This window comes from Myotis daubentonii, chromosome 15 (assembly GCF_963259705.1).
Source record: "Myotis daubentonii chromosome 15, mMyoDau2.1, whole genome shotgun sequence".
Classification (NCBI taxonomy): domain Eukaryota; kingdom Metazoa; phylum Chordata; class Mammalia; order Chiroptera; family Vespertilionidae; genus Myotis; species Myotis daubentonii.
The window spans coordinates 12,726,003-12,786,950 of NC_081854.1; the positions used below are offsets into that span (position 1 = coordinate 12,726,003).

General features: G+C 54.3%; 4 protein-coding genes across 11 annotated transcripts in view; 2 read left to right on the plus strand and 2 right to left on the minus strand.

Moving 5' to 3' along the window:
- The window catches only part of KCNN4 (potassium calcium-activated channel subfamily N member 4), a 14,367-nt gene extending 303 nt beyond the window's left edge, over positions 1–14,064 (plus strand). The window contains exons 1-9 of one of the 2 annotated variants that reach the window (XM_059666283.1): positions 1–1,826; positions 5,849–5,944; positions 7,184–7,596; positions 9,306–9,441; positions 10,793–10,903; positions 11,182–11,300; positions 11,696–11,765; positions 12,906–13,067; positions 13,512–14,064. The exon at positions 1–1,826 is cut by the window's left edge and continues 58 nt beyond it. In XM_059666283.1, the coding sequence (XP_059522266.1) occupies positions 1,668–1,826; positions 5,849–5,944; positions 7,184–7,596; positions 9,306–9,441; positions 10,793–10,903; positions 11,182–11,300; positions 11,696–11,765; positions 12,906–13,064 (1,263 nt within the window). In that variant the 5' untranslated portion in view covers positions 1–1,667 and the 3' untranslated portion in view covers positions 13,065–13,067; positions 13,512–14,064. The remainder of the gene's footprint in view (positions 1,827–5,848; positions 5,945–7,183; positions 7,597–9,305; positions 9,442–10,792; positions 10,904–11,181; positions 11,301–11,695; positions 11,766–12,905; positions 13,068–13,511) is intronic. The other variant, XM_059666284.1, reaches the window with a different exon arrangement.
- A 9,653-nt stretch (positions 14,065–23,717) lies between these two features.
- SMG9 (SMG9 nonsense mediated mRNA decay factor) lies at positions 23,718–50,563 on the plus strand. Of its 7 annotated transcripts, none has more exons than XM_059666285.1 (14): positions 23,723–23,911; positions 28,242–28,397; positions 34,668–34,742; positions 34,830–35,094; positions 35,185–35,282; positions 38,154–38,266; positions 40,223–40,334; positions 42,555–42,650; positions 43,060–43,145; positions 45,831–45,937; positions 46,632–46,739; positions 46,873–47,037; positions 47,335–47,482; positions 50,042–50,563. In XM_059666285.1, the coding sequence occupies exons 2-14, from the start codon at positions 28,248–28,250 to the stop codon at positions 50,118–50,120; spliced, it is 1,602 nt and encodes a 533-aa protein (XP_059522268.1). In that variant the 5' UTR covers positions 23,723–23,911; positions 28,242–28,247; the 3' UTR covers positions 50,121–50,563. The 7 variants fall into 7 exon arrangements, with proteins under 7 accessions (XP_059522275.1, XP_059522268.1, XP_059522271.1 ...); XM_059666288.1 differs by having other exon boundaries at positions 23,725–23,911; positions 47,338–47,482; XM_059666289.1 differs by having other exon boundaries at positions 23,726–23,911; positions 46,909–47,037.
- A 1,137-nt stretch (positions 50,564–51,700) lies between these two features.
- LOC132216778 (interferon-inducible GTPase 5-like) lies at positions 51,701–54,226 on the minus strand. Its single transcript, XM_059666293.1, has 2 exons — positions 53,476–54,226; positions 51,701–52,412 (listed from the first exon to the last, which is right to left on the minus strand). Exons 1-2 carry the CDS (start codon positions 54,200–54,202, stop codon positions 51,772–51,774), a joined length of 1,368 nt encoding a protein of 455 aa, XP_059522276.1. The 5' UTR covers positions 54,203–54,226; the 3' UTR covers positions 51,701–51,771.
- Positions 54,227–57,243: 3,017 nt separating this feature from the next.
- Positions 57,244–60,189, minus strand: IRGC (immunity related GTPase cinema). The gene is made up of 2 exons (XM_059666294.1): positions 60,056–60,189; positions 57,244–58,802 (listed from the first exon to the last, which is right to left on the minus strand). Exon 2 carries the CDS (start codon positions 58,709–58,711, stop codon positions 57,326–57,328), a length of 1,386 nt encoding a protein of 461 aa, XP_059522277.1. The 5' UTR covers positions 58,712–58,802; positions 60,056–60,189; the 3' UTR covers positions 57,244–57,325.
- Positions 60,190–60,948: the final 759 nt, after the last annotated feature.

The window sequence follows — 60,948 nt, forward strand, 5'->3', positions numbered from 1 at the left end:
AGACCCTGCACTGTGTGTGCTATTATTCTGTGTGTCAGTGTGTGGTGTGTGTCTCTCTGGGTGCTGTATGTGTAAAGCTGGGGGTCATTCAGTGAGGTGACCGTTTGTATTATGTGGAGGTGCCTGTCCTTGTTGAGGGCCTCTCCTTTCCCTGCCAGTATCGGCCTGGGTGCCCACACTCAGAGTGTGTTGTGTTTGTGAGGCTGTGTATTGCATTGTGCCGCAGGGCATCCTCTGGTGTTCTGTGCGGGGTTGTTGCAGGCCTATCAGCTGTGTCCGTGGGTCCCATCTGCTGAGTCATGGGACACGTGGTGTTTGTCAAAGGTGGTGTGGGGCAGTGTGGTGTGGAGGTGTTTAGTGTCGCTGTGTCTTTGCGCATTTCCCTGTGTGTGCTGCATTTGTGTGGTCGTGCGTGGTGCAGTATATGGAGGGCAGGGCCATGTGTGGCTGCCGTACACGGTGCCTGGATGTGGCCTGTCCGTCAGAGGCGGTGGTGCATGTGTTCCTCTGTACACATTGCATTTGGGCCCTGGGGTGCGTGGAGCCTGTGCCCCCTTCCCAGGGGCACGATTCTGGGCTGTGTCCTCTGTGATGTCTTCCTTTGGGCCCGTGCTGTTAGGGATTCTGTGTGTCGCTGTACAGTGTAGGTCTCTGCCTGCGTCCATTCACACTGCTCTCCGATTACACACTAGAATGGCACATGTACGGGGGCACACTGTGTGCGCTGTGAACATCCGTGTGAGTCGCCATGTGCAGGACGTGTGTCCGTGTGCAGTTTTCCATGTGCTGGGTGATGGGGACTGCCATGGGGTGTCCCTAAGTGCTGTGTGTCTGCACGTGTTGGATATCATTCCCCAGGTATGTCACGCGTGGGACTCTGAGAGTGCACTGTTAACACCGATATGTGTGTGTGGCGTTTGGGCACCGCTATGTCAACACAATCTGTGTGTTTGCGGAACACTTGCTATATGTTGTGCTTGTGTAGCTTATGTGTGTGCATCCAGTATGCGGTGTCTGGGTGTGGCTGGGAGTGTCAGGCAATGTCGTGCCCATTTTGATCTCAATGTCTGTGCCGGTGTGTAGACAATATTTGGGTGGCTGTGTGTGCCATGGGGCGCTGTCTGCCTCCTCGCTGAGTGCCGGAGTGTGTCACACCATGTATGTGGTGTCTGGGTGTGGCTGTGGGTTTCAGAACTTGTTGGGAGTTGTGAGTCACTTGGTGTAGGTTGTGTTGTGTGGCCATGTGTGTTCGGTTCTGTCTCTGACCACGCTGGGTGTGCTGGTGTCACATGGTGCCTGGGCGTGGCTAGATGTAGGTGTGTGTTACACAGTGCAGGCCGTTGTGACCATTGGGTCAGTGTGCCTTCATCCACGAGGATGCACGATTCTTCCTTGCTCTGCCCCAAGACACACTCCAGCCCCTCCTTAGTCTGAGAAGCGGGGTTGGGGAGCCTCCCCTCTGCCCAAGGGCCTCCCGGCCCCTCCCTGCCCTGCCCAGCAGACACCACCCCCAGAGGGCACCGGCTCCCTGTGCCTCAAAGCGAGAGCCCCAGAGCAACTGAGCGGAGCAGGCTGAGGACCTGCAAGCCACAGTGGCTGCCCTTTGTGTGCTGCGAGGTGGGGGACCCTGGGCAGGAAGCTGGCTGAGTCCCAAGACCCAGGGGGCCATGGGCGGGGAGCTGGTGCCTGGCCTGGGAGCCCTTCGGCGAAGAAAGCGCCTGCTGGAGCAGGAGAAGTGGCTGGCCTGCTGGGCACTGACACTGGCGGGAATTGGCATCGGGCTCATGGTGCTACACGCGGAGATGCTGTGGTTCGGAGGGTGCACGGTGAGTGAAACTCATTCTGGGCCACCGGAGGCTGGGGGCCGAGACTCCCTGGTCAGAGGGAGGAGGGGCCTGGGGGCTGGAACTCCTGGGTCAGAGGGGTCAGAGGGAGGAGGGGCTGGGGGCCTGGACTTTGGTCTGAGGGAGGAGGGGTTGGGGGGCCTGGACTCTGAGTCAGAGGGAGGAGGGGCTGGAGCCTGAACTCTGGGTCTGAGAAAGGAGGGGCTGGGGGCCTGGACTCCTGGGTGTGAGGGAGGAGGGGCTGGGGGCCTGGACTCCTGGGTGTGAGGGAGGAGGGGCTGGGGGCTTGGACTGCTGGGTGTGAGGGAGGAGGGGCTGGGGGCCTGGACCCCTGGGTGTGAGGGAGGAGGGGCTGGGGGCCTGGACTGCTGGGTCTGAGGGAGGAGGGGCTGGGGGCTGAGACTCCTGGTCTGAGGGCAGAGGGGACTGGGGGCTGGAGTTTGGGATCCAGGGAGGCAACAACTGGGGGTCCTCTCTGCATAATGAAGGGACAAGGGGTCTCAGTGTCTCGGTCTTTGAAGGTTTTGCCATTAGACAGTTGGAGGTCCAGGACCCCTGGAGTCAGGAGGAAGGGGCTGATCAGATACTCAAGTCCCCCACGAGCAGATTAGGGGAGCGGTAACCCTTGGTTTGGTGAAGGGAGGGTGAGGAGAGAAACTAGCTTCTCCCAATAGGCGGGTGGCTCCTTGGTCCTTATCTAAACCTGAACGTTTACCCAGAACCTCAGCACTCAGGGTAGAAGCCAGAAGAAACTGGCGGGGTGGGGGCGGGAAATGGTCACACACACACACACACACACACACACACACACACACACACACACACACCCTGACCCTTCTCTATCATTAAGAAGCCCAACTTCCTCAGAATCTATATGCTGTTTAATCTGGAAACTAATGGAGAAGTAGGTGTACAGGAGCCTGGCCTCCTGGGTCCCAGGGGAGGACGGGAGGAGGGCCTGGCCTCCCGGTCTGAAGGAGGAGGCCGGAGGAGGCCGAGAGCATCTTTTGGGGAAGGACCTGACTGAGGATAGTGAATGGAAAGGGAAAGGACAGGTGAGGCCCCGACAAGTCTGAGCAGGCTCCCGGCACATTCCAGCCGTGGCCAGCGGGGCAGCGAAGGGGCACAGGGAGGACACGGGTCGGAATGAGTGGCTTGAGGACAGAACAGAATTGCCCAACAGGAAAGGAGGGGTTGGAGACCAGTCTGGCTGAAGGGATGTGGAATCGGGCTGGTCCGGGGGGGCCCTGATTTGAGGAGGAATCTTGGGGGATGGAGGCTCAAGCTTGGGATTTGGGGGTGAGGGAGGCAGGCAGTGACCAGGAGCCCCATGGAAGGTTGGGGCAGACTGGTTTCCTCCGGCCAGGAGGCCAAGAAGAGAGGGGGTGGGGCCGCTGAAGCCCATGCCAACAGGAAGCATGGCCGAGCCGGCCCACCGCTCCCGCTCCAGCACCCCGCCCAGCAGGGGATGTGAGGGCATGGGAACCCTGGCAGATATGAAGGGACAAGGGGGTCACTTCTACCCGCTCCATCCACCTCCTCTCTTTCATGTCTTCCTTTCCTTTTCCACCTGCCAGGCTTCTGCCTCCAGCAGTGAGGCTCCCTCAGCCTCTTTCCCATCTGTCACGGGGTGAGGGTCCTCCGTGACCCTCGGGGTCCGCAGCCCCGTTTCTCCCATTGCCTTCAGAGCGGCCGTGTCCCCTCCCCACCTCCAGCTCAATCCCTATTGCACAGGGACCCAGACACCTGCTCCCCAGGGGCGCGGGGCTGGAGGAGAGGCAGGGGCCCAGGTCCAGAATGAAGGCGAGCAAGACAGAGATCCCAGAGCGGGCGGGGGAGTGTCCGGGAATTGGAAGAGTAGACATGACCTCGGGGAAGTGCAACTGCCGTGTGGGGAGGGGGGTTGCGTCTAGTTGGGCAGCGTTTGGGACAAACTAAGGAAAGAGACAGGGAATGAGGTTCCAGAGAAGGATGAAGGGGTGGGGGAGGGCTGTAGACAACAGCACCATTGTTCAGGCTGGGGGGAGGGGGGGAGGGCAGGCCCCCAGGAGCAGGAAACTGGCTCTCTTCCCCTGCACAGAGGGGGGGGCCCTGCCCCCTCCAGGGGAGCTGGCAGCATCTTAGGAGAAACAGGTGTCTTAGGAGAAACAGGTGTCTTAGGAGAAACAGGGGGAGCCCAGGTGGTCTCATTCCCCTGACAACACCCCCCAAACAAGTCACCCCCCCCAGCCCCTCCTAGGGAATCTAGCAGTCCCAGTCCCCTCTCAATCCTTCCCTCAGAAATTCTAGATTCCTCCAAGGTATTGCCACACAAAGAGGGAAAAGCCTTCCCCGTGGTTTCTGGGGGCCACGTGCTTCCGGCCAGATCTGCCCTGGGCGTAGAGCCAGGAGAGAGGGCGTTAGGTCAGGGAGAGGAGATGCAGGACACAGGGCACGGGGGGGGGGGGGGGGTCTTTCTCCGAGTCTCTCGGGGACTCAGCCCCCCGTGTGAAGCAGGGGAGGGTGTCCTTCATTCCTTGGGGATTGAGTGATAGTGTCTAGGCTCCTTGAGAATGGGGTCTGGGGGTGGGACTTGAAGTGGCTTTCTAGGGCAAGACCAGCTGGGTGGGAAGGGAAGGGAAAGGGAGGGGAGGGGAGGGGAGGGGGCATTCTTTAGAGGCCAAATGTCTGCTTCTGGGTTTTGGGGGTGAGGGAGGCAAGCAGCTCTCTAGTGATTTGGGGCTGTGCAGGCACACACCCCACATACACACAAACACTGAGGAGCACAGACCAACAAACAGAGCCTCCTGGAGCAGCCCCATCCCTTCCTCCACCTGCAGCCCCATCTCCCCTGCACACGCATGGATGCTGGGTTCCTGCCCCCACGCCTCTGTCCACTCTGCACCTTCCGGAGAGGAAGGGAGAGGGAGAGAGAGAAACATCAATGAGAATCATTGACTGGCTGCCTCCTGCACACCCCCTACTGGGGGATCAAGCCCACAACCTGGGCATGTGCCCTGACCAGGCATTGAACCATGACTTCCTGGATCATAGGTGGATGCTCAGGCACTGAGTTACCATGGCCAGGCTGAGGAACTATTTTTGATGGGGAAGTGGACGGGAATGAAGAAGGAATGTGAATTTCAAGTTCTCCACTAAGGGATGCGGGCCCTCGGAGAAGAGCCGAGGAGGAGGCACCGGCCAGGGCTGTCCAATTGGAAAGGACGGGGACCAGGTGATGGTTCTGAGACTTCCCAGAACTGAGATTTCGGGAGGCACTGGGTTGTGGCTTGTGGGGAAAGGAGTCTAGGACAGTGGTCGGCAAACTCATCAGTCAACAGGGCCAAATATCACCAGTACAACGATTGAAATTTCTTTTGAGAGCCAAATTTTTTAAACTTAAAGTATAAAGGTAGGTACATTGTTATTAACTTCATTAGAGTACTCCTAAGCTGGCCTTTGCTAAAAACGTCCTCAATCTGATTGAGGTACGTTCGCTGAGGTCGACCCCTTCCAACTCTCCCATCCACACTTGTCTTGTATACAGCGGGGCCTTGACTTACGAGTTTAATTCGTTGGGAGACCGAGCTCGTTAAAGAGCTCCTTAACTCAAATTACTCTATCAACTCAATGCAAAAAATCGGCTGAGAGACAGCTGGTATCTCAAAAAACTCGTAAGTGAAGGCCCCACTGTGCTTGTTTTGTCTATTCAGTGGTCGGCAAACTGCGGCTCTCGAGCCACATGCGGCTCTTTGGCCCCTTGAGTGTGGCTCTTCCACAAAATACCACATGCGGGCGCGCACGTACAGTGCGATTGAAACTTCGTGGCCCATGCGCAGAAGTCGGTATTTTGTGGAAGAGCCACACTCAAGGGGCCAAAGAGCCGCATGTGGCTCGCGAGCCGCAGTTTGCCGACCACTGTTAGGAAATTGGGATTGAGAAGAAAAGGCTGTTTGGGAGGAAGGTAGAGGAGACTGATGGGCAGAGACCTGGGATCTCACCCCTTTCTCTCTCTCTCCCAACAGTGGGCGTTCTACCTGTTCCTGGTTAAGTGCACCATCAGCATCTCCACCTTCTTGCTCCTTTGTTTCATCTTGGCCTTCCATGCCAAAGAGGTCCAGGTAGGGTGGGCCCCGCCCCAACCCCTTCCTTTTGCCGCCAGCCCCCACCACGCCCTGTCAGCTCACACTTTCCATCCTCCTCCTCCTCCTCCTGGGCTGAGTAATGAGGTTCCTCTGCCCTGAGATGCGTCCACACCCTCACCCACTGGGATGGGATGAACCGTAGACAGACCAACAGGGCCTCCTGGAGCAGCCCCGTCCCTTCCTCCACCTGCAGCCCCGTCTCCCCCCCCCCCCCCCCACTCATGGATGCTGAGCTCCTGCCCCCAGGCCTCTATCCACTCTGCCCCCAGGCGGCCTCACTCCAGGCCCAGCCTCTCAGATCACTGTCCTCCATCCCTGAGTCCCCACCTATTCCAATCCCAAGCAACCCGAGACCCCGGGTGTGTGCCCACAGGCCCTTCCCCACTCCTGAGCTCCCCTCCGTGCCAATGTCCCCCTGACTCAGGAGCCCTTCCCACCCCTCTCTCCCTCCAGTGTCATGTCTCTCCACCCCTGGCCCCCTCAGATGCACCCCCGCCCCCAGATCCTGTTCCCTCCTCCCTCCTCCCTTCCCCCATGTGAAATGGGGTTACTGGCCATGTGCGGTAATGTCCCTCGCAGGGCTGGTGTGTAAGCGGTGCTTGGTAAAAAGTACACGTTCTCGCTCATAGCAGTCATTTGAGCAGTGAAGTGCCCTGGGTTTGTAGCCTGGCGGTGCCACTGCCGACCTGGGGGACCTAGGGCTCAGCTCCCACACCTATAAAATGGGGGTAATAACGCTTCCAACCCCATGTGCTGGGAGCGTTCACTGAGTCACAACATGTACGCAGTGCCCTGCACGTCCAAATGCCCCCTCGGTGTTAGCTGTGGTCGTGGCTAACGGTATGCCCACCACGATCACCATACACATGTCCCAGAAACAGGACTAGGAGGCGGCTCCACGGATGCGGAGGGTGTCTGTCTGTCGTTCCCATCAATACACAGAACAATCTCAGGCACCTGGGAGCCCCACTAGGTGTTCCTGGCCGAACGTTCTGGAAGGGGGCTGACCTAGGAGAGAGGGGAGAAGTGGGAGACAAGTCCTCCTCAAGTGCGGCCCTGCTCCGCGCCCACCCTCCGCAGCCCCACGCCCCGGCGCTATCTGCCTGGTTCCCCGGCCCGGCGGGCGTGGCCCCCTTATCTCCAGGCCCAGGCTGGCGTCCGGCCGCCTGACCTTCATGTGACCCCCCTCCTTCCCGGATCGCACCCTCCCCGCAGCTGTTCATGACGGACAACAGCCTCCGGGACTGGCGCGTGGCGCTCACCGGGCGGCAGGCGGCGCAGATCCTGGTGGAGCTGGCGGTGTGCGGGCTGCACCCGGCGCCGGTGCGGGGCCCGCCGTGCCCGCTGCCCAGCGCGACGCAGCCCTGGCCGGGCTTCCTGAGCCAGGGGGAGGCGCTGCTGTCGCTGGCCATGCTGCTGCGCCTCTACCTGGTGCCCCGCGCCGTGCTCCTGCGCAGCGGCGTCCTGCTCAACGCGTCCTACCGCAGCATCGGCGCCCTCAACCAGGTCCGCTTCCGCCACTGGTTCGTGGCCAAGCTCTACATGAACACGCACCCCGGCCGCCTGCTGCTCTGCCTCACGCTTGGCCTCTGGCTCACCACCGCCTGGGTGCTGTCGGTGGCCGAGAGGTGAGGGTGCTGGGGGCTGGGGGGTGGGGGGAGGGGGTGGGGGAGGGGGCGGTGCCAGGAGCCTCTGGAGACGCTGCTGCTGTAAGCGGCGCCCTGTCGCTGGTGCAGGTTGGGTCCCCGGGGCCGGGCAGCGCGGAAGGCTATTGTCCGCATGTGTCCAGGCCAGCCCTAGCCCTGCCTCCACCTGCGGCCTCCGGGCTCCCCGGGCACACACAGACCCTAGGAAACCCTTCCCTTCCTGCTTCCCAGCCTCTCCTGCCTCGGGTTCCAGGCATCTGTTCCCTCAAAGCCCAGGCGCTGGGGCCTGGCCAAGCCTTGGTCTGCCTTGGAGCAACTGGCACAGATGCACTGTAGGTGCCCACCGTGATGCCCACGTGGGTTATCTGGGGGCTGCTCTGGAAGAGAATTCCCTGAGGGAACTGGTACCCAATTCCAGGTTGCCTGCTGGACAGCGTGCGGCCCGATGCTGGGCCTGTGCGCCCTTTCAGGACCTCAGTCTGTCTCTCTCTCCCCTCCCCCCTCCCCTCTCTCTCTCTCTCTCTCTCTCTCTCTCTCTCTCTCACACACACACACACACACACACATTGGGGGTAACCTTAGCCCATGGTTCTCAAAGTGTGGTTCCAGGGCCAGCAGTATCACCTGGGAACTTGTTGCAAACCCAGATCCTCAGGCCCCATCCAGACCAACCAGATTTAAAACCCTCTGACAGGAGGGGCCAAGCAATTTGTCTTAACAAGTGATTGTGATGCCCGCTCAAGTTTGAGAGCCTCTGGTTTCAAGTCCACCTGGCACAGGATTCTTGAGGGGGGGGTGGGGAGTGGGAGACCTGGCTTTAGATCTCTCCTTTCCGAGCTTGTTTTCTCATCTGTAAAATGGGTCCCTTTGACAAATTGCACCTTCTTTAAGGTCTCCCTGGCAATTCTAATCTTTTGTAATTTTAAACGTCACCTTGCAGGACCTCACCTCCGTTTCCCCAGCTGGGGAATCGGTCATGATCAGGGTCAAGGAATGGTCCTCCCACCATGTTTCTTATCTGAAATACGGGACGATGGGGAGGGAGTCACGTTTCTAAGTCCTAAGGCAGAGGTCCTCCAGCTTGACTGCACTTGACTGCACTAGTTCACTGGGTCTGAGATGTCGTTTCCTACAGACCCTGATGCAGGAGGGGTCTGTGGGCCAGAGTTGGCCAAGTCCTGATTTTCGATCCCTTCCACGGCTGGACAGAAATGCCCCCTTCTAGGAAGTGAGGGGAAAATGCAGAGTCCCACCAAGACTCTGTAGAGTCCCACCCACCTTTTTAGTCCCGAAAGGGCTGCCTCCAGGCCAGACAGCATCCTGTAGAAATTAGGCTCCCATTCCTCTGGGTGGATGCAGCCCCCTGCCAGGGTCTGACAAGTGGACTTCGGGCTGGGTTTCCGCCCCCGCTCAACCCCTTAACCACACACTCTGAATGCAGCAGCCCTGGTAGCCTCACTGACACCGAGCAGGCTTTGGAATTGGCTGCACCCAGGTTCAAGTCCCACAGACCAGAGAGGTTGAGCATCCAGCCCAGCGCACACACAGCAGCGAGAAGGCCAGGCTCTCCAAAGCCCAGAACTGACTGGCTTTTTTTTCTGGGTGCTTCTTGGGACTGTGGGTATGTGTTAGGAAGGAGGGTGTCAAACACCATGGGAGCAATTTCAGAACTAACCCATCCTTCCCCATAGGCAGGCTGTTAACGCCACCGGCCACCTTTCGGACACTCTCTGGCTGATCCCCATCACATTCCTGACCATCGGCTATGGGGACGTGGTGCCCGGCACCATGTGGGGCAAGATTGTTTGCCTCTGCACTGGAGTCATGGTGAGTACAGGCTCCTCAGGGACCCTCCCCTATTCCGCACTGGTCATCCCCTGGCTCCAGGAAGCCATGGAGCCAACGCAGGCAGTCAGGGCCACCCTCAAGAAACTGGGCGTCTGAGCCCCCACAGCCCCAGTCCCTCTCTGGGACACAGACCCCCAGCCCCATTTCCTTTTAAAACACAGGAATCCATCCCCCAAACCCTTGCTCTCTCAGAAACCTAAGATCCCAGCCCTCATCCTCCTCAGGAACACAAGGCCCCTAACTTCCCAGCCCCATGTCCTTCCAGAATCCAGGAATCCAGCCCTGAGCCCCATCAAGGCTCCGCATCCTGCCCCACCCCCTGACCCCCTAGTCATCTAGGACTCAGGCCCCGTTTGTTTCCCAGCTCTGGGAGAGGAATCCAAGCTCCCAGCCTCCATCGAGGCCACAGAGTCTAATCATGAAGAGTATGCCTGGGGGGCCAGGCTGCCTGGGGCCAAATCCTGCTCCTGCCACTTCCTAGCTGGAAGCAAGCCATATGCTAGTACCTCCCAGGCCTCAGTTTCCTCATCTATAAAATAGGATACTTACACCATGAACTCCTCGGGTTCCTGAGGAGAGTAAATGAATTGAAACATGTAAAGGATCTCAAACAGTGCCCAGCACATAGGAAATGCTCAGGAAGGGGGGGCGGGGGCCTGTTATAATGGCCCCGGGCATCTACCCCCCCCCCCCCAGCGCCAGTCCCTCAAGGATGAGGCAGAGGCTCTCACCCCATGATGCCTCCTCCCAGAGTCAGCCTCCGCCCGAATCCAGACATTACCCTTTCCCTTCACAGACCCAGGCATCCAGTTCCCCCCATGCAACCCTTATCCCCCCACCCCACCGCCCTGGACCCAGCACCCAATGCCTTGGCCTTCACCTCCCCAAGAGACCAGGCTCCCCTTTCCTCAGGGACTCAAGCCGCCAGTCCCCAGCCCTGATGTTGTCCCAGGAAGGACATGTTGAATCCCCAGGGAGGAGGGTGAGGGACACCCCAGTGACCTGATGGCCAACTGGGTGTGAGCAGCAGGGAGGAATGGTTCCCGAAGGAGCCTGAGGTCTGCCCCTTGCCCAGCTCTCCTCTCCTCCTCCATTCATACCCTTAACCAAAGAGACTATTTTGATGGTGTAAATACATACAGGAGTTCATCTCAGACCCGTGATTTCCAGTCCTCGCTCCCCCCTTGGAGCTGTTTGCTTGTCTGTCAACTAGGGGTGGTCGGGCCTGCCTTCTGTGGCTGTTGGGGGGTGGGGGCAAGGAGAGCTGGTGGAACAGGGTTGGCCTACAGAGCCCCACAGCCCTGTGTCACAGTGCCTGCTGTGCCCACAGGGGGTCTGCTGCACAGCCCTGCTGGTGGCGGTGGTGGCTCGGAAGCTGGAGTTTAATAAAGCAGAGAAGCATGTGCACAACTTCATGATGGACATCCAGTATGCCAAAGAGGTGAGGGCGGGCTACACAGGAGTCCCAACCCCACCTCCCTCCTCCCTCAGACCCAGGAGTCCAGGCCCCCAGCCCCTCCTCCCTCAGACCCAGGAGTCCAGGCCCCCAGCCCCTCCTCCCTCAGACCCAGGAGTCCAGGCCCCCAGCCCCTCCTCCCTCAGAACCATGAGTCCAGGCCCCCAGCCCCTCCTCCCTCAGACCTAGGAGTCCAGGCTCCCAGCCCCCCTTCCCAGAACCAAGGGGTCTGTCAGCACTGACACTGTGCCACCCTCCCCCAGATGAAGGAGTCAGCTGCCCGAGTGCTACAAGAGGCCTGGATGTTCTACAAACATACACGCAGGAAGGACTCTGGAGCTGCCCGCAGGCATCAGCGCAAGCTGCTGGCTGCTATCAACACGTGAGGGCTGCTGTGTGTGTGTATGTGTGTGTGCCCACACCCATGTGCACCCACATGGGGGGAGGGGATTGGTGTGTGTATGTGTATGTGTGTGTGTATGTACAACCACATGCACCCATGTGTGACGGAACAGATATCAGCCTGGACCTCATAGTGACTCTGAGAGTCTGTGGTGGCTGATTTTGCATATCTCGGGGTGTCTGTGGGTCTGCATACCTGGGTCTCTCCCAGGGAGGTGGACTCATGGGTGCAGCCCCCCACTTCAGCTCTCTAGCAACTTTTCCTCTTTGTACTGTATATGCGTGGGTCTCTCCTCCCCTCATCCCTCCCCTGCGCTGGGGCCACATCTGGGGACCAGGCTGATGGGAAAACTGACCCCCTACTTCTTCCCACAGGTTCCGCCAGGTGCGGCTGAAACACCGAAAGCTCCGGGAACAAGTGAACTCCATGGTGGACATCTCCAAGGTACCGGGATCCTGTGGGAGCGGAGAGGGAGGCTGGGGCCACGGGCAGAGAAATCTGGCCCCGGAATAGGGAAGGAACCCTGGCCAGGGCCTGGCACCCACAGGCACTCAATAAAGGTTTGTGGTTGGATGAATGAATGATGTAACACCGAGTTTCTAAAAGTCATGCATTATACAGAGAGATCCCTTTTAAACTTAAAAAAAAAAAAATGGCACAAAGGACTCCAGTGTTTGGTTTTAAATTATTTTTATTGTCAACTTACTTACATGTGAACGGATATAAAATTCCTTCAAATTCTGACTCTTACACAATAATAAAACCAAAGCAAATTTACAAACCAAGCCCAAACACACATGGCAAAACCAATAAAATGCAAACGCACAACACGGGCGTGGGGAAGGGTGACTGTGGCAGTGAAACTCAATCTCTGCTGCTCCTGTGAAGAGGGGGCCCGGACCCGGGTGCCTCCCCTGCCTGGCCAAGCCGCTCAGCTCGCCACCGCGGGGCGGGCACGTCACACCCCTTGGCTGGACTCACAGCGTCCTTTGCTTATCCGGTGGCCTTTGCTTTTCCTCATTAGTCCGTGACAGTTCAAACAGTGGTCCTCGGCACCCCTGCCATGGTAAACACAGCCACAGGTACAGGCCTCGACGCGGCATGGCTCAGGGAGGAGGTGGTGGCCTAGATCTGCCAGAACTGACAGGCGCTAATTTCCTAAGGTTATCGAGCCATAAGACACAGAGTTAAAGAATTCTCATAGAAAGCTCACATGCCCTCAAGGATGAAGCTGTGAATCCTGGTTTGAGAAGGCAGGGAAGGGGCGATTTTGAAGACAGGCGTTCATCAGTCCCACAAGTAGTATTAGTGAGTACCTCCGACATCCTAGGCCCTATTGTAGGGGCTGCTTTGGGCCTGTCAATGAACTTCCTCAGCTGTAAAATGGAACAGGATTCTCACTCCCCGTGACTTGTAGGATTTTGCCAAGTAGCGGGGGTGTGGTAGAGGTCAATACTTTGTACCTGTTACAACTGAGGATAAACCTTGAGGGCCCGTAACCACATGCTGGTTCCACTGCCTGCCCCACCGGACAGGGAGGCTGCACCTCAGCCCTCTGATACCGCCGACCCTCTCTCTGCCCAGATGCACATGATCCTGTGTGACCTGCAGCTGGGTCTGAGCAGCTCACATCAGGCCCTGGAAAAGCGCATTGACACCCTGGCAGGGAAGCTGGACACGCTGACGGAGCTGCTTAGCACTGCCCTGAAGCAGCTCCCGGAACCCAGCCAGGAGGCCACATAGCTGGTAAGGAGGCCGGGGCGCGGGCAGGAGAGCATTCTGGAGGAAAGGTGTCTGTGGTCTGCACCCCAGACGGTGAAGGGGGCAGGGGCTGGCCTGAGACAAGGCCATCCTTTCCCTCCCACTGGCTGTGCTGGGAAGAAAGGACGCCAAGTTTGGGACTGGATGGCAGCGGAGGAAGGAGACATTTCTTCTCCCCTGTGCTGACCCTCAATACCCTCCCCTTTATTGCTTGGAATCTGTCTGTCTCTCTCTGTGCCTGTCCCTGGGCACATGCTCGGGCTCTGTCCAAATGCCGGCAGCTCCTCATGTCGTGGTGCCGGGTACACCCACCCTCTTATTTCCTCCTTTGCCCACTGGTTTCTGTCCGTCTCCACTTCCGTGTCCCCGCTCTTGCTCCCCCTCTGGTGTCTGGTCTGCCTGTCCATCCATCTCCCTTTGTCTCCCCAGGACCCATGGAGGAAGAACCAGGCTACTTTCCCCAGGACTGAGGTCAAGGACATGCTCTCTTCCCCTCCTGACCCAGCCCTATGACTAAAACACCTCAAATGCAAGGACCCAACGGGCCCCACCTTGGGGTGGGTTGACTCACTGAAGCTGCTGGAGGCGACACTGGCTGTAGGAGGCAGGCCGTGGCTCATCCCTGAGGCCCCAGATGGGAAAATGGTCACCACTACACCACATACCCTCCACAAAAACATCCTCACTGTGCTGCTACAGCTGACCCCCAGCTTCTGTAGAAGTGGAGGTGCCTGGGAGCGGAGACAGCTGCGGCCCAGAGTCCAGGATCCTGGGGAGCCTCAGTGACCGCTGGTCGGCAGAGCTGAAGGAGCCAGGCCTGAAGCTGGGACAAGGCGGGAGGTGGCGCCCCCTGGTGGGAGGGCAGGAGGACACTATTTTTCTAGAGTTGCAGAGAATATGGTGGGAGAGGAGGTGGAGGGGGTGAAGGGGTTCACCAGTCTCTGTTCTTATACTTTGTAATAAATTTTAAACAAAGACAGAAGTTGTTGTTTCTGTCTAAACATATCCACACTTCACACAGGCAGCTCAGCCAATGGAAGGCCTTTACCCTGCCCTGTCTGAACCGCAGTTTCCCCATCTATAAAACAGGCCTTTCCTAGGTGCCCTCCCAGGTCTGTAGGCTGCAGAGTCCTCAACAACCTCCCCACCCAGATAAGAGACTAAGGACAAGGGCTTTGGATTCAGGCAGATCCTGGCGCCACCACCCACTGGCTGTGTGTCTGGGGGCAAATGGTTCCACCCCTCTGAACATTTTACCTCATGTGTAAAATGGGGCCACCCCCATGGAGCTGTGGTTCCAACAGAATGGCACAGAGGGCCAGGAATTCCGTAAGAACCAAATACAGGGGATATTCAATCCTTTTATTATTGCTATTGGTTTTCAGACACATGCGTGGCTGCCCCTTTTCTCCCTTCTGCCCTTTTCCCCTCACTAGAACCTAGATGACAACTCACCCATCAGAGACTAGCAGGAACCCTGACCCACCCCCTACACTCATTTCATATCTGCTAGGACTCAGACAGGAAAAGGGAGGGGCTGGCACTGCCGGAGATCCCACTGTACGCCCAGCTCTGTGCTCCCCTTTCATAAATCACCAAGACCACTGCCCCATCCCACCCCACCCCACTGTACAGACACAGAAGCAGGTTTCAGTGGAGCCAGTCCTGAAGCTGAGACCAGGGCTGCAGGGTGGATTCACGCGCAGCCTGTCCCTCTGTGCCCTGCGGAGATGAGTCAGAGGCAGAGTGGCCTTGGGCCTCGAACCCAGGTCTCACTTCCTACAGTGGCTTCATTCCCCTTTGAGAGGCTGATTCATCCTCACTTCCCTGGCGTTGCGGGGAAGCGGGGGCTGCGAGTCATCCTCCTCTGCTGAGCTATCTTTGGATTTCCCTCCAAGTCCGCAGCCAGCCTCACCCCTCGGCCCTGCTAAACTGGGGCCTGCACCGCCCACTGCCCGACTGCCCGTCCTCGCCACCGACCCGCCTGGGGGGCAAAGGAGACAGGAACTAGATGGAACCTCTGAAGGCACTTCCAACAGCCTCCCTTCAGGAAGCCCTACTTACCGTGTCGCCTGGTAACCTGCCAAACCCATTAGTCTGGGGCCACTCTTTCTTCGTCCCCCTCCGTGCCCCCCTCCAGCTGGCAGACTCCTTCCTACTCCTCCTTTAGGCCTGGGCTTAGATGTCCCCGCCTCCAGGAAGCCCTCTTGAACCTGTTCACAATATTTATTGGACCAAGCACCACGTTAAGCCCTTTGTATAACCCATCTTACAAATCTCTACAAAAGGAGGCAGAGTGGGTACTGCTGGTCCCATTTTAAAGATGAGAAAACGGAGATGAAGGAACCTGCTCAAAACCACAGCAAAGAGGGGGGTGAGCTGGGATTTGACCCAGGCAGCGTGGCCCCAGAGCCCCAGTGCTTAGCCAACACACCCTGTTTCCATTTTTGTTCACTATTGTGCCTTCAAGGCCACGTGCAGGGCCTCATATGCACAGTAAATCTCTAATGTGGCCCAAAGCCCCTCACCTTCTACCACATGTTGGCTTCCACTGAGGCGAGGGAGGGACTGGTTTAGAAGGGGCTTTATGACTAAGAAACTTAAGAACAGTTGAGAGATCCCAGTTCTGCATTATCTGGGATCTTCCCCCACCTACCTGCTCCCATTCTCCTCTGTGGGTACGGGTCCTGACCCGCCCCCCCCCCCCCCCCCCCCTTCTGGCAGATCTTGCCCTCCTCTCACAGAACTAGCACTTCCTGGAGGCCCTGACCGGGTGGGGCTGCAGGCATGAGTCAGAAAGCTCTGTCCTTGAGGGGCTCAGTCTCAGGGTAATTTTTGGCTACTTCCCTCTCCTACTTCTGTTCTGCCTGTACTCCCACGAGAGGACTGGGTGGAAAAAGAGGGTCCAGAGAGGAGTGGACGCTTACCAGGATCAGAGAACCAGTCAGGAGCTGAGGTGGGGGCCAAGCTCTGGCCTCTCTCCTTCCATGGACCCACCCTCACCCCTGAAGACCTTCCTCATAATACCCAGACCCTACCGGGCCCTGCCCTTGCTCAAAAACCTTCCATGGCTCCCTCCTGCCCTCTCTTGGTCAAGCTCCTAAGCCTAGCTCACTTTTCCTTTTATTAAGATCCATTTTACATAAACTACACACATTTTAAATGCAGTCTCAATGAATCTTTACAAATGCACTCACCAGAGTAGCCATTACTCAGATTAAGCTAGGAGTTTCCAGCCCCTTAAAAGCTCTCCTGTCCCAGCCAACACCTTCCTCCACCCTTGAGATTTACTTCTTGGGTTCTCCAGTGGCTGTGAGATGCACCCAGTACACTCATTCTTTTGCACTGCAGAATAGTGTTCCATTGTGTTAACACACCCACAGGCCTCGCCTGGGGGGCCCTTTAGATGCTGCCCCCCACTTCAGATCCCCCCTTCCTGGCTGCTAACTATTATGCAACCAGTTCCCACTTACGGTGTTTCCTCACATCAAGCAATTCTCAGACACCAGCTAGGAATCTTACAAGAATAAATAACATAGTGAGATTTTGTTGAATAGTGTGGATGAAAAGGGGTCATATACTAAACCAGACAAGCTCTGAGGAGGCCTGCATGGCATCCAAAAATAACCACATAGGATGGTTGAAATAAGAACTTCCTAACTAAAAGTGAGTCACGGAGGGCAGTCATATCCCAAGCCAGTATTTTCCTTGACAAAGGTCAATTTTTACCCTAACTGAGCCTGTCTATTGTCTTTTTGCATCGACAATAACATCCCTTTGGGGTGTCAAAGTCACCCCTCTTTTTCTAGGCCCCTCAGGACACAAACACCCACTAGCGCCAGAAACCCTTCATGCAATGTGTTCCCTGAATACCATCTCTATGAGCTGTAAATGTTAATTGTTAACTATCTTGTACCCACCCTGTAAAAGAAGTGTTTGTCTCTCCAGTTTACTCTTCATCCAATCTCAGAAATTTCCCCTTGCTTTGCTTTCTTTTTCCCACCTCCCTAATCTACCACCAATGAATTTCATGTAACCCTTTTTTCATCTCCTCCTTTGATTATACTGTATAAAATATACTGCAACACTGCCATTCTCAGGAGCATTTTCTCAATCCATTGAGATTTTGTTTCCCAGCAATTATGGTCAGTTTGGCTCAAATAAACTCACACCCATTCTCCACAGATCTGGACATTTCTTACATTGACAAAATGAAACTACTAGAGGCCCAGTGCATGAAATTCATGCACGGGGTGAGGGGGGGCATCCCTCAGCCCGGCCTGCACCCTCTCCGATCCGGGACCCCTCAGGGGATGTCCAACCACTGGCTCCTAACCACTCGCCTGCCTGCCTGTCTGATCGCCCCTAACCCCTCTGCCTGCCTGCCTTATCGCCCCTAACCCCTCTGCCTGCCTGCCTGATCGCCCCTAACCCCTCTGCCTGCCTGCCTGATCGCCCCTAACCCCTCTGCCTGCCTGCCTGATCGCCCCTAACCCCTCTGCCTGCCTGCCTGATCGCCCCTAACCCCTCTGCCTGCCTGCCTGATCGCCCCTAACCCCTCTGCCTGCCTGCCTGATCGCCCCTAACCCCTCTGCCTGCCTGCCTGATCGCCCCTAACCCCTCTGCCTGCCTGCCTGATCGCCCCTAACCCCTCTGCCTGCCTGCCTGATTGCCCCTAACCCCTCTGCCTGCCTGTCTAATCGCCCCTAACTGCCTGTGCCTCGCCCTGCACCCGGGACCTGGGCTTCCCTCCCTCTGGCAGGCCGCAGGCACCCAGGACCTGGGTTGGCTTTGTCCGGGCTGGCTGCAGCCACAGGTGCCCAGGGCTGTGGACCGGGCGGCTTGTCCCTCTTCCAGGCTGCAGCCTGGCTGGTCCCCATTCCTCTCTCGTGAGCTCATTTGTGCCTGGCTGGTCCCAATCCTCTCTCCCCAGTGTTGAGTGTCTGAGCCTTTACAGCGTGACTACGTGAGGGTGTGATGACCATTTGCATATTAGCTCTTTATTATATAGGATTCTGATACTATCTACTTGGAGATAGAGTCAGATTCCATAGGATAAGGGCTCAGTCCCACAAGACTACCCGCCCCCCTTCAGCCACCAATTTCAAGTCCAGGTTGTCACCTGTGCTTCTGACTGGCTATAGATCAGAGGTTCCAACAACCTGCTCCCTTGGATTCCATGAATTTGCTGGAGTGGCTTATAGGAACATTTTACTTACTAGAACATCAGCTTAGTATAAAAGGATGTAAACTAGGAATGCGGGATGGAAGAGAGGCAAAGGGCAAGGTAAGGGGAGAGGGCTTGGAGCTTCCATACTCCGAGCATGCCCCTATCCTGGCATCTCCACGTAGCAACCTACTGGAAGCTCTCTTAACCCCGCCTTTTGATTTTTTATGCAGGCTTCATTACTTAGTTGATTAAGTCATTGGCCATTTAGCAATTGATTCGACCTCTAGCCCCTCTTCCCTCCCAGGAGATGGGGTGGAGGGATTGTGGAACTAAAAATCCCAAGACTGTAATCATATGGTTGGGTCTCCTGGCAACCAGCCCCCCTCCTTAGGTTACATAGGGGCTCTCCAAAAGTCACCTTATTAACATAACAAGGCACCTTTATCACTCTCATCTTGGAAAATGCCAAGGGTCTGAAGGGTTCTGTGGGGGGTGGGGTGGGGGGGGGGGATAGGAGGAAGACCAAATACACATTTATTGTAAATCACAGTATCACACCTGCTTCTGCCATGCGGCTCCTCTTGCTTCCCAAACATTCTTTGCCTTAACTGCCCACCAGTTAAAGCAAAGAATGTTCTCCTCTCCCTCTTGCCCCACCCACTTAGAACAACCATCACCAGTATTTGTCCAGTTCTTTATTCAGATCCATAAACATCCAGATACATCAACATCAGATTGAAAGTCCAAAGACCTGTTTGGAGCTTTTATGCTGTGTGGAATAGCTGCCAATATATAAAAACCACGGGAGTGGTTTTTACAATTTGGAGGGGATGTCAAAGAGTAAGACTTTCCTTTCTTTTACCAGGATGAGCTGGCCCTACTGCAATTCCAGCCCCTCTCTCCACCCTGTTGCACCCCGTCACCTTTTTGAGGAGCCGGTTCCTAAGTCTCCTCTCTATCACTCCCATCAGCATACCAACAAGCCATGATTTCTCCCATCTTAAAAACATCCCACTATAACTTTAAGCACTTTAGAGCCTCCATTATCCTTAAAGTTCACTAGGTATTCACCAAACTGCAAAACATCTGGATTTGAAATTCAGTCTTTACTTTAGATATTGTAAAATAACCAGCGTGAAAGATAACCAGTAGGAAATCAGTTCTGGTGGATCAAAATCCTATTACATGCATCATGGAAGACTTTCACAGCCATAAAGAGCTAAAGAAGCCAGACGCACAGAAGACCTGCTGTAAGATTTCATTTCTATGAAGTTCAAGAGCGGGCACAACTCATGCGGAGTGACTGGCATCAGCTCAGTGGTTGCTTCTGGAGTGAGGAATGGGCAGGGAAACGCACACAGGGCAATTTCTGGGTATTTGGAAAGGTTAGTGGTTATATGAGTACATATATAAAAAATTCAATGACCTATATACCCTTAAAGTCTGTGCCTTTATGCACTTTACATTTAAGTTACACCTCACTGAAAAAAAGTAAAAGAAAAGTAAGTACTTAGAAGCTTCTTCTAGAATCTGTATTACGCTATTGAGATGTTTCCATAACATAGTTAGTGTTTTTTTTCATTGTAGACCCCACATCCACCTGCAGCTACTGCCCTGTATCTCTGCTTTCTAGTAGAGCCCTTCTCTTTGGAACCTGCTGTCCCCCTGACACCAGGTGATCGCCTCTTTTGATGTCCCCGCTTCCTCTCTAGGATGCTGGTCCTTTCCCTGTCCCAAATGTGGGAGGCCCGATGACCTGGTCTCTCTATCCCCTCAATCTCGATGGCTTCAGAAAAACTCAGGGCTTTAAATATCATTTCTATATAAACAGCTTTAAAAGAAAAACTGCAGGAAACAGTTTGCTTTTATGTGGGAGGGGGAAATGGAAGAAAAAAGACAAGTAAAATGTCGATGACTGTCAATACTCAGTGATGGGTATGTGGGTGTTCTTTATCATAATACCTTTGTGTGTGTTTTTAAAAAGTCAGTAAAAATTCTGAATCTACAAACCCTGGTTTCTCTCCCAAACTGTGACCACTTACTTGTTGTCCAATGTGCATCTCAAAGTTAAGAAGTTCAAAGGCTGTCGATTTCCCATCAAGACTACTTCCCATCTTGATAAAAAGCATCACTTTTCATCCAGTTCCAAAACCTTTAGGATAACTTATAAGTCAGCCCTGATTCATGCTTCCTCTCACACAACCCTCTTCCTGAGTCACCATCATCTCTTGCCCAGGCAGGGACATCAGCTTCCTCATCTCCTGTTTCCACCCCTGCCCAGCTGCAGGCCATTCTCCTCAAAGCAACCAGCATTTTTATTTAACTTTTAAAAAATAGATAATAATCATGTGGTTCAAAAACATAAAAGTCTTCACAAGTCTTCCTCATAGCCCTTGATCCACATCTGTCTGTAACCCTCACCTCCACAGGCAACCACCATTATTAATGTTCAGTGTTTGCTAGAGAAATCTTTACAAAACATACACGACACACTGGTCCTTGCTCACAGCCCTCCAATGGCTTTCTGGTACACTCGGAAGTTAATTCCAAAGCCCTGACAGTGGTCTGCAAGGTTCTATGTAATCCAGTTTCTCTCTGTACCCCCATCCCTAAACAATCCTGCCCCTCTTCCCCTTGCTCTGCTCGTCACTCTGGTCACCCTGACAACCCTTAAACAGCCAGGCCCACTCCACCTCCTCGGGTCTTTCCGCTTCCTGCTCTTCAGCATCTTTTATGCCTCATTCCCTTACCTTCTGCTCCAAAGTCACTCCTCGGAGCAGCCTTCCCTGACCACCTGTCAATCTCAGTTCCCTTACCCTGGTTTTCTTTTCTCCCAAGCATCTGTTACCTGACATCACCTACCTCACTAGACTATCTGCTCCCAAAGGTCAGGTGCTCTGTCCGATTCACGATAGGATTTCCAAACTACAGCCATGTCCAGCAGATGACTAGAGTCCCATAATTCATTCGATATATGAATGAATAAAATGAACAGAGAAATTAAGAAGTGAACAGGTAATTTGGCAATGACTCTCAAAATTCCCCAAACACCTGTCCTTTGACCCAGCAATTCTACTTCAAACAAAAGATATTCTACTGATAATACTTACCACGTACATGCGATCAGATATACAAGGACATAAATTAGAGCAAACGTTTGTAAGATCAAAAGTTCGGAATACAAGCACTCTCTGGGTACTTGGCTGACTCACCACTAGGCAGCCTGCCCAGTGCCAGGGAAAGAAAACCTTTGGTTTGCCCAGCGTAAGACGAGCTTGCTGCTTCCTGGCTTTGGCCCTTCAGTAAAGGCCCTTCTTCTCTTTCAGACTCATTTTCTGCATCTATTAAATAAGGGAGAGGGGAAAGGTTGTAGTGATATACTAGTATATAAGACTGAGCTTGGGACACAGTGGGCCCGTGGTCAGTGCCAGGCTCCTTATTTTCCCTCAAGTCACATCCCCCTCTGAGGGTTGCCAGGTGTGAAAGTGGCATGGAGCTGGGGTTGAGACATTCAGATAAGAAAAACAGATATGACTGGATGAGGATGCTAAAAAGGGACACTGACAGAAAGAATACGAAGGCGGCCTGTCATGTGTGTCTCCCCTAAACACCCACAACCTCCTGAGGACTCCATAAACAACAGGACTCTCAACTCAGTCTGGGTGACGGGTGTTTTCAGGCAGCCTGTGCCAGCAGACACCAATTCTGAGAAAATGGCAGCAGGGCTGAGGCTCAGAGGGGAGAGGCTGACTCAGAATCAATCACTATCATTACCATTATAAACACAAAATAAGGAAAGCATATAGTAGTAGTGTAACTATGCCCCAGGCACTGTTTTGGGCACCTTCACCCATTTAACTCTGCCAATTACATTGTACGAGCTGCTGTCATCTCCATTTTAGACATGGGGACACAGAAGGCAGAGAAGGTTCAGGGATTTGGCTAAGGTCAGCAGCCTTATATGGGAACCCAGGCTCAAGCTCTTAACTACAGTGCTTTGCTCTAACGGCAGCTCCAGATGGAAACTGGGAACTGGTGCTTTAGGAATGGAATACCAGAGCAGAAGACTTGCTTTTATTGTGTACCCCACAGGCTGCTTGAATTTTGTCAGAATGTACGTGTTCCCCGTTCAAGAATAATTTTAAATTTCTTAAAAATAAGATTTCAAATGAAAAACGGTATCTCCTCCCATTCACCTATCATATATGTTACATATGAATATACCATACACACTTTCTTCTCTTGAACAACCTTTCATTCCCTTGGGGAACCAACCACCCTGGCCAATTTGGACTGGGCATGCGCTCGCCACACGCACAGGGCTCTGCCTGCAGCTTCTGAATTTTCCTTTTCTTTTAAATTATATTTTATTGATTTTTTTTTTTTTTTTTTTTTTTTTTTTTTTTTACAGAGAGGAAGGGAGAGGGATAGAGAGGTAGAAACATCGATCGGCTGTCTCCTGCACTGGGGATGTGCCCGCAACCAAGATACATGCCCCCGACCGGAATTGAACCTGGGACCTTTCAGTCTGCAGGCCAATGCTCTATCCACTGAGCCAAACCGGCCAGGGCATCCTTTTCTTTTAAATGTATTTTATTGATTTTTTACAGAGAGGAAGGGAGAGGGATAGAGAGTTAGAAACATCCATTAAAGAGAAACATCGATCAGCTGCCTCCTGCACACCTCCTACTGGGGATGTGCCCGCAACCAAGGTACATGCCCTTGACCGCAATCGAACCCGGAACCCTCCAGTCCCCAGGCCGACGCTCTAGCCACTGAGCCAAACCGGCCAGGGCTAGGCTTCTGAATTCTCGACCCTTGACTGGATCCCTCTGACATCCGAGGACCCCGTGGGATTTAATAAGGGGTCCTGTCCCCAGCACTCCGCATCTCTCTGGATCCCCTTACGGTTCTGACCTGCCCATCCCTGTTGCCTCACCTCCCATCTCGGGGGAACTCTGAGCCTAAGCCAGCCTGGGCCTTTCTCCCAGGGTTCCTTACGCCCTTGCCCTCCCTTCAAGGTCCAACCGGTCCTGCACCCTTGCCTAAGTGCCGTGAACCTCTAGCTGTCTCCCTGCACAGAATGGGAGCACACTCTTGCGGCGCACACGCCAGATCGGACTCATTTCTGTCTCAGCACATACTTTTCGCCCAGGGGACTGAAATTCCTCCCGGCCGCCCCACCCACCGCATCCCGCCAAAACCACCGAGGAGGCGGGACTCGAACCTCAATCTCCGGAGCCGCCCTCTCTTCCTCTTTTCTGCGCACCCACTCCGGCCCCCACCGACGCGCATGCGCACGGAGACGGAGCCGCCGCGCCTCCCGCCGGCCCTCCCGGAATCCGCAGGCGCATTGAGGCCAACCACTTCCCACAGCGCATGCTCCGCTGGGCGCGCGCTCGCGGGACCTGAGTTCAGATTGGCCTCGCGATAACTCCTCCTCCTCTCCCTCCTTCGGGCCGGTCTTCCTTGGGTGCCGCTTCCGGGATGCTCACGCCGGTTCCGGAGTAACCGGTGCCTAATTTCTGTCTCCCTCGCCCACGCTCCTGGCCCCTCAGACGCCATTTACAGGCGGGTGGCTACTGGTGGAACCTCCCCTCCCACCCCCGTCACGGAGAGGGCGCGCCGCGTCCTGCGAGCCAATCAGCAGCCGCCTTAGGTAAGGGGCCTGCGCGCCCGCGCGAGGCCAGCGCCCCGGCGGGGGGCGCCGCAGGGCCCGCCCCCTTCCTGACCGTTAAACTGTCGCTGGGACGCCCGCGGGTTTTGCGGGATAGAGGACTGAGCGCGAGCAGCACACTAGGTTCCGGCTTGGCGAGGTGGGGTGGGTCGGGGGCGGGCGTTAACCTGTAACTGGGAACTTCGGTTCCGGGCGATGCTAGTTGAGAGGGCCTGTGAGCTGGCGATAAAGCGCGCGAAGGCCCCAGCGGTCACGTGTCAAGAGGAAGCGAAGTTTCGGGGGATGGGGAGGGGGGCCCTGCAGACAGACCCCTGAGGACCAGGAGGCCACTCCAGATCCCTTCGGATACTGTGTCCACGTCACAGGTTCCTCCCGGGAGGCCTGTAAACATGCCTGCACGCGGGAAGGCTCCCGCATAAAGACCCATCCGTTCTAGGGGCGGCCCCCTGCCCAGGAGCCTGTAAAGATATTTATGTGCCAGAGAGTGTCCCTGGAGAAGTGTGTGGACTCTAGTGCTTCCTTAGGGTGGGCATAGGTAAGGAGTGAGGAACTGGGGGTCTCCCCAAATAATTTTCAAGGAGACACTTCGATTCTGGGAGATCCCCAAAAGGGGTGTGCGCAGAGATGGATAGGTACTGAGGAGACCCCCCCTCCGGAGAAATGTGCAATTAGACTCCGTTTCTGGGAGGTCACAGTGGAATCCTGTCAATTGACACTCATAGACTAGAGGCCTGGTGCACGAATTCGTGCACAAGTGGGGTCCCTTGGCCTGGCCTGTGATGGGGGCGATTGGGCCCAGCTGGTCGGGGGAGGGATGGGGGCAATTGGGGCAGCTGGCCAGGGGGAGGAACTGGGGGAGGTTGGCTGTGGGAGCTACTGACCACCAGGGGGCTTTTATATCCTATACTAGAGGCCCGGTGCACAAAAATTTGTGCACTCGGGGTTGGGAGAGGAGGTCCCTCAGCCTGGCCTGTGCCCTCTTACAGTCTGGGACCCATCAGGAGATAAGGACCTGCTGGTTTAGGCCTGCTCCCGGGTGGCAGAGGGCAGGCCTAATCCTAGGTGTAACCCCTGGTCGGGCTCAGAGCAGGGCCCATTGGGGAGTTGGGGCCCCGCCTCCTGTCATGCACAGAGCAGGGCGGATTGGGAGGTTGCCATGCCACCCTCAGTCATGCTCAGGGTAGGGCCGATTGGGGGGTTGGGGCACCACCCCCTGTCACACTCAAGGCAGGGTCCATAGGGAGGTTGCAGCGCCACTCCTGTCATGCACAGAGCAGGGCCGATCAGAGGGTTGAGGCTCCGCACCCTGTCACACTGATCCCGGTGCTGGGAAGCCTCGCTGCTCCGCTGATCCCAGGGCCAGGACGCCTCTCGGCTCCCCTGATCCCTGGCCCGGAGGCCTCTCGGCTCCGCTGATCACCGGGGCGGGAGGCCTCTCTGCTCCGCTGATCGCGGGGCCTCCGACTCCGCTGATCACGGGGCCGGGAGGCCTCTGGACTCCGCTGATCACCAGGGCTGGGAGGCCTCTCGGCTGATCACCGGGGCTGGGAGGCCTCTGGACTCCGCTGATCACCGGGGCCGGGAGGCCTCTGGACTCCGCTGATCACCGGGGCTGGGAGGCCTATGGACTCCGCTGATCACCGGGCCGGGAGGCCTCTGGACTCCGCTGATCACCGGGGCTGGGAGGCCTCTCGGCTGATCACCGGCCGGGAGGCCTCTGGACTCCGCTGATCACCGGGGCTGGGAGGCCTATGGACTCCGCTGATCACCGGGCCGGGAGGCCTCTGGACTCCGCTGATCACCGGGGCTGGGAGGCGTCTCGGCTGATCACCGGGCCGGGAGGCCTCTCGGCTCCGCTGATCACCGGGGCCGGGAGGCCTCTCGGCTCCGCTGATCCCAGGCCCTGAGGCCTCTCTGCCCTGCTGCTTCAGGGCTGTTTGGCTTCACTCTGCTTGGAGCCTGAGTATGCAAATTAACCGCCATCTTTTAGCTTCTATAATTGAAACATTGTATCTTTTGGAGTTGTTGCTTCAGGAGCTCAGAGCCCTGCAGCTGCGGGGATCCTTGACTTTCTCCATCGCTGGGGCAACCAAGCCTCCTATTCTCAGCTGCCTGGCTGCCAGCCGCCATCTTGGCTGACAGTTAATTTGCATATCTCGCTGATTAGCCAATGAAAAAGGTATCAGTTGTACGCCAATTACCATTTTTCTCTTTTATTAGTATAGGATAATAATCTTCCTATATAATAAAAGGGTAATATGCAAATTGACCCTAACAGCAGAAGGACTGGGAATGACTGGTCACTATGACACACACTGATCACCAGGGGGCAGATGCTCAATGCAGGAGCTGCCCTCTGGTGGTCAGTGTGCTCCCACAGGGGGAGCTCTGCTCAGCCACAAGCCAGGCTGATGGCTGCCAGCACAGCAGTGGTGGCAGGAGCCTCTCCTGCCTCCTCAGCAGCGCTAAGGATGTCCGACTGCAGCTTAGGCCTGCTTGCCGCTGGCAAGTGGACATCCCCAAGGGCTCCCCAGACTGCCAGAGGGATGTCTGACTGCCAGCTTAGGCCCAATCCCCCGGGGAGCAGGCCTAAGCCAGCAGGTGGTCATCCCCCAAGGGGTCGCAGACTGTGAGAAGGCACAAGCCGGGCTGAGGGATTCCCCCCCACCCCCACAAAAATTTTTGTGCACCAGGCCTCTAGAGTATATATAGATGGGCTTTATACATTTTGGGGGAATCCCCCAAAGGAGTTTGGAAACAACATTGAAGGTCTCCAAGTTGCATGTAGGTGGACCCTTATTCTGGGTAACTGTCCACGGGGGCTGTTAAATAGACTCAAATATTGTGGAGGTTTCCAGAATAACAGGCAAATGGACACCTCTTTGCATGGGAAGGGGGCCTGTAGGTACGTAAACGCTGTGGGGGACAGAATCCCCAGGGAGGCTGAACACAGACACTTAAGCGCTGCGGAGGTTGCCAGAATAATGAGTGAGCAGACGCCTAATTGCCAGGGCGGGAGGAGGGAGTCCCAAGTTCTGCGGGGAATCTCGCACTGACATTGTAAACAGTCATTTCAGCCTGAATGAATCATTTCCATAAACATTTGTAAGCAGGCCCTGTCCTCCTGTCTTCGGTCCAGTTTGTGGCTGGGGAAGGGGTCACAGAACAGTGAGAGTAGGTAGGCAAGTCCCTACTTGGCGAGCGAAAGTACTGCATCCTGTCAACAGACACTTAAAGTGGCTCACATGGACCTGTTAATGTCCCCTTGCACTGGGACGGGATTGGAGGGCGCTCACTGAATGATTTCACAGGCACTTGAGAGCTTGCTAAGCAAGAGTCAGCAAGCTTTTTCTGTAAAGGGCTGGGGAGGAATTCCTTTAGACGTGCATGCCATACTTTCTCTGTCTCTGGCATTGAATCAAGAAGGCAGCCATAGACAGTTTGTAAACTGATGGCTGTGTTCCAATAAAGCTTTATTTACAAAAATGTTTATAACATGAACACTGGTGAGACCTTGCAGTGTAATGGATGGTGAGCCACCAGGAATGGAAGGTAACCGACACTGAAATGTTGAGGGACACCCGATGAAGAGAGGCCTTGAATGTTGGAGCCCCCCTCCCCCCCAGACGCCAATAAGGGTTAATCGGAGGAGGAGTTGTCTCACTGAGGGTCATGCTGCTGATTTGTGAGGAAATGCCTTACAGCATTTTTATGTGACCCGCCTCTATGAATTATATATGTGTTGGGGCAAAGCGATTAATAGTTGGGAATGGTTTTGGTTACAAGTAGAAGTGTATTTGTTTTCTTACTGAATCTTGAGGTAGGCAATTCAAGGTTAATATGGAACCCCTGAACCTTATATCTTGTTCTACCAGCCTTCCTTCCATTAAGTTGCCTCACAGTCCAAGATGCCTGTGTGAGCCCCCCCACTCCCCCCATCCCCACCCCCTCCACTTCCACATCCACATGCCTTCCAGCCGGCAGGAGGAAGGCACAAAAGGCCTGGCCCAGTGTCTCTGAAGGGAAGTCTCTGAAAGCTGCCATCACACTTCCATTGTCCTATCTTTGACCAGAAAGAACTTAGTCACATGGACACACCTAACTGCGAACTATGCTGAGCAGTGTGTTCTGGATAGTCATGTACCCCACTCAGAACTGAGGGTTTTATTTTTTTTTTGAAAAAGTGATATTGGGAGCCAGTTGGCACCGCTGCCACAGTTACAGAGCTCTCTGGAAAGGAAATGTCTTCTTGTGGTCCAGGGTGAACCAAATGGAGTGGCTCACCTTGGAATCAACCTCTTTTTCTCTGTAGGCGACCATGTCTGAGTCTGGGCACAGTCAGCCTGGGCCCTATGGAATAGAGAGGCGGCGGCGGTGGAAGGAGCCTGTCCCCGGTGGCCCCCAGAATCTCTCTGGGCCTGGTGGTCGGGAGAGGGATTACATTGCACCATGGGAAAGAGAGAGACGGGTGAGTTTCTAGTCCCAAGGACAGCATTTCTGTATCCACTCATTCCACAGATGTTTATGGAGCACCTGCCATGTGCCAGGCACTAATCTGGATGCTGGGGATATTGTGAACAAAACCTGCTGCCCTCAGGGAGTAAAAAGGTAGAGGGTGGAAAAGGGAGCCGTCTTAGATGAGGTGGTCAGAGAAGGCCTCTCTGAAGAGCAGAGACCCAAACAAGCACTGACAAAAACCTGAGTGAAGCCCTGGCCGGTTTGGCTCAGTGGATAGAGCCACAGCCTACAGACTGAAGGGTCCCAGGTTCAATTCCGGTCAAGGGCACATGCCCGGGTTGCGGGCTCGATCTCCAGTAGGGGGCGTGAAGGAAGCAGTCGATCAATGATTTTCTCTCATTATTGATGTTTCTATCTCTCTCTCCCTTCCTCTCTGAAATCAATAAAAATATATATTTTAAAAAGACACACATCTAAGTGAAGAGCATTCTAGATAGAACATCAAAGACCCTGAGGCCTATATCTGGTGTGTTCAAGCCAGGAGGCCAGTGTGGCTGCAGTGGATGAAGGAGGGAAGATGGTAGGAGGATGAGGTCAGAGGGGTAACTGGGACCAGATCATGTAGGACCTGGAAGGCCATGGAAACAACTTTGGATTTCACTGAATGAAATGGGCATTGGGGAGTTGGAGACAACAACGCAACTGTTTCTGTCTGTTGGACAGTGTGCAGTGTATTGACACTCTGCAAAGTGCGTTACATCCTTCGGGTCTTCCTGAACTCTACCGCTACCCATAAATGCGATTTTCACTAAGGAGGAAGATGAGCCTCAGAGGGGAAGGGGTTTGCCCTAAGTCATAGTCAGTGAGCTCCAGGGCCAGGACTCAAACCCAAATCCAGCTGAGCCTTAAGCAGAGCACCATCTGCCTGCTGCAGAGTGTCCTGGACTGGGAATCGGCCTTGTTGTGGCCCAGGCCCTTCCTTGCTCTTCTCCGGTGCTTAGATGGCTTACTGGGTTTTTCCTCTAGTGCCCTGCCCACCTCTGAAAGCTGTTTGGTGGGGTGGAAGAAGGTAACAATTGGGACCAGTTTTTGAGTCATAAGACTGCAAAGATGAAGACTGCTGGTTTGGCTCAGTGGATAGAGCATCGATCTGCGGACTGAAGGGTCCTAGGTTCGATTCCGGTCAAGGGCACATGCCTGGGTTGTAGGCTCAATCCTCAGTTGGGGGCATTTGGAGGCAGCCAATCAATGATTCTCATCATTGGTGTTTCTCTCCCACTCCCTTCCTCTCTGAAATCAATACAAAATATTTTTTAAAAAAGAATAATTTATTCACAGGGAGCTAGTGTCTTCCCTTGGGTCTAACACAGTCTTTCTTCTACACACATCTTCCTGGGGAATGATGCCATCTTCCTACACCTTCACATCCTGAACAAACAACTCACAAATCTTTGCTTTGTCTCTGACTTGACTACTGAGCCCTGACAGCCTCCTAAGTGGCCAATGGACTCCTCACAACCTTCATGTCCCCTGCTGATCTCAGCATCTTCTACCGTTTCTCCTCCTAGTATCACTGACAACCCATTGGGCCTCATCCTGGACACCTGCCTCCCAACCCTACGCCAGTCAGGCACCAGTGCTGCACATGTGCCTCCTGAATATATCTCCTATCCATCATCTTCTCTCCACCCTCACAGCCTCAGTCCCACGTATCATCTACTCCTTCCTGAACCTTCTCACCTTTCACGCTCCCTGGCCTCCTGGAAGCCCACAGCCTTTCCTCCAACAGTTCTCTTGCAACTGTCTTTCCAGAGCACTTGCATATCATCCTTTTGTTTTTTTCTTCACAAGTGGCCAGTGAAGAGAGCATTGAGGGAGTTTAAGTAATCTTCAATATGTGGGAGAAGAAACAGACCCAGTGAGGGGTCAAGATTCTCCCGAGTTTAATCAAGAAACCAGAGAAAGAATAGGACTCAAACTCACATCTCCCTTTTCTCAAGCAGATTGGGGTGAGTCAGAATAGGGACAGATGTGGGGATCAGCCATGGGCTTGGCCAGCACAAGAGCAGGGCTGAGGAGTGCTGGGGTCCAGCCCCAGCTGGTCCAGGGGTTCCCAAAGGTGTGGACGGAGTCGGCGAAGAATGATTTACACGGAGACAGCATTCATTGCTCTCTAGCTTTCCTTAGTCTCCGTGGATCTTCCCTGTGCCTGGCTGAGGCCAGAGAGAAAGATCCCAAGGCAAGCTGAGCCTTTATTTTATAGTTAGAGGTAAACAAGGTAGTGGTTTCCATTAGTTACACAGTTCTTGTGAGTTTCACTTGTTTTGACCATGGTTATACTTCCTGCACTTCCTCAGCCTATTAGCTTCCCAAATAAGATCTAGGGAGTGTTATAAGGTCAAGCCTAATTATGCTAAGAGGACTGTGCCCTCTAAGCTGGGAAATGTTTGTGACTTTGCCCACAGGTCAGTCTGAGGCTTAACCCTATATCAGCTCCCCACATCTCACCCTTCTTTTATTTTTTAAGCTACTATAATGAGAGTTTTTAAGCTACCATAATGACAGTAAAACTTAAGCATCAAGAACAAAATTCTGGCTATTAAAGCAATAACAAAATAATGCCAATGCAAAACCCAAAACATTTTAAAACTTGAACATAACATTTTTAAAACTAGTAATAATAATAAAACAATGGCAATGCAAAACAGCAATAAGTGAGAAATCAAACCACAGTAACATTTTTCTATCAAATGAAAGTTTCTTTTGCCGATTTACTCAAGAGTCCTCCAACTTGGCTGAGAGAGTAGCTTCCATTTCTTGCTTTTCTACCATCTGCTGGGCCTCAGCTGTTAACTTCTTCAGCTGACCCCAAGTCGGTGGTTTGGTTGTCCTTGTTGATCTGGCTAGTGGGCGTCGTCACTGGCGACAGGCTTCCTGAAGTGTCACCGTGTTGTACGGCTGGATCAAAGTGTCCATCAGGGCCACGTTTGATGGTGGTGTCAGTGTCCGGGGAGGAGTCAGCTGTGCCCTCTGGGTCAGCTGATATGGATGATACTGGGGAGGTGGAGGATGAGGCGGAGATGGAGGGTAGTAGAGAAAAAGAAGAGAAAGCAAAAGAACTACAAGGCATGGAAGTGTTTAGAAAAAAGGAGGAAGAAGAAAGGGAAGAAGGCAGCATCCTGACACAGCCCTTTCCTTCAGCTGCCCCTTTCCCTGTGGTCCAAAGTAGAAATGGGAAACAAGTCCTGTTGCAGTGAGAGGGCAGCTGCTGTCAGCCAAGTCTCTGTCTTTACCTGGGTCCCGATCTGAGCTGGGCCAAGTCTCTTTCTGTTCCCGATCTGAGCTGGGCGTGGGAAGCGGGAAGCAGCCATGGGGGCAGGAGACCTTCCTCAGAAGGGGCGAGTGTTCAATCCCCTGCACAACTGGGGGGGGTGAGGATCTGTGCCCCACCTCTGTTGAACCCCAAGTTCTCTCCTACTGGCCCCCGGCTGTGCCTGTCTTAGGTTGTTCCACCCTGAGGAATCTTACCCGTCTTTGGCTAACCAGCCATCCTCCGGGGCCAAGCAGGGTGATGTGAGGTTCAGTATGCCCCTGTAGCCTCCACGCCCAGCACCTGCCTTGGGTTCCCCTCGCCTGCTGGTGGAGCCCCGGCTCTGGTCACATATCTTGGGGAACCCAGGTTTCTTCTCCAGAGAGGGCCCAGCTTACTCCATTGGGCGAGAGACAGATCCATGGTACCAGCCACCGTGACCTCAGCAAGAACAGAGAACTCAGGCAACAGCTATGGGCCCTGGACAGGGCTTTCTCAGCCCATGATGTCAGGCTCTTAGTACAAGACAACTCTACATATGGGGCATATACCAGACACTCCCAGTCACGGCAGAAAAGGGAGGTGCCCTTCCTGGAACAGTAGGGTAGGGAGATTCTAGAAAAGGCTGTGTTCAGGAGAGCAGGAGAAAGGCCAAAGAACCAGCAAACAAGTAGTCAGATTTTTAAAAAAGGAAAAAGGAAAGGAGATGTGGGGCAAAGCTGGGACATAAGTACAGACAAATAGGAGGCACATGTGATCCTTCCAATGGACAGGTGGTTCCAGCTCAGGGCTGCGCTGGTCAGGTGTGCTAACTCGGCCTCCCAGGGGTGACAGTCCCCAGGAGGGAGGCAGAGGCTGCTCCTTCTGTAAAGATACAAAACACAACCTCTTCCCCACATCATTACTAGATCTTGTAAAACTCTTGTGTGGTTTGCATCCTTCCACTGGGCTAAGTTGGCAGAGGCTATTGTACAGGAGGCCCAATGCCTTTTGGCTGCTGTACAACCCTCTGCATTGTATTTCCAAAAAATCTAACATATAACATTATTCTCCCCCTTTTTTGTTTTTATAGAAAAGGTTTACATTGATGGAATTCTGACCATATATAAACATACATACTCCTCTGTATTCACAACTTCCCACTTCAACCCCAAAAGCCGTAGCTTCACATTTCTACCGTGAATTGACTCCACCCCCAAGCCTCAGTACCTCAAAAACAAAACCCCAATTTTGAGCCAAACTGTTAGTTTTTCCTTTTGTGTCAAGAGCTAACTTTGATATGTTAAAACTAAGTAAAATGCATTTACTCAATCCAAAACAGGCATTAAATAGAAAAACCCCAAATGCTCTCTTGTATCCATTTTAAGAGTAGGATTGGCACTTTCCATTATTACCTGAGTCCTGATCTATCACCCCAGGGAGAGCTTGCCAGTCCTGCACTTTCCCTGGGTGGAAAGGCTGCAGTGGGGTTAAGGATAAGGCTCCTTGGGCCTACCTTCTCCCATGCCTCTACATTTACCTTTCTGGCACCTTTCCTTCCTCAGAAAAGCATGGACACACTTGTATAAAACATTCCGTCTGACTGGGCGTAACCTTAACTCCTCTGCTAGCAAGCATATGTGTTTAAAGATCAATACAGAGTCTTTTTCCTTTAGACTAAGTATGGCAAATCTTCTCAATCTAAGTTCTGTACTATCCACCTTCTTACCCTACTTATCCTCTATAGGGGGGTCTGCAGCACCCTATGGTGGAGTCCTATCCGTCCCGAGTGCGGGGGGGCTTACCTAGGGGAATCCTGTTCGGGCGCCATATGCTGGGGTCCAGCCCCAGCGGTCCAGGGGTTCCCAAAGGTGTGGACGGAGTCGGCGAAGAATGATTTACACGGAGACAGCATTCATTGCTCTCTAGCTTTCCTTAGTCTCCGTGGATCTTCCCTGTGCCTGGCTGAGGCCAGAGAGAAAGATCCCAAGGCAAGCTGAGCCTTTATTTTATAGTTAGAGGTAAACAAGGTAGTGGTTTCCATTAGTTACACAGTTCTTGTGAGTTTCACTTGTTTTGACCATGGTTATACTTCCTGCACTTCCTCAGCCTATTAGCTTCCCAAATAAGATCTAGGGAGTGTTATAAGGTCAAGCCTAATTATGCTAAGAGGACTGTGCCCTCTAAGCTGGGAAATGTTTGTGATTTTGCCCACAGGTCAGTCTGAGGCTTAACCCTATATCAGCTCCCCACAGAGGAGAAGAGGGTCAGAATAGCAGGTGCTACCAGCGACTCGCAGGTGGTGAGCACCTGCATGTGTCAGATGCCACATGGACAGTTGAATTCTGTCTTCTTTCAGACTCATATAATAGACTCACCAGGAGGAAACAGGCCTAAGTGAGGGTGGGTCTTCATAAAACTCACAGGTGGCAGGGCTAGGTTTGAACCAAGATCTGTCTAGCTCCAGAGTCCTTGCTCCTAATCCCGGGGCTCGTCTAGCAGAGGTAGCTGCACCGAGCTGTTGGCAGCATGGGTTCTGGAGTCAGACTGCCTGGATTCAATTTTTGCCTTCATTGCCTATAAGGCTGTGTGACTAGCCAGTTAACCTATCTGCCTCAATTGCTTATTTGTAAAGTGGAGATAATAATAGTATGTATATGTCAGACCAGCGTGGCTCAGTGGTTGAGCATTAGCCTACAAACCAGGAAGTTTGATTCCCAGCCAGGGCACAAGCCGGGAATCCCTAGTGTGGGGCGTGCAGGAGGCAGCCGATCAATGATTCTCATCATTGATGTTTCTGTCTCTTCCTCTCCTTTCCTCTCTGAAACCAATTAAATATTTAAAAAAAAATAATAGTATGTATCTCACTGGATTGTTGGTAGGATTGAGGGAGTTAATGTATGAAAGCATTTAGAATAGTACCTGGCACATAAAGGCTTTCAGAGTAGAATCTAGGAGAGCCAGTGGAGTAACTGCCCTCCCTCACCACAGGATGGCAGCGAAGAGACAAGTGCCTCCATCATGCAGAAAACCCCCATCATCCTCTCCAAACCTCCAGCAGAGCGGGTGAGCAGGGAAGAACCTTGGGAGGGGGAGGCTGGGAGTAATTGGGTCAAGGATCTCTCCCACTGACTGGAACCTCCTCACTCATAGTCAAAGCAGCCACCGCCTCCAGCAGCCCCAGCTGCCCCTCCTGCCCCAGCCCCTCTTGAGAAGCCCATCGTCCTCATGAAACCACGGGAGGAGGGCAAAGGGCCTGCGGCTGCAACAAATGCCTCAGCCCCCGAGGGCACCACCCCACCACCCCCTGCAGCCCCCGTGCTACCCAAGGGGGAGAAGGAGGGGCAGAGACCCACACAGCCTGTGTACCAGATCCAGAACCGGGGCATGGGCACTGCCGCGCCAGCCGTTATGGACCGTGAGTTGGGACCGAAGAGAATCTGGTTGGGAGCTGGCACCCCCTCACACAGACCCTCACTGCATCCTCTGTCTCCTGCTTTGTTTCCAGCTGTCGTAGGCCAGGCCAAACTGCTGCCTCCAGAGCGCATGAAGCACAGCATCAAGTTGGTGGACGACCAGATGAATTGGTGCGACAGTGCCATTGAGGTACTGGGGGAATGGGTCTCCCCGTGCTTGAGCTTTCCCAGGTCCCACAGCCTCGCCTCCGTCACCCCATACCTCCAGCCTCTTGGTGGGCTGCACCAGACAAGCTTCAGGCAGTAGTAGCCATGAGAGGAAATGGATCCGAAAGCTCTCACTGGCCAGGCCTGAATTTCAGTAGCTTCACTAGCTCAGCTGTACTGTCGGTAAAGTACTGAACCACTTTCATACTGGTTGGCTAAGAGGTGCTCCCACTGCCACCCAGATGCCTGGGGGTCTCCTGCGCCCTCCCACAGCAGGATGGCTTCCTGGACCCTGCTTCAGTCTCCCTCCTAACTGGTGGAAGCACTTGTTGTACCAGTGTGAACTGGTTTGAGTATCACTCCCCAGAGGTTCCCCCTCCATCCCATCGCCCCTGCTCTAGTTCAGACCTCCCATTCCTGGACTGACCTACCTACCTCCAGTCTCCGAGTCTTCATTTCGCCTCTTGTGCTGCTCTCCCCCCATCCCCAGACCTGTCAGATCAGGCTCCTAGTCAGATTCACCCTGGTGTGCCCCCTCCTTCCCCAGCAGCTTGGACTTAGTGGGACAACATGCCAGGCCCACCTGTTACCTGGCTCCACTGCCTCTGCGTGTCCTCTCTCACACTGATAGCAACTGGGGAGTGTTTGTTCTGTTTTGTTTAAGGAGGCAGTCCTAGCTGGTTTGCTCAGTGGACAGAGTGTCGGCCTGCAGACTGAAGGGTCCTGGGTTCAGTTCCAGTCAAGGGCACATACCTCAGTGGCAGGCTCAATCCCCGGCCCTGATTGGGGGTCATGTGGAAGCAACCAATCGATGTGTCTCTCTCACATCAATGTTTCTCTCTCTCTCTCTTCCTCCCTTCCACTCTAAAAAAATTAAAAGGAGCCATGTTCAGGCCCTATTCTTTTTTTTCTTTTTTTAATATATTTTATTGATTTTTTTACAATATATTTTTTTATTGATTTTCTACAGAGAGAAAGGGAGAGGGATAGGGAGCCAGAAACATCGATGAGAGAGAAACATTGATCAGCTGCCTCCTGCACACTCCCCACTGGGGATGTGCCCGCAACCAAGGTACATGCCCTTGGCTGGAATCGAACCCGGGACCTTTGAGTCCGCAGGCCGACGCTCTGTCCACTGAGCCAAACCCGGCCAGGGCAGGCCCTATTCTTTAGCATTGTAAAGATGGTCTGTATTTGTGTTATCTAGTGTGGTAGCCATTATCCTTGTATGTCACTATTGAACACTTATCCACGTCACAATTTGTGGCTAGTACAGCTGAGGAATTGGATTTTTAAATTTTGTTTAATTTAAATTTAAATAGCCACATGTGGTCAGTGGACAGGGCTAGCCCTAGATGTGCTTCTTTCATGTGTTCAGAGTTAGGCTGAGGATTAGCTGCCTTTTAAAAAAAAAAAAAGCTCTCCAGGTGATTCTAAGGAGCAGCAGCCACAGTTGAGGACATACAGTGAATCCTCACTCAATATCCTTGACAGGGTCTTGGAAACTGCGGCTTTAAGCATAATGACGTATGATGAAACCAATTTTACCCTAGGCCAGTGGTCGGCAAACTCATTAGTCAACAGAGCCAAATATCAACAGTGCAACGATTAAAATTTCTTTTGAGAGCCAAATTTTTTAAACTTAAACTATATAGGTAGGTACATTGTTATTAACTTAATTAGGGTACTCCTAAGGCTTAGGAAGAGCCTCGCTCAAGGGGCCAAAGAGCCGCATGCGGCTTGCGAGCCGCAGTTTGCCGACCACAGCCTACTTGATATGAACAAGAGTTAAGTTCCTATGGCATATTTCTGGTCACAGAAACATCACCAAATTTCTAAATAAAGACCCAAAACACTTCTAATATTAAACATTGAAATAAATGCTTTTATTAATCTTAAGGAACCCAAAGATTAATAAAAACAAGTCAGATATTTATTTTCCAACCCACTTATTCCATCCAGTTCAAGGTCACAGGTGAGTCTATTCCTGCAGCTCAGGCTCAAGGTGAGAACCCACCCCGGACAGGAGCCCTGCCATCGAAGGGCCACTCACACCCACACTCACATTCACACGCCAGTTCACCTAATGTGCACACCCCTGGGGTGTGGGAGGAAACCGGAGTCCTCATAGAAAACCCATGCAGACATGCAGAAAACATACAAACTCCACACAGATAGTGACCCTTGCTGGGAAATTATTTTTTTTTTTCTTTCTCACTAACCTTATAACAAAATTACGCTTCTCAAGGACCTGCTCTAGTTTATTCCTTTTCCTTGAGTAATGTCTCTTGTGCCCCCTGGTGGTGAAAGTCAGCAGAGTTGGCCCAGAGGCGAAGGTCTCATGAATTTCCAGGACTGAATCCCACAGAAAGAGCCAGGACGGACTGGCCTCCTGTTTCTGCACACTGCTCCCTTTCTCGTGCTTCCTTCCCATGTTTCCCGGCCTGACTGCAGAGCGCCTCCCAGGAGTCAGCTCTGACAGCCCTCCGTTACCGAACCCGTCCTTCCGCTCCTGTGCTTCCCCTTCTCTCCCCAAAGGCCAAGCTTCCCTTTTCCCACTGAGTTCCTGTTAGCTGCGTGACCAGGCCAGGCTCTTTTCTGCTTTGGAATTCTCACATATGCTGTTCTTTGTGCCCCACATATTCTATGTATCCCAGCGCGTGCGCACACACACACATACACACACACACACACACACACACACAGAGGCCCTTTGCCCAATTGAGGCAAGAATCTTTTTCTTCATACCTGATAAGATAGGTGGGCAAGCCATGGAAGTCTGGGGCTCCTTCATCTCATTCCCACTCTAGCAGCTGACTGATTCATAAGGGCTGTATTCCTGCATCTTCCACAGTACCTGCTGGATCAGACTGATGTGTTGGTGGTTGGTGTCCTGGGCCTCCAGGGGACAGGCAAGTCCATGGTCATGTCATTGTTGTCAGCCAACACTCCTGAGGAGGACCAGAGGTGAGGGAACATCAGGTAGGAGTGTGGGGGGGCCAGGAGGGGAGTGGGCACCCACCTGAGAGGGGAGGGCAGACCGGGGTGTTCCTAGTGGTGTTACCAAGATCTTTGAGAGTTGCTTTCCCTCTCTTAGCCTCAATGTCTTCATCAGATGAGGACTAAGAGGGACGAGACTAAATTTTTGTGTAGTTCCAAGATAACCAATCCTGGTCCTCCCTTCCTAACTGCCCCCGGAAAATGGTCAGAGCCCAGGCAGGAACTGGGATGGTGTACTCATTTGTCTTTGGATTGAGGCCACCTCAATCTCAGCCCTGCTACTCACCAACTGGTTGACCTGGGGCAGGTCACTTCACCTCCCATATCTCACTTCCTCATCTGTAAAGTGGGTTTTTGAAGTAAGATCAGGAAGGCCAACACTAAAGAGAGCCTGGCACAGAGCAAATGCTCACAGATGTGGCTGATTCGGCCTGGGAAGTAGAATGTGAGAGAGATCTGGATGGAAGGCATGGGTTCTAGACCAGCCTCAGTCCTACATTCTTGAGTAAGAATGGGGTGTGATCGTGAAGATAAAGGATGAAGTCCCAGGAGAGGACTTGGTGGAGGAGGAGCTTAAGAACTAGGGTCCAAAACTGAGGGCAGAGAAGGAAAGGGAGAAAGGCAGGGATTAAAGAGTAGGAAGACTCAAAATGGGGGAAGAGAAGGGGTTGTAGCCACTTGGGTTATCTCAAAACAGTAGTTTTGTTTTTTTAATAAAGCAGGTGATATCACCCTGCACTCCACAGATGGGCATCAGGGGATCCATGAGAAACACCCTAACAACAAATGCAGAATTTTACACCATCTGCAGTCAGGGGTTTCACCCAGGAAAGGATCCATAGTTTCTACCGGATCTGGGTGGGGGGCTGATGCAGAACCAGAAGAGGTTAAGGACCATCGCTATGAGAGCACACACCCACTAGAGCCAGAGTTGTGAGGTTCCCCTGCCTCCCAGTCGCCCCATCCCCTCTACTCACTCATGACTTCAGCTCAGCTGGGCTCTGCTCTGAAACAGCTCCAGCTCTCACAGTCTCTCTACCTCAGCCTTCAACCCCACCTAACAATGTCCTGGTGACTCTCATTTCAGACTCCTGAGCCAGAATTCTATTGGCCTCGCTTGTCTTTTTGACCCCTGTCAGCCTGTGGCAAGGTGGACTTTGGTACCAACTTTTGTCATCGGGTCTCATACGTTTGACCTCCTAATTACCTTTAGAATTCATCTCACCCTCAGCAGCATCATTTGCCTCTTAGGGCAATCCTTCCTTCCTCCATAGACAAACTTACTCCCACTTGGAGCGATACACACCTCTTCTTCCTAACACCTGCAGTTACTGACTTCTGCTGATCCTGAGCTAGACCAGAAGCTCCACAGAAGCAGGGACTTTGTCTTTCTTGTTCACTGCTACGTCCTGGTGTCTGGCACATAGGAGGTCTGCAGTACAGTGTTATGTGGGAGGATACCTGCTCTGAGTCAGAGGACATACTGAGCATCTCAGGGAGGTGGCAGTTACCCTTTGAGAGGCAGGGTATCAAATGTATGTAAGGCCAATATTGTTAGCACTATATTAGGCTCACAGTGACCAAGAGGTTTGAGACTTATCCCCATTTTACAGATGAGGAAACCAAGAAAAGCCACACAGCCAGGAAAGGCAGAGCTGGGATTTGAATCCAAGCAGTCAGAACTAGTCCCTGCTCTTCAACACCGCAGTCTATTAACTTTGTTGAATGAATGAACACATCTACTTATGGGAAGGGGTGGAGTCTTGTGGTGTAAAATACAGCCCCCGTCCGTCCCCCAGGCTGCAGGGGCGGTGGGTGGAAGGCTTTGTGGGCAGGCAGGGAACCACGTCCCACATGCTGATTTCACTGGAGTGTCAAAGGCCGAGAACCAGACTCCAGTGCTCCCCACCTGCTCTTCCACAGGGCGTATGTTTTCCGGGCCCAGAGCGCTGAAATGAAGGAACGAGGGGGCAACCAGACCAGTGGAATCGACTTCTTTATTACCCAAGAGCGGATTGTTTTCCTGGACACTCAGGTGCCAACCTCCACTTGCCCCACCCTGCTGCATGCGACCTTCAGCTCCATCCCAGAGTAATGTTAAGCCAGCACCCTGTTTGGGTTGCATGTAGTTCCAGCCAAGCCAAAGACATGCTCCGTGCCCTTGGCAAGTTATGTCTCTTTGGCCCTTAGTCTCTTGTCAGTTTTGCCCCCCTCTTCTCCCCTTCCTGTGTACAGAGTAGCCTAAAAACTCTTCTAGCATACCAATGAAAAGTGTGGTCCTCGAATCAGTTGTCCAGATTCTGCCTTTAAGTCTTCCCAGCTGGGTGACTTTAAGTAACCAACCCCCTCTCCCCACTCCCAACCTCAGCATCTTCATCTGTAAGCAGGGATGCGAAGCAGACTCAGCCTCAGGACTGTAGCAGGGATTCAGGAACCATCCAGGCGCAGTGTGTGGCACAGGATCTGCCGCATGCCGAGCATCCAGGCTCATCACTACCCTCAGTAGTGACCTGTCATGCATTTAACTGGCAGCTTTCCTTACCTTCTCCCTTGCTCTTAAGCAAGTCCCTGTTCCTTAGCCTGGCATTCAGGGCCTCTGTGACTTGCCTCCTCCAGACCCTCTAGCCTTCCCTCTCTGGCGTAGTCACCAACCCTGCCACGCACACCACAGGCCTCACCATGGTCTGTGAACACTGCCGTGCTTGGAGTTTGGAGAGACCCTGTAGGCTTTCTTTTCCTTTGTGGGAAACATAATATTGCCTACCTCTTAGGGTTTTTGTGAGATTTCAGTGAGTTAACACAAGTAAAGTGCCCCTGACATGAAGTAGGAACTCGGTGCTCTTACCCTCACTGCCTTTGTCATTAGAGCACTCTGCTCGTCCTCCCCATTTTGCTTGGCTAATGCCTCCTCCCTGAGTATTTTACTGGGATGTTACCTGCTCTTAGAAGCCTTCCCCTCCTCGGAGAGCCCACTAGTGCCTATTACTCCTCCAATCGCAGCACGTGATTTATCAGTTTGGTCCTTTTTTTAAACCACTCATTTTTTATTGATTTCAGAGAGTAAGGAAGAGGAGGGAGAGAGATAGAAACATCAGTGATGAAAGAGAATCATTGATCGGCTGCCTTCTGCACACCCCCCGCTGGGGATCAAGCCTGCAACCCGAGCATGTGCTCTGACCGGGAATCAAACTGATCTCCTGGTTCATAGGTCTATGATCAGTTTGGTTCTTGTGTACTGTTCCCCTCCCCACCTGCCTGGAGCGCTTCTGGGAGGAGCCCTGTCCCATAGGTGGTGCTCACTTTGGGCAGTGGTGACATGGAGAGTGGAAAACCTACCAGTGTGGCCTGAGACCTGTGTGCCAGGCTCTATGCAAGGGCCATGGGGCCCCAGAAGTGAACTGAACTGTATGCAAGCTGGGTCAGGGGCAGAACGGAAGTTAGACAAATAAGACAGAACAGAACACTGCAGTGCTGGGAGTTTTAGAAAGTGAGCAGTTGGAAAAGCCTCTTTCTTAATTCCATTCACTGCAAGAAGAAGGCAATCGATTATCAAGCTAATTTTTTAGCTCTTAAAAGTTTTTTAATGAAATATTCCTTTACGAAAAGTTTCATGTGTGCACTGCCGATTCTTTTATACTCACGGATACAATTTTTAAATCCTCGCACTAAGTTTTTTTGTAATCCTCACCCAAAGATATGTTTTATTGATTTTTTTAGAGAGAGAGGAAGAGAAAAAGAGAAGCATCAGTGTGAGAGAAACATCGGTTGGTTGCCTCCTGTACCTTGACTAGGAATCAAACCCGCAACCTTTTGGTCTACACGATGATGATGCTCCAGCCAACTAAGCCACCCAGCCAGGGCTACACTAACAGTTTTTTACCTAAGGAATTATTTAGCAAAGTTTTGAAAGTATTTGAAACAACAACAATAGGGTCTTGGGGCGGCATGACTCATTCAAGTAGATGTTAAATTTGTTAGCACTAGGACTTCTCTCCTGTTTGGGAGGGAGGCACTTGAGAGCAGTGGTGATTTGTAAAAGAGTTGGGGAAAGAGAGCCTGCTTAGAAGCTTCCCTTTTGCCTCTTGCTGACGGGCACTGTACTACTTAGAAGCTGCCCGCTTGTGTTTCTGACCTTATTTTGTCCTGAGAGAGGCGAGGCGATGTATCTGCCTTTAGCGTGTGGGACTTAGGAAGCCATGACCCTTAGGATCCGACCCACAGTCCCTGCCCTGACGCATTTTTCTCTCCCTTGCAGCCCATCCTGAGCCCCTCCATCTTGGACCATCTCATCAACAACGACCGCAAGCTGCCTCCAGAGTACAACCTGCCCCACACCTATGTTGAGATGCAGGTGAGGGGCCGAGCTAGGCCAGGGGTGAGGCCCCACCCTTCCTTGCAAGATCTGTGATGGGGCGCTGGTTAGGGGTTGTCCTGGTTTCTGCTTCATCAGAGCCCCAGCTCCAGCTGCAGGAAGAGGACAACACTGAGAGTCAGATCCGGTGCTACCCCTCAGAAAAGTCACTGCCCGCCCCTCCCCCTTCAGCCTCAGTATCTTCCTCTGAAAATGGGGGTGATTGTTCCAACTTCGTCCAATTTAGGGATGGCCCATGAGAGAGGTGCCAGCACAGTCTGGGCGCACAGTGGGTGCCTAAGGCTCTGAGACCCTTACCCTGCTGCCCCTCAGCTGAGTCTGGGATCAGGGACCCTTCTCTGGGCAGAGGAGACCTTCAACTCTATTGTCTCTTCCCACCCTCCCTCAGTCACTCCAGATTGCCGCCTTCCTTTTCACGGTCTGCCACGTAGTGATTGTCGTCCAGGACTGGTTCACGGACCTCAGTCTATACAGGTGAGAGGCTGGTAGGAGCGGGGACTGGCCATGAGACAGGGCACAGAGTCCCAGCCACCTGCCCAGGTCTCCCAAGCTCCACTCCACAGCCGCAGGGACCCTTTCAGAATGTAAATGGAGTTGGAGTGGGTCACTACCACCTAATGCTCCTGACACCTCAATGGCTCTCTCACCACTTTCCCTCCCTCTCCCCCTACATTAAAGCCATGCAACTTAGTTTCTGCACTCCTCATCTCTCAGCCAGAAACATTCTGCTCTCAGATCTTAGAGAAGCATTGATCAGACTGTCAAACTTCAGAGGGAAGGCAGGGGAGGGGAGGGTGAGGATAAGGGGGAGAGATCAACCAAAGGACTTGTGTGCATGCATATAGGCCTAACCAGTGGACACAGACACCAGGGGGGTGAGGGCATGACGTGGGGGGGGGGGGGGGCAATGGCGGGATAAGGACACACATGTAACACCTTAATCAATAAAGAAAGAAAAAAAAAGAGTCCCTGTCTCGTGGCCTTCAGGTCAACCTCCGGCCTTCCCTGACCTCCTCACTTAGCGCTCTGCCCCTCCCCCCATTGCCCTTTCCACCCTGACAGGATACTGTAGATCTCTTCATGGTCTGTCTCTCCCGTTAGAATGGAAGCTCCATGGTTGACGGGTCAGGAGGAGGGAGGGATGACTAGGACAGAATCCCCAGTGCCTCACTCAGTGCCTGGCACAGGGTAGATATTTAATACAAATTTGTTGAATAAATAGCAGAAGGAGCTGGCTTGCCTGGTCCTTAGAGTCTTGTCCATCTCCTGCAGGCATGTGTACCATCCGCTGGTAGCCTGCAGGCAGGAAAAGGGAGGGAGTCAGGACCTGGCAGGAGTCCTGCCTCAAGCAGCTGGAAGTTCCAGGAATGCCCCCCCGACAGAGCTGGCTCAGAGCCTCGGGCCACAAGGGTTCTTCTTGGCCTTGGACCCCCGGCAGGTAGCTGAGGGGAGGCAAACAGCCTTGGGCACAGAGCCCGGGCAGAAGAAGGCGGGGGAACTTTGGGGAAGGGAGAGCTGAGCTAAAGGAAGCAGATGTCTCCAGAATCAGGCAGCCCGGCGTTTGACTCCCAGCTCCCATTGGAAGTGGCTTCTTTTCCCACAGCTCCCCATAGGCAAGGCTTTTATGCAGACTGAGTTAAAAGAATTTACAGCATTCAGCATAGTGCCTGGTACATAGTGAGCAATTGATAATTACAAGGTGTGTTTTTTTAAATTTACTTACTGATTTTAGAGAGAGAGACAGACAGAGAAACAAGGATTTGTTTTTCCGCTTTCTTATGCGTTCATTGATTGATTCTTGTATATACCCTGACCAGGGGTAGAACCCACAACCCTGGCATGTCAGGGCGACTCTCTGACTGAGCAACCCGGCTGGGGCTAAATGGAGCTTTCTGTTTGTGGTAGTAACCCTGGGTGCTGGGGGAGCTTTGGGTCTGGTCAGAAGTAAGAAACGATTTGCTGGGGAGCCAGCTTTATGACCAGAACTAAGTAACCTAATTATGAAACCTCCGCTCCTACCGCCGTTGTTCATTGGAATTCATTCACATGACAAATAACATTGAGCATTTACGTATGCCATTCGCTGTTCTTGGCACCGGGGATCAGATGTGAACAAAACATTAAACAGACTGCCCTGTGGAGTTTCCTTTCTGGTGGGACTGTGGGCTCAGGCGCTGGCAGGTAGGAAAGCCTTGTTTTTAAGCCGGAGTTCACCAGTGGGCTCAGAGTAGGTGAACCCCTAAAATTGTGGAGACCATGGTGTTTGTGTGTGTCTGTGTGAGGAAAATGGCCATCATTTTATCATATCCCATCATTCCTTACCTCATAACAGCTTAGTGGTATTTACTTTTACATGTTTGGAAACACCTAAAAGTAGCATAAACTGAAAACTTATGTCCACACAAAAACCTGCACATAGGTGTTTATAGCAGTTTTATTCATAACTGTCAAACTTTAGAGGCAACCAAGATGTCCTTCCATGGGTGAGTGGATAGGTAAACTGGTACATGCTGACAGGGGAATATTTCTCAGGGCTAAAAAGAAATGAGTTGTCAGGCCGTGAAAAGACACGGAGGAATTTCTAATGCGTATTACTAAGTAAAGGAAGCCAGTCTGAAGGTGCCATTCAGTATGATCCCAACTAATTGGCATTCTGAAAAAGGCAGAACTATGGAGACAGTAAAAAGATCCATGGTTCGGGGCTGGGGAAGGAGAGATGACTGGGTGGAGCACAGAGGACGGTTGGGGCAGCAAAAGAACTCTGTGATCACAGTGGCTACATGGCGTGTCGGTCCAAACGCGAAGAGTAAACCGCACCAGGCGTGATCCCTGATGCGAACCGTGGCCTTGGGGTGATGATGGCGTGTCGGTGTCGGTTCACGGAAATGTTGATGGCGAGGAGGCGGGGGACTGGGCACGGGCCTAGGGGAACCGTGTGTACTTTCCACTCAGTTTTGCTGTGAACTTAAACTGCTCTTAGATATAATAGCATAAACTAAAGAAATGAAAGAAATGTATAGTTGATGTAAATCCATGGGTTTGTTTCTGAATTCCGTAAAATTGTGTGAGAAGTCTGGTGTGTATGCGACATCCCCCAGGCCATGGGATATGGGGTGTCAGTGCCGGAGCTTCAGCCAACCTCTCACCCCGAATCCCCAGGTTCCTCCAGACAGCGGAGATGGTGAAGCCCTCCACCCCGTCCCCCAGCCACGAGTCCAGCAGCTCATCAGGCTCTGATGAAGGCACAGAGTACTACCCCCACCTGGGTGAGAAGCTTTCTGGGGCCAGAGGAGCGGGTAGAGGGGAGAGAGAGGGGGCAAAACCAGGGACATGGGGGAAGGGGGGAGCTGGGAGGAGGGAAGTAAGAAAGAATTAGCCGCTTGTTTTTCTGAGGGTCCCACTGCCACAGTCCCACCCTGGCCACTGAGGGCAGGACCCTGAGTCTGGGTCTGGCTCCTTGATCAGGTGGAGACCCTGGGGGACAGGATGCGTCTGCCTGTTTCTGGGTCTCTGGCATCTACGTGAACGGGCGCAGTGAGTGCGGAGCGACCCGAGTGCCCCTGGCCCCGCTCCCACCGGCTCTGCCTGCCTCCCACACGCCCCTCCGCCTGCACGGTCCTCGCTCTGCTCTGTGGACGCCCTGCTTGTCTGCAGACCCCGTCCACTTAGGACACCCAGGCAGGATCTGCCTACCTCTCTGGCCTTGCCAAGCCCCTCGTGTGCTTTCCGAAATACTCCTAATCATGTGGCCGTCCTCCTCTCTGTCTTTTCCATCTGCTGGCAGAAACCACATCTGAATCATCCTCGGGTCCCCAGCATCGCCCAGGGCCTGGTGCTAAAGTGAAGTGACATTCACATAAATATTTACACGTGACCTTGGGGGTCAGGGCCGGTCTTTGGGGTGGGAAGGGGAGTGCACGTGGCCGAGCCTCACGGGCCCCGTCTCCCCTTCACCCGCAGTGTTCCTACAGAACAAAGCCCGCCGAGAGGACTTCTGTCCTCGAAAGCTGCGGCAGATGCACCTGATGATCGACCAGCTCATGGCTCACTCCCACTTGCGCTACAAGGGTGAGGTCCCCCGCCACTCCCAAGCTGGCAGGCGGCTCCTAACTCCTGACCCAGCCTCAGCCCAGATCCCCGGACTAGTTTCTGATCCCAGCCTGACCATCTTACATGTTCCTCCCGCCCCCTCCCCTGGCAGCATGGGACCTGCAGGCTCACAAGTTCTCTCCTCCAGGTACTCTGTCCATGTTACAGTGCAATGTCTTCCCTGGGCTCCCCCCTGACTTCCTGGACTCTGAGGTCAACTTGTTCCTGATGCCCTTCATGGACAGCGAAGCGGAGAGTGAAAACCCACCAAGGGCGGGTACGGTTCCCCCTCGAGGGAATCGGCCATGGGAGACGGTGCTTCCTTGGTCTGGAGGCTGACATGGGTCCACCTTGGTTAGGGGGAGACACGGTCTGCCTTGGCCTGGGCGTGACAGGAACCCATCCTGGTGTGAGTGGAGGCTCTGGCCTGTCCCTGTGGTGCTTGGACCCTTTTTCAGGAGCGTGTTTCAGAGTGGGGGGCGAATAGGAAGAGCTGGGCTGGGGCTGAGCTCAGGAGCTCCTGGAAGCCCAGGATGCTGGTTGACTGGCCCCTTATCTTCCTACCTCCACTTAGCAGGACCCAGCTCCAGCCCACTCTTCTCCCTACTCCCGGGGTACCGTGGCCACCCCAGCTTCCAGTCCTTGGTGAGCAAACTCCGGAGCCAGGTGATGTCCATGGCCCGGCCGCAGCTGTCGCACACAATCCTCACCGAGAAGAACTGGTAAGAGCTCTTGTCAGAGTGGGGGTCAGTGTGAGGTGCCCGAACCGCCTCCCCTCCCCCTTGCCCCCCACCCAGAGGATGTTCTCAGAGTTCTCTCCATGTTGTTTCCTTTTCTGGAACATTGATAATTACTTCCATCTTGTAAGCACCTCTTCATGCCAGGCAATGTGCTGTTTCATGTGGTGATTTTTATTTAAGAAATTATATGGTTAAAATGAAAGTTAGGGTCAGGGTTCGGGTTTAGGGCAGAGTTTAAGATTAGGTATAGCGGTTAGGTTAGAGTTAGGTTTAGAGATAACAGTAGGGTTATTGTTGAGGATTTAGGGTAAGCATGTCAAACTCAAAGGCTAACATGGGCCAAATAAACAAGGTGTAAGTTTATGTGGTGCAAAAAAAACAAAAGCTTCAATTTTCATAGAAACGTAGGTTTATTTTGATAGAGACATGCTGAATACAAAGGGCTGAAATAAGTGAGTAATCGTTAACATAAAAATTAATACTTTTTCTTGAACATTAACTTATCAGACACTGAATCACTGCACAAATAAATAAGCGTAACACAAATAAACCTATTTTTCTTGTTCTCCGGAAGCAAAATATTTCCTGTTGCGCACACCAAACAAGTCAGTCCAAGGCTAATGACGTGGCCATCGGCTGCTAAAATATTCGCTGCTAGTGTTGGTGGAGAGAAATGGTGCGCCTGCACATAAGGCGTATAAGGGAAATAAAGGCAACACGATTATAGTAACCAGTCATTAGCGAACGTTGTAGTTCGGTATTAATAATTATGTACAACAGAATATTGTAAAAATTAAGTTAAAATTTTTTATTAAAACGTTTCTTACATTCTGTTACATTGGCTAGGCTGCAAAAATATTCATTGTGGGCCACGTGGCCCCTGGGCCTCGAGTTTGACATGCTTGATTTAGGGTTTAGGTTTGGGGTTATGTGTAGGGTTAAGGCTTAAAGTTTAGGGTTTAGGATTAGAGTAAATATTAGGGTTAGGCTGTTAGGATTAATGTTAGGTTTAGAGTTAAATGGTTGAGGTTAGTGTTAGATGGTTAGTATTAGGTTAAGAGTGTTAGGGTTAGGTTTATTTATTTTATTTAATTAAACTTAATGGGGTAACACTGGTTAATAGCATTATCTAAGTTTTTAAGTGTACAGTTTTAGGATACACTTATGATCAACTGTATCTTGCATTGTGTGCTCACCACCCAAAGTCTAGTCTCCTGTCACCAGATATTTTGACCCCTTTACCTTCTCCATCCTCCACCACACCCCTTTCCCACTGGTCACTCCCATACTGTTGTCTGTGTCTGTGGGTTTGTTTTGTTTGTTCATTTGTTGCTTTAAATTTTATATTCCACACTAGAGGCCCGGTGCATGAGATTTGTGCACTCGGAAGGGGGTGGGTCCTCAGTCCGGCCTGCACCCTCTTGCGGTCTGGCAGCCCACGGGGAATGTCTGACTGATGACTTAGCGCTGCCGCGGAGGTGGGAGAGGCTTCTGCCACCGCCACTGCACTTGCCAGCCATGAGCCTGGCTTCTGGCTGAGCAGCACACTGACCACCAGGGGGCAGCTCCTGCGTTGAGCATCTGCCCCCTGGTGGTCAGTGCGTGTCATAGCGACCAGTCATTCCGCTGTTCGGTCGATTTGCATATTAGCCTTTTATTATATAGGATAGGATTGTTTTGTGTGATTTCATATCCTCCTAATTAACCATTGGAGTGTACATTTTGTCACTGATTTTACTAGTGGGGAAATTTAGGCTCAAGAGAAATGTCACATAGCAAGGTCACACACCTGTGGTTAGGTGTCATTTGATGTGAAGAGTAGGACAGTAAGCTTAAAGAAGATTCATTCTAAGGCCCTGAGTGCAGAAAGTAGCCTCACAGGAGAAGAAACTAGAAAGCCGTCAGGAACCACAGGCCTGCATTTTCCAGCTTTCCCCAGATGCCGTCTCATTGTCCCCCCCCCGCCCATGTTCTCCCTCCTCTGCCACTGGTTTCACAGAGCCCTGCGCCCCTCCCCAGCCCCAAGTTTATGTGACTTTTTATATCCAGAGCCCACAGCAGGTCTGCCTCCTCTAATTTCTAAGAGAAACAAACCAGAAAAAGAAATAGTTTGGCTTGGTGCAGCCTCTGTCTTGGTTCCCTGGATCTGTTTGCCTTTGGCTGTGGGAAGGGGCAGGACGAGGTGGGCTGGAGCTCTGCTCCTCCCATTGATCTGAACCAGGGCCCAGGGGGAGGGAGAATTTGGGGTAGAAGGGTTAGGCAGCTGGTCATCACAAGGCCCTGGAGGGAGGCAGAGATAGAGCCGCTCCCACAAAGGCCAGCACTGAGTAGAATGGAGGGAGGTTTGGACACAGCAGTGGGGGCTGAGGTTTTAGTCCAGGTCCCGCATCTGCAGCTTCGCTCACCATGGCAGTGAGGGAATCAGGGTTGGCATCTTCCCTGTAGCCCAGTTGAGGCGGCCCACATCACAGGTCACATGTGGGCCCAAGGCTGGGTGGGGCCCCAGCCAGGGCAACTCTGACTGTTGGCCTCCTCTCACAGGTTCCACTATGCTGCCCGGATCTGGGACGGAGTGAAAAAGTCCTCTGCCCTGGCAGAGTACAGCCGTCTGCTGGCCTGAGACCGAGGGGAGCGGTGTCATGCAGGAACCCCTTTCTGGGCCCCAGTGGATGGCAACAGAGCATGTACGTCCTTGACCCTCTGGCAAGGTGGAGAGGGCCGGTAGGCCTGATGGATGAGGAGCCGTGACTTCCTCGCCCGGAGACGTGAGGTGTTCAGGGCCAGGCCCCTTGCCCTCAATGGAGCATTGTTCAGGGATGACTGAGATCCTGCCTGCAACCTGGGACAGGGCAGCCCATCCTTAGTCCCCCACAGGGATAGGCGGTGGGAGGAGGCTGAATGGTCACCAAGGAGCATGGGCTCCATCGTGACCCTCTGCAGGGACAGGAGCAACAGGTCCCTCTTCCCGGACTCCCAGCCCTTTCCTGTAGGCGAGGCCCAGTCTTGGGAGCTCTTTATTGGAGCAGATCTGGTGGTGTGAATAAAAACAGTCATGCAAGCTTATGCTGGTGCTCCTCCTTTCTCCCCAGCACGCTGGCCTGGAGCAGGGCACGTTTGGGTCCCAGCCCCTGCGGGCAGATTATCCTCGGTCACCCACTGTGGCCTGAATGAACTTCCTACTGCGACTCATTCAGTATCTGTCACAGACTTGCTGGGAGTAGGCGAAGACCAGTTTCAGTTAAGGGGGAAGCCCCTAGATGCGGGGTTCTCTTTCCTGGGCGCCATCAGGCCTCGTCTCTGTTGCGGAAAATTCACTGGCTGCCCTTGTGTCTTCTGCTCCCACTTGAAGGCAATGCCTGCCTTTGGTGAAATGCCTACGTACAATGCCTGGCTTAACACATGGTTAACAACAGAGCATGTGCCTCGGTAGGTGCAGTTGGTTAAATACAGCACTTCCTCGTGGGTTAGCCAGTTCTGCCCTTGTTCAAATTCTCAGACCTGACCCTGGCACGTGATGCCTACTGTTGGTTAAATATGGTGGTTTCCTTTCCCTATAAACCTCATCTATGCTTTAAAAAATGGTCCCTCAGGTTTGTTCCTGTTCTTTAAAAAAAAATGTCTACCACTACCCCAGGCCACTTCTTTGCCTCCCTGGCTTCCCTTCCCCTACCCTCGGGCGGACCCAGAGAGTCCTGATGTCCATGTCATGGGAATCCGGAGTCAAGAAAAAGCACAGCTGAAGGGTGTGGGGCAGTGAAGAAAGCACTCGGGCCAGGCAAGCTCTGGCCGGAAGTGGGGACTCTGCAGCCCTCAAGGGAGGGCTGAAGCCTGGGAGGTGTGAAACCAGAGCAGGCTCTGGCCTGGCCACTTGCTGATCTCCCTTACTGCTCCCTAGGGCGCTTCAGAGCCGTGACATTCTCTCCCTCTTACAGAAGTGCGTTTGCATCCTTTGCCCGCCACCCCAACCCGCACAGGCACTCCTAGCGGCCTTCTCCAGGTAGACAACTGGGCTCTTGTCCCATGGCCCCTCCCCTCCCCCTGCTTCCTAGGGGGACTGCTGGTTGATGGGGGTTGAGAGTGGGGAAGCGGGGAGGGGGCAATGGCCCGAGAGGGCATAAGACCCAGGGCACAAGAACAAAGACAGCACACGGACTGAGTCAGGAGAGTCGGACCTTGATTTTCTTCCCACACCACCCAGCCTGGAGACAGACAGAGCCTGTGCCTCCCAGCCCTTTCTTCCACCTCCAGCTGGCCTGGGCTGGGGGCTGGGATTATTGATTGGAATTCTCTGAGAGCCTGTTCTCAGTGATGTGTAGGAAGGTCTGTATCAGCATGTGGGCATCCTCGACCGCCACGTCCAGGGACAAGCGGAGCATCTGGTAGACAGTGGCAAAGGAGATGCCGCAGGTGGCCAGGGCGCCCAGGACAGGCACATTGAGGAGCTCCTGGGTGAAGGCAGAGGCATCCCTGGAGGCCTGGCCCAGCATGTCCACCACCAGCTCCTTGGTGACCGGGGTCTTCGGGCCCTGTATCGCCTCCAGTAACCTGTGCAGGGGCTGGCCCATCTGCGCAGCCAGCTTCACGAGGGAGTCCTCGTCCAGGCCGAAGCTGTGGTAGTAGCCTTCTAGGGCGTGGATGAGCCGGTAGAGGTCACACGCCACATCCTGTACTCCTGGCACAGGACTTGAGTTGATGCCACAGGCCACTGTGGCCACCAGCCAGATGTGCTGCCGCAGTGAGGACGCCTTCTTCTCTAGGATGGCCTCGGAGAGGTTGGGCAGGGCCACCAGGAGTGCGTGCTGCTTGTGGCTCTCCACTCCCGTCACCATCGATTCCTCCAGCAGGCCGAAGTCGTACTTGCCCAGCTCAAACATGGACAGCAGGAAGACCTTGGGGTCCTGCAGGCCCTCCGCTGCAGGAGGCAAGAGCACCGTTCAGTGGTCTCCACACCAGAGCAGCCGTGGTGCCTGACAGCTACCTGGGCTCAAGCACTTGCCAGGAGTCTGCACAGCCTGTGGCTTAGGAGCGTGGGCCCTGGAGCCAGGCTGCCTGTGTGGCCTTGAGCAAGTTACCAAACCTCTCTGGTCTGTAAAGTAAGGTGATCATTTTACCTACTTCCTAAGGTAGTGAACTGAGTTCATGAAAATGGTGTGTGGCCTGTGCTGAACCTGCAGTGAACGTTAGGTGCCATCAGTGACAGGTGCCAGCATCTGCATGGGTGCATGGCGTTGGCACTGCGTGCTTGATAGCTAGCACACAAGCCAATACATGTTATTTTCTTCCTTAATGCACGTGGTAGGGTCTCTGTCACCTGTGACTGAGAAGTGCCAACTCAGGAAACGGAGTGTAAGTGCCTGACTTAAGCTGTGATTGAGGAGGCATCCATTTCAAAGAGGGCTGTCTGGAATAAACAGGCTGGCCAGCCCCAGGAACCAAGCTCCTCCCCCCCCCCCCCCCACCTCCTTTGTGTTAGAGAACTTGGTGGATTTCAAGATCTCACCACGTGGGCTACTTGTTTTCTCTTCCTGAGCTTTAAATTCCTGCTCTTACAGTTTAAATTCACCAGTAGAGTAACACCAGAACCCTAGGCCCCTGCCCTCAACCCCAGTAAAAGCAGCACCCAGGCCCTTTGTTCCTCTGCGACCCCGCTGTGCGGTCCCAGGTCTGCTGTGTGATTCCCAGCCCTGTGAGTAGTAGACCTGTGTCCTTCCAATGTTCCCGATGGCTGTTGCTGAAGGGCAAGCATCCGCCTTCGCAAGAACCGGGAGGGCTTGTCCGTCCCCGTGGTTATTGGTGGGCTGAGACCAGCACACGGCACAGCTGGCAGCATTGCACTGTGAGGCCTTGTTCAGCCTCCAAGTGTGACCTTAGGTGACCCGTTTCTCACTGAATCTCAGCTGGAAAATGAAGGGAAAGAGGTGGGCAATCCCCCAAGGATCCATCCACCCCCGGGCCCCCCAGAGAGGGCACCTCACCTTCCAGCCGCTGCCAGCAGTCCTCCCGGATCTGCCTGAGCACCCTCTGCTCGGAGAAGGTGCTGGGGCGGCGGCTGCGCGAGGCTGCGAGGTCCACGTCCACCTTGGAGCGGACGAAGTAGAAGCCCTTGCCCTGCTGCAGGAGCCCGCGGGCCAGCTGGGCGTGGCGGGCAGTGAAGCTGTCTGGGGTGATGATGATGAAGAAGTCGTAACGGTCCACCAGCACCCGCTGGAGGTATTCGTCAGCCTGGAAAGTGGGCGCGTCTATGCCCGGCAGGTCCCAGATGATGATGTTGAAGTACTTGGGGTGCGGGTATGGCGTGGGCTCCACGGTCATTTCTACCACACCCGTGCCGGCCGACTTGGGGTCCTCATCTCCCAGCCCCCGGATGGCGTTGACAAAGGTCGACTTGCCTGAGCCTATTGCCCCGGTAACGCCAATGTCCAGCCTGACGTCCTCCAGCGAGTGGAGTGTGGCCTGCAACTTGGCGGCCACTGCCGGCAGGTTCCCCGCCTCGAAGGTCTCCTTCAGGGCCCCCGTGTCCTTTGACAGCTCCGAGATGTTGAACTGGAAGATTTGGTTTGCCATGGGCTGCCTGACCCCCAGTTCCACGTCTTTGGGACTTGATGACCTTTGGCAGGACAGGTAAGGGAGTGTGTTCACCCTGAGTTGCCCTCTCTTCCCTCCAGCCCTCAGCACCCCCAGTAATAGTACTGAGTGTGACATGGTGCTAATAGGCCCAGTGCTAAGTGCTTTATTCATCACTGCCCTGCTGCAGGGTTTCATAAACTACTCAAGAGCCAAAAAAAGGAGATCCACCCCCTTATGATCCACATTCAGCAGTGAGAGGAGAGCGCACTTGCCCAAGGCCTCCAGCCAGTGTGTCGGGTGGGAATGGGACTTGGGTCTTCTGGTCCTAGAATTCCAGATCTTAAATAACCGGGCACCAGGCCCTGCGCTCAATATACGTCAGTGATTAAGAGCTGGAACCCTCATCATCGCTAATAGTGTATTTAATGTTCACTCTGGTCCAGCCACTGTCCTAACCATATGCCTCATTTCATGAAGTCCCATTTTACAGAGGAGGAAACTGAGGCTCAGGGAGGTAGAAGTCCCTTGCAAAATGCCTTACAGCTTATACCAGAGCCAGCACATGGGCCGCTCCCACTGGTGCTTTTTCCCCTTACGTGTTTCCCCGTGATTCAGCACCCCGTGTGCCAGGACCTCTTCGGGTGCTGCAGTTCCAACACCAGGAAAGGAGAGCCACGGGATCTGGTGCATTTGTGGAAACATTGCCCGCCTCATGGCCTGGCTTCTAAGGGCTCCTCTGCTCAGGAGCCACAGTGCCTGAGGCACACCCGGACCTGCCTCTGGGCTTGGAGTCCTCACTCGTGGGATGGATGGGCTGCCCGCGCAGACGTGGAATTGCATGACTGCGTCTAGACCAGTGATGGCGAGCCTTTTGAGCTCGGCGTGTCAGCATTTTGAAAAACCCTAACTTAACTCTGGTGCGGTGTCACATATAGAAATTTTTTGATATTTGCAACCACAGTAAAACAAAGACTTTATGTTTTTGATATTTATTTTATATATTTAAATGCCATTTAACAAAGAAAAATCAACCAAAAAGAGTTCGCGTGTCACCTCTGACACGCGTGTCATAGGTTCGCCATCACTGACCTAGACCCTGCCGCGCCAGGGACTTGTCAGGTGACGCTCAGCAAGTCATGCCCACTCCGCTGCCTTTATTTCCTACACCTGCGAGGGTGGGTGTCAGCTTCCTCACCTGTGCAATGGAGAGATGACTCCTCAGAGCCTCCCAGCTCGGCTGTTTCAGGAAGGCCCGGGGTCTTACTGCTGCCGAGGTTCAGGCAGGGGCCAGCTTGGGAGGGGCTTGGAACGTCAGGCTGAGCGTGATCTTTATCTGCGGGTAGCCATGGGAAGGGCTTGAGCAGCGGAGAGGGAAGTCTGCTGTGGACATTAGAGTCCTGTGGCCTATGGGGACTGAGTCTAGAGCCTGGGAGATGAGGCAAGGCAGGGGCTGGGGCAGGAACTGGGTGGAGAGGTGAGACCTGAGCTGGAACAGGGCCTAAGGGGGTTAGATGGGAGATGGGGAATGGAGAGATGAAGGCAGAAGGGCTGGGACATGGTGACTAGTTGGAGACAAAAGTGACCCTTTCGATCTCAATCTTAGGCCCAATGTGGAGAGAGCACTCACTACTCATGCCCACCTTTCCATCCCCACCACTGGGGCCAGTGAGTCCTGTTTAGGGTGGTGTCTGAGGGCCCCAGGTATAAGCTGTGGGCTGTGCGCTGAGAATGGATTTGGAAAGGAGTATCTGTCTTACACATCTGGGATCTGAGATTTCCCTACCGTGATCCCCCACACCCTTTTTGGTGCAGCAAGACCCATGTGAACCCCAGTAGTCCCGGCAAAGCCAATGGATGGGAGGCCTCTGGGAAAAGAGGAACCCGTTTGCAAAGCAGAGCCCTCCTCAGCCAAGAGCATCAGCACCCCCTTTAATTGACCAGGCCAAAGCGGACCCTCAGAGTCAGGAGCTGTTTCCTAGGGTTAGGGGTCATTTGAGGCCCCCAAAGGAGGCAAGAACCATCACCGCTCCTGGGAAATCCACAGGGAGTATTTGTGAGCACCTGGGGGTGAGCCAGCTCCCTGCACCCAGCCTCAGAGCCCCCTGTGAGTTCCTGCATCTAAACCTGACCCTTGTCCAAGCCCACAGAAGCCCTGGGCAAGCCACCCTGTCCACAACCCCAGCCTGCAAGTTCTGGAGTTTTAATCATGTGATCCTTGAATCAGCCAGAGAGTTTGGTTTCACTGGGTGCCTGGTCCAGACGCACCTGTGTGCACGTTTTCTGTCACTCACAGCCACATGCAGCTTTCAGATCCCAACACAGTCACCGTCATTCAGACCACAGCCTTTTGGCGCAATCCCAGTATCCAAGCACGGGCACACGCACACCATGAGGACAGGCCACCACCCCCCCCCCCCCACCCCGTCTCAGCAAACTACTCTCTACCTTAGACACATGGCATCCATATCATGGGGACTCGTCAGGATTCCTCCCAGTCAGCACACCAGCACGCTTATCAACACAGTCACACTCAGACACACGCCATCTTTCTGGAACGACCATTCTCTCTCCTTTGATGCTCAGAGAAACCGCCTGCCCCGCTCTCACCACCTCTGCACCAAGGCCAGCCCAGGGGCCATGTGGCGCCCTCTGCTGGCCACCCGGCCCACCATCACTCACAGGCCCAGGCTGTCCATCTGCCCACCTCTGCTTAACCCGGTTGCTAGGCACCATTGTGCCAATCCTGGGCTCGGATTGGCTGCCCCTCCCCCCTCCGGAGGAGGCCTTTAGGACACTGGGGTTCTCAGAAAGGGAGATGACATTGCAACTAAAATAAGTACCTTAGTGGGCACTGATCCCCGCTCAGCCACCCACGTAGGTTGACAGTTGGCTTTGCCTTGCATCCAGGCTGGGCTGCCCTGTCACCCCACCAATCCCCCTTGGCCACTTAGGGACCCGGGAGAGAGACCACCAAGGAGCCCTTGGCCCACCACCCATACCTTGAACTTCTCTCCCCCCAGGATCAATTCCCGTCCCAGTTGAGTGAATCCCTCTTCCACTTGGGCCCCCCTGCTTCCGTCTTACCCTGCCCCACCCCTCTCCCCTGCCCCACCAAATGGCCGGCCCTGTGCCTCCCTCCGAGCCGGCCCCACCCCCGCCAGCAGCGCAGCCCCAGTCACCACACTGGCCTTTGCGTTTGGTTGGTTGGCTTTGTTAAGGTTGGGTTTGTGGGCGAGGCGGGGGTCGGGGGCTGCACGTTCACTTCTCTTCCAAGTCACGCTTCTTCCAGCTGTCCAGGATGTACTTGAGGAGGAGCCCCAGCTTCCGGCGGGTGGACAGCGGGGCTTCCTCGCCTCCTGCCTCCCCGACCCCGCACTTCTCCACGCCATTGTCGCCGGCCGCGTCCAAGCTGACCTCGGGCTGGGACTCCTCCTCCTCCTCCAGGGCCTTGATGCGCACCCGCTGGGCGTCCTCGGCCATCTCGTTGAGGCAGCCCTGGAGCATGGTGTAGACGGTGCCGAAGCTGATGCCGCCGGCCACCAGCGTCCCGAACACGGGGATGCCCCGCTCAAAGGCCCGGGCCACCCGCATGGCGCCGTCGGACGACTGCGAGTAGAGCCGCAGGACGGTCTCCGGTGAGACCTCGTTGGCCAGCGGCGAGCGGATGACCGAGCGCAGGTCGCCGGCCTGTTTGCCCACCTGCTCGGCCAGCTTGGCCAGCGAGTCTTCGTCCAGGCCAAAGCTGCGGTGGTAGCCACGCAGCGAGCGGATGAGCAGGGCGTCGTCGTAGGCGGCCGCCAGCCCCGGCACGGGCAGGGCCTGGATGACGCCCGACACCAGGGCCGTCTTGAGCACCTGCTCCTGGAGCATGTCCTTCTTCCTCTGCAGGGCCTCCAGCGAGATGTCGGGCAGCGACAGCAGGCCGGCGTGGCGCCGGTGGGCGGGCAGGTCGTGCTCCCAGGTGGACAGGAGCAGCGGGAAGTCGTAGCGGACGGGCCAGAGGTTGGACACGAGGAAGATGCGGGGGTCGGTCACCCCGGCGGCGCGCAGCCGCTCGGTGCAGTGGTCGCGGATCTCCTGGAGAACCATGGACTCGCTGAAGCCCGAGGGCCGCTGGCTGCGGGTGGCCGCCAGGTCCTCGTCCACCTTGGTGCGCACGAAGTAGAACTTCTTGCCCTGGCGCAGGATCTCGGAGGCCAGGCGGGCCTCCACGGCCCCGCAGCGGCGGGGGGAGACCAGCAGGAAGAAGTCGTAGCGGCCGAAGTCCACCTGCTTCAGGTACTTGTCGGCGGGGCAGCCTGGACAGCCGGCCCCGGGCAGGTCCCACAGGGTCACGTCAGGAAACTGCGGGTGCGGGTAGGATGAGGGCTGCATCGTGGTCTCCACGACGCCCGTGAGCGCTGCGCCGGGGTCCTCGGCCCCCAGGCCACGGAGGGCGTTGATGAGGGACGACTTGCCAGCGCCCGACTCGCCTGTGACCCCCACCTCCAGGCGGGAGCTCTCCGAGGAGGCCAGCAGCTCCCGGAGGCGGGAGGCGGCCTGGGGGATGTCGCCGGACTCGAAGGCGGTGCGCAGGGCCTCCAGCTCTTCTTTGGCCATGAGGATGGTGGTCTCCTCCTCCCCGGGGCACTTGGAAGTAGCCATGGTGACCAGTTCAGAGGGCGCAGGGATGAGACAGGCACAGACCAGAGGTCGTTGGCGTCTGGGGGAGAAGGGAGCCTTTTGCCTTCTGGGCCTTGCGCGGGGCAGGGAGAGAGAGACGGAGGATGTGAAGGACGTCTCTGGGGCCCTCCGCGGCCCTTTCCTTCCCAAACTCCCCGGGGCACATTTTGGAAAGGAATCAGGGCCCTTGGAGTCCGACAGGCCCAGGTTCACATCCCATCTCTGCCCCTAACTTGCTGTGCGCCCCGGGGCAAAATGAGGCACCTCTCTGACCCTGTTGGCTTCTCGGGGTCCCGGGCACAATGGCTGGCCTGCCTCCTGAGGCGCTGAGGGGTCCTGGGGGTAACCCAGGAAGGGGGCAGCTTCATGGGCAGCTGTGACCTGTGCGGTCACATAAGCCCCCGCACTTAGGAGGCCCAGCTCTTGGCCGAATGCTGATCTGCTGGCGCTGATTGAAAGTCTTAATCCTGTTTGAACTAGGAGCCCTGCATTTTTCTTTCGTGCTGGGCCTGTGAGTTATGTAGCCAGGCCTGCCAAGGAGAGGGCTTAAGCCCGGCTCCTGCGCCAAACAGAGACAGTGGCTCCGCCATCACTGCAAGCGGCGCCGAGTGAGGGCGAAGCACCCCGCACCCGGGATCGGATCCTGGCTCTGCCGCCGACTCCTGAGTGACTTGGGGCAGGTTACGTAACCCTCCGCCTCATCTGTAGGACGCCGCCCGCCTCCTCGGGGTGTTGAGAATTCCACCAGTCAGTCATACCAAGCACTTAGAGTGGCGCCTGGCACAGAGCAGGTGGCCTGTGTTAGCAGCAGCCGCAGCGTTGTTATCGTCATTATTAATATTTCTAGCTGCGTGGCTCTGAGCCTCAGCTGCTGTATCTGCACCAATGAAGGGACCCTGCCTGCCTCGCGGGGCTGCTGTGAGGCCCCTGAGCCCTAGGCGTCCATCTCTAGGCCCGCGGTCGGCAAACTGCGGCTCGCGAGCCACATGCGGCTCTTTGGCCCCTTGAGTGTGGCTCTTCCGAAGCCTTAGGAGCACCTTAATTAAGTTAATAACAATGTACCTACCTCTATAGTTTAAGTTTAAAAAATTTGGCTCTCCAAAGAAATTTCAATCGTCGCACTGTTGATATTTGGCTCTGCTGACTGAGTTTGCTGACCCCTGGGCTAGGCTAACTGTGAGGACAGCCTTGGGTTCAGCTGCTGGAAGAAGCCCAGATGCCGGGACCCTCCTCATTGGACGCCCAGCCCTGTGTGGCTGGCCTTCCCGGGCCACGTCCCCCCGCGCCCTGGAGCCCTCACGTGGCCTCAGATCCCGTCCTCCTCACCTGGGAGCTTCCCTGGCCCTCCCTCTTCCCAGTCACACTGTCTTCGGGTCCATCGCCTCTAAGATACACTTCCTCACTGACTAAGACTCTTCAGAGAACCTTGGGAGAGACAACCACATTCCGGTCACTGTCCCCATCAGACGGAGAGGGACCGAGGCTCAGGCCAGACAAGCAATGTCTCTGCTCAAGCCACCACCGGGACTCACACCAGGTCCCTGCTCCTTGCCCCTCTGAAGAGCGGCTCTGCCTCCAGCAGCCGTCTTTGCCTCCCCCTTGTCTCCCTGGCTGCCCCTGTCCCCACCTCCATCCCCCAACCCCACAGACACGTGTCCTTACTGCATTGTCCCTGCCAGGCCTGACCCCCACCTCATGTCGGGCCATTCCCCACACCCCTAGGTCTGCTTCCTCCCTTGCCTGGCCCCCTCCCCCATCTCAGGGTGTGGAGCCTGGGACAGCCAGCAGCCAGGGGCAGACAGACCCAAGGCCCCGGGGTGGCGCTGGGGCCCAGGGAGTTGGCGTTGGGAGGGGAAGCGGCACCCACAGGCCCCAGCGGGAGAACCGCCCGGGATCTCACCTGCCCTGAGGCTCTCCTTCTCCCCTCTCACTCTCCCCACTGGCGGGGTCTCCTCCCCTGTTAGCCCCCAGTCAGCCCCCGTTGCTAGGACCCACAATAGCAAGCAGCAGCTTATTGGTCAACCAGCCCGTGTGCAATAATGTGACGGTGATGTCAGGGGGTGGGGTCCCACATGGGGCAGGGACCCCACCCCCCAGCTACGCATGGGGCCAACGGTCAGTCACACCGGGCCCTGTCCCCCATCAGGGGCCCAGAGAGGGGTCTTTCTAACACCAAGATTTCTTCAAGACCTGTCTGTGGTCTCTCCATCGTGCCCAGG

Bases quoted from the DNA above. Each gene is read 5' to 3' on its own strand.
- SMG9 (XM_059666285.1), top strand. From the start codon at position 28,248: ATGTCTGAGTCTGGGCACAGTCAGCCTGGGCCCTATGGAATAGAGAGG. The intron at 42,651-43,059 runs GTGAGGGGCCGA...ACCCTCCCTCAG, and splicing joins ACACCTATGTTGAGATGCAG to TCACTCCAGATTGCCGCCTT. The intron at 47,483-50,041 runs GTAAGAGCTCTT...CTCCTCTCACAG, and splicing joins ATCCTCACCGAGAAGAACTG to GTTCCACTATGCTGCCCGGA.
- LOC132216778 (XM_059666293.1), bottom strand. From the start codon at position 54,202: ATGTCACACTCAGTACTATTACTGGGGGTGCTGAGGGCTGGAGGGAAG. The intron at 52,413-53,475 runs GTGAGGTGCCCT...TGCCTCCTGCAG, and splicing joins CTGCTGGCAGCGGCTGGAAG to CGGAGGGCCTGCAGGACCCC.
- IRGC (XM_059666294.1), bottom strand. From the start codon at position 58,711: ATGGCTACTTCCAAGTGCCCCGGGGAGGAGGAGACCACCATCCTCATG.